This window comes from Enoplosus armatus, chromosome 14 (genome assembly GCF_043641665.1).
Source record: "Enoplosus armatus isolate fEnoArm2 chromosome 14, fEnoArm2.hap1, whole genome shotgun sequence".
NCBI lineage: Eukaryota > Metazoa > Chordata > Actinopteri > Centrarchiformes > Enoplosidae > Enoplosus > Enoplosus armatus.
Genome location: NC_092193.1, coordinates 14259943 through 14329424, shown reverse-complemented (window position 1 = coordinate 14329424; position 69482 = coordinate 14259943). Strand labels below are relative to the sequence as shown.

The window sequence follows — 69482 nt, the reverse complement described above, 5'->3', positions numbered from 1 at the left end:
TCTGTGTCCTTAAAGAGCCTCAAAAAGTCTGACAACATATTAAATATTTAATCCAGTTATTAGTGTTATTTTTCAACCACGTAAAGATGAATTGGACTCTGAGGTTATTAATAATGTCCCTTAGAATTTATTTCTGCCATCCTTTTTTCTTACTACGCGTTTCGTTTTACAACTTAGATTAACTACTAACTACCACTATGTTCATAAGAAACAATCTCTTTCTGAAGCCTGCAGATACCTTGACAACAAAATATCAAATTTAATGTTCTGTAATTTTGCAGCTAAAATTAACAATTTAGAATTTAATATTAAGTTAATTATTTAGGTAATCCCTCAATCAGTAGCACCAAACATTTGCCATTTTTACAATATCATTGTAAATTAATAACAAGCATCAAACAAAGAATTTGAATATATCATCTTGGGCTCTGGGAAATTGTGACCTCATATTTCACTATATTTTATATTGGCTACTAAGCAATTACTTGACAGATTAATTGGTACTGTGACTAACAATTATTGGTAAATAATTGTTAGTCACAGCACTAACCTGTCAAAAGGAGAACTATAATTATATATACATAATTATAATTTCAGACTGTGGTTTTGTTCCTGGATATTTGTCACCTTCTGATTGGACGTGACCATTATATGTGTAAGTACTATGTGTTTTGGTCACGTGCAGAATGAGTGTGTGCGTGTAATAACCAGCAGTATGCGTGTGCTGAGGAATTTCAGGAATATGTTCATGGGTAGCTTTCAGGCTGCAAGTGTTGGTGCACGTGTAGCCTGGCTCGTTATGAGTGTTAGGAACATGAAGCTCTCTGGAGGGGACAGGGGAAGGTCAACAGACTTGGACATTGCACGAAGAGACACTGCAACATTTCTAAATCATACAGAGAGAAAGGAAGAGGGAGGAGAGGAGAGACGCAAGAGAGACACAGGGACAGAGAAGCAGCTGAACCAAGAAGACAGATGAGAGAAAGTGGGCAATCTGTTGAGATGATCCTGAGCCAAGCTGTAGTGATAAAGGTGATAAAACCAGTGAGAGCAGCTGTCTGATCTGAGTCCAGCAGACAGATAAACTGTCCTGACTCTGCTCTCTAAGGTCAGAATGGAAAGAATGAAGCCCCTCCACTGTTTAAATCCTCAGCCCAATGTAAAATGTCCCCCGTGGACCCCAGCAGGTAAACAAACTGTGGAGTTTAGCCTCTGGCCCCAGGGGTGAGTATCTGAGCTGCCCTGAATTCCCCTGCTCTAAATATACCAACCATGACAGCACGGTCAGATGTCCTGTACCGATGATACATAACACCCACCGGCTCTGATTCACACAGCAGAGACAGAGAGATTAGTGTGTGATGAAGAGATGCAATGGCTGAGGAAACTGAGCAGGCAACATGTGAGGGAGAGAAGAATACCATCAGTGAACATACAAGCAATGAAAGACAGGGTGACAAACTTTTTAAAAAGAATCTGTCATCTTATTTGAAGTAGAGTCTTTAATTGAACCTCAGGTGTACAGAGCAGCACGATCCTCAAACCGAGTCAGTAGTCTGTCTCTGCAATACATGATAAGCTTTGCTGTTAAGCACATGTTTATATGTTTATTATATATATATTTATTTAGTGTGTAAAGTTAAATATCCCAAATGAAAATGGTTTTATTTTTGTGTTTTTATCCCATCCCAGCACTTTTTTAATGTTATCAAATATACCTGTACTTTTCCTGCCATGACAAGCCTGCTGTGGAAAAGGACTATCGGCAAATATGTTCATTATAGGCCACACCCACACAGGTGCTTTCAGGTGTTTTGTCTGATCACACCTCACACAGGTTGAAGGAGAGGAGGTCTAATCAGCCAATTAAGTGAAAACACCTGTGTGGGTGAATCATAGGCACGTAGAAGCTTTAATATTTATTGATTTTATGTTAATTAGACACTTAACAATACTGTACATACCATCCTTGTCAATTTCACAGTTTCAGCCTTGTTTATATAGATGAAAACTAAATGGCACAAGAAATTAAAAAGTCTATATAAATTAGGAAGTTCCAAGCCATATATGGTAGCTATATTGACAACCCACATTTGGCATTTCAAGTTTTTGTTTTGAGAAAATAGATACTGACTTCTTTATGACATTGTACAAAAATATTTTAGTTTTTCTCTTATCCCGGTTTGGATAATTGTATGAATCTGCAAAATTTCCAGTATTGCAATATTTAAGAGGGTTTCTCGATCACTTTAACAAGTACATTTGGCCACCGTCCATTATCACTGATACTGCAGTATAGTTACAAATGCTCATTTTATTGTTGCAGGATTTTTTTGCTGATGGTGGAGGAGATGATGGGTGATGATGATGATGTGTAGTGACCGATTAACAGATGGCTGATTGACCTTTCTGCTTTCTGTGTGTTGCAGAACATCGAGCTGAAGGTGGAAGTAGAGAGCTTGAAGCAGGAGCTCCAGGAGAAACAGCAGCTTCTGGACAAAGCCCTGTAAGTCCACAAATATTAATCATAATTATACATTACTGAACTAAGCTTTCCCAGTTTGTAAGTGTGAATGTTGGTGTCAAAAAAGTTTCTGTCCCTAATTATATAGATACATTACACCAATTTTACTTGACTGAAAAGTCAAAATCAATGACTATCTTTGTGAGTGTCGGCTGGTGAGGCGTAAATGTGTCCCTACTAGTTGTGATTCTCTACATGGTCCTGTCTTAACTGTGGTAACACCTCATATCTCTAACAGCTCATATGTCATGCAGCAGCTGGTAGAGATAACACACACAAACACACACACACACATACACATACACACATACACACGCAATGGACATAAGCAAACCTTCATTAATAGCTAAATGCAACCCACAACTTAAACCCCTGATATGTCACTAAACTCTTGTGTAGGATTATTGTAGACATGCTGTTAAGATGCTGGCGTTGTAAATGCGACATGATGATGATGATGACGACGAGGGAGACTGTCCTTTAACCAGGCGATTCAGCTTGAGACATCCGTGATGATAGCAAGTATCCTCCCTGCTGAAGTGCCCCTGGGCAAAACAATGTGCTCTTGACATTTTTGCAGATGAGAACAAATGAATAGTCATGTGAGAGAAACACCGGTAGTCTATTCCCCTTGTGTGTTCTGTTTCTGTTTAAAATAAATTGGTGTTTGAAGAGTCGTCTCAGGTGATTTGATAGATTATGTATCGTTTAAGACAGGCAGAAGATGATCGTTGATCCCTTTTTAATACTGTCGATTCAGATGTCTGCGAGGCTTCTCTTGCTCCAGGATGGAGCTTGAAATGGCTGCAGGACTTTAGTAGGCTGCATGTGCAATGTAGGCAAGTGTGGAGCTCTCACTGGGTTGTTGGCATGGTGGCATCTCAGTTCCCGCTCTATACGGCTTACACTTCATAACAGTTGGCCCTGCGTTGCTGCTGAAATGGACAGAGATGCTGCTTAAAGGTCAGGGTTGCTGACCTTTATTAGTTCATCACTGGCCAGCTGTTGGTGCTCTTGGAGAGGATAAATTGGCTCTTATTACTGGTCTCTATTTCTGTTGCTGTTCTCTGGCAGCAGAGATGATTCTGACAGTAAAGTGGTTATTGTTGCACAACTTTGATTCTGCTTTCCTGCTGGCCAACAGTTAGGCTGCTTTGTTATTTCTACAGCACGTATTCTTCTAGTTGTCGCCACAGAATTGTTCGCGGCGAGTGTTAATGGTAAATGGTAATCTAACTATCAGTGTTCTGGTTGGGAAATGAGGGGGTTCTTTGTTGTACTTGCTGCATATTTTGTGGTTTTGATATCAACAGCTCATAATATCAAAATCCCTGTAACAACGTAAATGCAAAATACTAACAAACAACCTCTGGCTTTTTGTAGAAAGGCTGGCGCTCAGGATGAAGGTCTTGTCCACTACACATAAAGGACATTTGTGCATGAGACAGACATTTGCATTACTCAGACTGGTTCAAAATATCCCAGTTATTTGAGCTGTTGCATGTGGTGGACAGAGTTAAAAACGTATGTAGAGAGGGTCCAGAACAGGACTCATGGCGACAGAGTGGCGTGTGCCATTCTGGGAGCAGAAATTCTGGGGTAGCTTTGTTGACTGACTAAGTGATAAAGAAGACAGATGCGTGCACAGTTGGAGTCTGAAGGAGTGGAGGGAAACACTTGCGGCATGAACCACACAATGTGGTTGTAGGAAAGAAACAGGATGTGTGCGAGGAATTTCAGATTAAAGTTTAAACTGTTCATGTTTTCTGCATATACAGCTTTCACAGCATGTATCAACTGAGTGTGATGCCACAAACACATCTACCAGTAAACCCTCACATCTATAACACAAACCTCTGGTTGAGCTCCAGGTTACTTGCAATAGGAAAAAAAAACACCCAAATTGCATTGACTGCTGTATTGATGTCAAGCCTTTCAGCACTTTCAGACTGTGTGAACATTAACATCGAGCACTAACCATGACAATAAAAGCCCACACCACAGGCGGGGCAGTTTACTTAATCTCTGCTATAAGTGGAGGGGTGTTGGGTATCCCATGAGCACCGTACAGACAGTTAAGTGATGACATCATATTTTTGGCTCTCACTAATGTCTCCATCATGTTGTAATGCTGACCCCTCTGACTACATTAGTGTGTGCACATAAACTCAGTTGATTTAGGCTGTATTCAGTGTGATACCTGATTGATGTGGCGATCAACTCGGACTTGCCTTTTTCCCAGCACAACAGCGGAGAGCCTGACCAATCACAATGAGGCCGAGCTGCAGAGACGCTGTCAGGAGAGACAGCAGGAAATCGATCACATGCAGCAAGTGCTCGAGACCAAGATTCAGCTCCTGCAGGAGGTTCGTCTACTCGCACCTTCAGCTAGTTGAAACACTCAGGGGCCTCCGATTCACAAATCATGACTGTTTCTGCGTGTGTGTGTTTCCAGGAGGCCCAGCTAGCACGCAGCGAGGCTGAGCGCATGGCCTCGCTAGCTGGATCGCACTCCCACGCCTCCCTCCTCTCCCTAGACACCCCCATGGAGGACATCCCAGAGGATGAGAGGCCTCCGAGCATCCTGTCCTCTTCCAACACCAACAAAGACAGGTGCGCAACACTAAGAAATCTCCACCAGCACCGATATCAAACAAACCAAATCCACCTCCATGTCTCTCTGACAATATCTCCATCTGTGTTCAGGTTGATAGAGGAGCTGGCTAAAGAGCTTCGCACCAAGGAGGCCCTCATCACAGAGCTGAGCGGAGAGAAGACAACTCTCACAATCAGGGTGGGAGAGCTGGAGGGACAGGTTCAGGAGCTGTCTTCATCTCTGCTGCAGAAGGACAAGGATGTGGAGGTATATACACATTTTATTCCTGTTTTAAATGACACTTAACTTTGCCATATTCTTTCTCTTACCCGTAAATGTGTTTGTATCAGCTAGTCATCCCTTATATATGTATGTAGAGTCAAACCCTGCACAAGTTTTACGAGCCTTCTAACATTACTGCATTCCTCTGGACCACCATGTCTTCTCTGGTCAGACGTCTATTCCAGAAAGAGGCTACCAAAGCAGCATGTGTGACATTCCTAAACCTCTTTTTAACAGCTATTCGTGTAGGTCACAAAGAACAAACTACTGCTGAAACAAACGCTCACACTGCAGGTGCACATGTATGCATGATGTCACCTAAAGAAAACAATCATTTGATATTTCTGTGAAGGTTTGTTAAATTTCCTGTTTCCCCTGTGTTTCTTGCGACCCTGCAAAGGATAAGCGATTACAGAAAAAGGATGGATGTCTGTTTCTTTAATCTTAAAATTGTGTGTGATATTAATTGTATTAATATCACATACAGTTAGTACATACAGTAGGTTTATAGTCTGTCTCCTCTATTACAGTTTTATCAGGAGGAACTTGGTCAAGAGAGGCTGCGCATCGAACAGGAGATGCAGGTATGGGGTTCTACATTTTTTTATGTAAAAAAAAATATTAAGGCATAGCTACAATTTGGGCAATTAATTTTAGTATTTAAAACAACTTTGGTTTGTTAGCCCTCACATGTTATTATAAAGTTCTCCACCAAGTGTCAGAATAGCATCACAGTTCTCATTATATAATGTCAGACAGACTCTGCCTCCTTATGGAGAAGTCACACATAACATTTTCACACAAGAGCTGACAACTGTAGTTAAAACATGACACATATTGAACACACAAAACAGTGTGAACAGTGTGTTTCCATTCATAAATGTACGAGGTTGTGGTATAGAACCAACAAACTGTATCAAAGTTTTTACCATTTTCTTGTCATTTCGCTGCTGAAGAAAGTGCAGTATTCAAAATGTTTGTCTCTGCATAATGTTTATGTGCAGAAATCAACACAACAGAATTGATACAACTACTCTCTGTAGCAGAAGAACAGAAGCATCATTATAGCATAGCTGAAAGAACTAACTGTTAACAATGTCAGGGCAAAAAGTAAGCAAACATCCAGCGGAAATTTTGTGCAATCTGACCCCAAATGTTTCATGAGTCATCGACGGTGGCTTATTCCTGTCTGATTGGCCAACGACGCAGATATGTGTTGATGAACTTTCCTCTAAAGTGAACAAACAGAGGTGAGGAACACAACAAAAAGAAAGTGCTTTTTACTATAATACTGCAGTGGATGGAGCTTCATGTGAGGCTTCCAGTGAAAGTACAGACCATCTTACAGAGGGTTTATCTCATCACACAAAGTGCCAGAATCTCATTACATTTACAGGCTTTAGCTGCACTGACATCCCCAAGGACACATTTCTCTCCTGATATATAATTAAACTACAAGTGGGGAGGGACCATTACCTTGATGTCAGCTCTCTTCTACCCAGGAGATTCTTAACCATTTGTAATTCAATTTGTAGTCCTATAAATGAATAACCATAACCACAGTTAGCTTTATTATTCATCTACTTGGTGCTGTGCAATGTTGCTTTTTGTTATTTGGCTACAGCCTGAACACGTCACACTATTTGTTGCAAACATATTTGTTGTTGGGTGAGCTTCTCACAAGCAGTGCTTTGTTTTCAACGAGCAGGTGTTTTAACTTGTAAATTAGTAGTGGATGAAGGCAAATGCAAATGTACTCGGCTGGCTGCCTCTCTGCTCAGATTTCACACACCTTTCGTAACTAAGGGAACAGTGGGCTAGTGTCTTGTGTATAAGTTACATATGATATGCAACATGTTGAGTCTGTGTTTATAGAGATAAGAAAAGACACAGCTTTAAGTGAGTACAACGAGGAGAGGCTGAATTTGAAGTACCAGTGTGTTGAAATGCAGGTTCTTGGGTCAGTGCAGAGGACATGTAGCTTTGCAGAATTAAAGGAAAGTGACAGTTGTTGGTGCATACGTGTGCACAGGAATGTTTATGAGTCAGCATGTAGAATTTAAAATATATACATGTATATGACAATGATCCCGTATTACAAAATATAACATGGAACATCTTTTTGCATTTTAAGAATTTAAGGCAACATCATTGCAGGTAAAGTATTGCTAAAACAAAACTGGTTTACCATATTTTGTAGCTTTAAATGCCACTTTGGTGGTCTTTTACTGCAATTAAATGATTCTAAATGTGGGCTTCAGTTCCACTTTTTGCCAATTTAAGTTCTTCAGCAGTGACAGAAACTGTTCAGCTGTACAGCTGCATTTGCATCTACTCACAGAGATCATGTGAGGACCTGTGTGTGTGTGTGTGTGTGTGTGTGTGTGTGTGCGCACATTCCCATGAGGTGCTCTCTTTCACATGTGCGTGTGTGCATGCAGGCATCTTGCTGGTTAGCAGTTTAGCGGGTCTGGTTTCAGCCGGGTTGTCAATAGGTCAGGTTGACCTTTGAGTGCTCAGCGACCTCAACACTGATATCAAGTTGTGTTGTTTCAGACAGACAACCGCCATAAGAGCTCTTAATTAGTTCCCCAGACACCACGGCCATTTAGATCAAATCTATGTCTGGAGAAAGAGGACACAGGAAAGGGTTTCCTTTTTGAGAATAATTTGTAATAATTTGTACACTGTAAGAAATGTAATTATTTGTATGTTTTGACTTTTGCTTGTGGTTATAAACATTACATTTCACAAACTATCTGATCAAAAAGAAGAAATATCTTATGTCCACACTTATTATTCAGCTGCATCCTTCCCACATGTGTTATTGGCTGTCCGCAGCCTCCTTAAGGCAAATTCTAACAGACATCTGATTTGGAGGCCCAGTAATTAACCCTCAAATAATCAGCAATTGAGGACCTTGAAGTAGACACAAGGTGCCACAACTCCGACTCACACATTAATGAGGATGATCTGCAGTCTGTCCTCAATAGAGATGCTTTGAGGATGAAAGTGTATCGACGGTCGACAGGGGATTTTATGCTGCATATCTGTTTGGAAGTCACAGCGTGACAGCATGACCATCTGTTTGTGTGCCCTTGGGAAAACAGAAATTGGTCACTGCAGAGATGGACTTGCACAGTCATGAAATGCATGAAAGGCCTTGTTGTTTGAACACACATTGAAATCATTGTTGAAATATCAGCACCATGGCAACAGGAAATACAAAGAATACTAATCTTGAGGCAATAGCATGTTTCGAAGTTACACTGGTCTGATGAGGGAGCTCTTAAAGGACCAAAGCCACCTCACCAGTATAATTAAACTTTTACAACAGTATTTAATAAGTTCAGTAACGTGCTAGCAAGTCAACTCACTGAGCTTTAGTAAACATGTAACTTTTACATTACACATTTTATTTATCATTCATTCTTTGTAATGCCTTATATATAAGCAGTTATGTCTTAAAAATGCTTGATTCCACTTCTATTAATTACTTAATAGACAGCAATTATAACCAGCAATTATGCCGCTGTAATCAAAACTGTCATATTATACATATATATAACTGACTCAAACTATTTATTGATTATTAAAATGATAATCTCTCAAGCACTGACTGTTATGTTGCCAGTATGATAATGACATATGATGGAGGATACATATGATGATATTCAAAGTTTATCTTCATATGTAACCTCAGGCATTTTATACCTCACCACACGGCAGCCATCTTTAACTGCCGTACATATGCTTTGTCTTGGTAACTGGTTTTACTGCTCACTGATCATTATGTGTGTTAAAGAGAAAAAAACCTTTTATCTTTACTCTGCAGAGCCTCCGGCCTGATAAAATTAAAGGTCAGGCCGGTGACCCTAAATAGAAAGAGCATTAAAATGATCAATTTCTTAAGTCTGTTCTGTAGTTTACAACTATATGTAGTGGTCTAATGGATTCAAGTAACATGCACTATCCCCAGTTTAATCACAGCGGTTATGTAATTATTGCAGAAATAAAAAATAGGCAATGCTTTATACTAATTGTAATTTATACAACAAAAGTTTTGTTTTGTATATATATTTTCATATACAGGACAGTTTGAAGTAAAGTACTGGAATGTGGAAACTGGTTCTCGTCAACCCTTAGGCAGTGCATGTGTGTGTGTGGCTCTTTAGCATAATTATTACTGATGGTCTGACATTGTGCTGTATGTTTGGGCTGGATATTTGGCTGGTAGTCACAATAGGACATTAGAAAATAATACAATATGATCGCACACATTAGTTTTGTACAGTGCATGGTGTAGTAATGTGTAAACCTTGTACAGAATGGTTTGATTGTAATGTATATTATCATAGGAATGATTATACATTGACTTGCATTGTAAACCTTGTACAACGTGCTGTGGCATACTATATGGTCATGCCAATACATTTTAAAATAGAATAGAATAGAATCTGTCTCGCTCTCAGTTTTATGTCATTTTACAGAGTGTCACTAATGTTACCATCCTACCGAGCATTTCACCTGTTCAGTCAGGCGAACACAGCTTAGTAAACCGGGCAGGAGGAAGTAACAGACTCCCAGGGGAACATCACTCTGTGCCTTTACCAATAAACCCAAAATAAAGCGGATATTCGTTGGCTTTACATTTAATTGTGTGTTGTTAAGTAAGTGTGGCCGTTTTGAGTCGGAATCACAGTGGATGTTAAACCATGAGCCTCTCTGTATGACTGCACCGTGCTTCTCCACCCCCTCTATCCTCTTAATGGTGCGCTCCGCCGCTGCAGGTCTGCTACAGTCAGCCACAGCGCTATCAGCACGGAGGATCTCCGACCGCACGGAGGACCGAGCCGGTGAGCGCGTGTCTGCCTGTCTATCTGTCGGCCAAGGCTCTGAAATGAATGAAGAGTCCCTTCTTCGGGCACAGACACCGTGGAGAGACTCGGAGGACAGTCCCAGGACGCCTGTCACCGCTCTGTGTCCGTGTAAAGGGCAGCGGATTATTACCGAACCCCGGACATGATATACCTGACGGCGCGCGGTGCGGCTCGTGTCTCCGTGATAGCCGACTGATGGCGCAGAGGCGCGTGCGGTTGTGTTGGGAATTGCGAAGCAGCAGTTTGGTGACAGCACGAGCACGTTATACAGACAAATACAGCATCTGATTGATGAGACATTAACATGACTTCGCTGTGGGAGTGTGCGCCATATTCCCGATGCACCTGCAGCAAATGAAAGGAGATCCTGGGCTGATGGATGGATCTGTTAATGATGGTCACAATATCTATTCATCTATTTTTACCTCGTTGTTTTCAGTCCTGCCAAGAACCACATGTGCAACCATTCTCTGCAAGCATGGGCTTCTTCTTGTCTACCTCATCTCTTTTATTTTTAAGCCATGTGATTTAATGCCATTGCAAGGACTGATGACATGAGGAGCTTTACATTATTTCAGATGAGAAACGCTTTACTGTGCTCTAAAGGCATGTGTTTACTCTGATGCAGCTTGAACATTGTGCTCTTTTGTGTTTACATGGGATCAAATTCACCATCAAGGATTCAGGTGTCCTCCTGCTAGAGTAAATAGGATATTCTGCCACTCCTAGATAATTATAAGCCTGTGGAATGCTTGATCTCAAGATGAAGGAGACGTGTCGCATCTGTGGACGGGAGCTCTGCGGTAACCAGCGCCGATGGATCTTCCACCCCACCGCCAAGCTCAACCTGCAGGTGCTGCTGTCTCACGCTCTCGGGCAAGAGCTGGCACGAGATGGCAGAGGAGAGTTTGCCTGCTCCAAGTGCACCTTCATGTTGGACCGCATGTACCGCTTTGACACAGTGATCGCCCGTGTGGAGGCCCTGTCCATCGAGAGGTTGCAGCGACTCCTGCAGGAGAAACATCGGCTGAGGCAGTGCATCGGTGGGCTCTATCGGAAAACTAATTCGGAGGAGGTTGCTGTAACATTAACTGGAGGTAGTGAAAGACCAGGAGATGGGATGGTGGACATTTCAGGCCTCACGCATGCAAAGTACTGTGCCCTGCTCCAGGAAGACCTGGTCTACTCTTTGTATGAGTCCTGGGCCGACGACAGCGTGGACTGTCACCACCAACACCCTCAGTGTGCTGCTGGTCCAGGGTCAGAGGTTACAGTTGCAGGCTCACATCATTGTGTTCCCAGCACTCCCAGGAGGTGTCGGGGATGTTCCTACTTGCGGGTGGCGGACTCTGACTATGAAGCTGTCTGTAAGGTGCCCAGGAAGCTGGCACGGAGTATTTCCTGTGGGCCATCAACCAGATATTCAGCCAGTGTTATTGGAGGGAGTGTGGCTGGAGGAGCAGGAGAAAGAATACATGTGGAGGACTCAGAGGAAGCCCCCTCCTCTCTAACTCTGGTCCCTGGTTCTCAGGACCCCTCGAAGACATCAGACAGCGATCCCACCCTGGCTGGACGAGCCAGCTCCAGCCCCTCTATAGCCTCCTTAGAGACAACTGAGGAATATATTCAGCCTGGAGCCATAACAGATGGGCCTCTGAGCTCCCCTAGGGAACCAATAGATGACCGGATATCTGATTCCCTCTATGAGGAGCACTTGGGAGTCCCACATGGCCAAGCTTCCCCTGGACCCAGCCTCTCGCTGGCCCTCTGTTTACTGCAGAACTATACTGTCTATCGGCCAGTCCGGAGCTCTAAAGGGAGCAAACTGCCCGTGTTGCTCCGACGGAGCTCCAGTAATGGAGGCACGAGGCTGGGCTTCCCTGATCCTGTTCTGGGAATGTCTTGTGGAACTCCAGATGGAGAAAGAGACAACCACATGCCAACACCTGAGCTGGAGACCCCTCTGATCCAGCTGGATGATCACAATCTGAACCTGGCTGAGATGGAAGATTTATTAGAAGATTTGTACAAAGAGTATCCTCGCCCACCTCCCCACCAGGTATAAAACCTTGATGGTGATGGCGATGAATACAAGGATCTTACTACTGCAGGATGATGTCGCTCAGTGGAGTAGTGAATTTTGCCTGTGCTCTGCAAGTTAGCGGTATCTGCAGCACTTAAACTAACCCAACAGGCTTTGATGTTTGACCGGCAAACAGTGCAGCCTGCCCACCAACCGATTATTCTCACCACTTTTTAGTGTAATTAGCCTCATAATCCAGCTGTCAGTCACTTAAATCCTCCCCACAGCTTCTCTAGCAAGCTTTTACCCAAGAGGATGTGAGCTACAGTGCTGTGTGTGTGTGTGTGTGTGTGTGTGTGTGTGTGTGTGTGTGTGTGTGTGTGTGTGTGTGTGTGTGTGTGTGTGTGTGTGTGTGTGTGTGCTTAGTTGTCTATGTTACATGAGCAGTCAGGTGTGGGTAAGCCATGACACACAACATGGCCTAATTACCTAGTGTGTGTGTGAGTGTGTGCACACACAAAGAGGACATTAGTCATGTCAGTAAAGCAGAGAGCGAAAGCACAGTGAAAGCACAGGCATTCATGACAATTTAGTGAGTGTAAATATCTAAAAATGTATGTAATTGCTTGTTAAATTATATAATGAAATGGTTTTAAATTGAGATTTGAAGAAGCTGTGGATCCACAGTGACTTCCATCACAGCTGCAGCATGAACACAGACTGCAGAGAGACAAGAGTCTCCCAGTTTTTCCAGTTATAAACCAGAATGCTGTGGCACAGGTTTTCTGCTCAAGTATGCGAGGACAAGCGTGCAATATTAAAAATCTCTCTTCCTCAAGATAATAATCCTCTAGGACAGTTTTTAGAGGGTGTGTATTTGTCTCTGAATTAGATGTTCTTCCTTAATAAGAGTATGTGATCCTCGAGCCGGGGCCGCAGACTGAAGTAGGTTAGATGTGGGGAGACGATAAGACAGAGTGACTCCACTTCTGGCCTATTTTCACTCAGAGCCCTTGAGGCAAAAATGATCCACGCAATGTCGGACCACCCTGTCATCTCGACAGTGGTTGGCCAGTACAATAAGACTATTTTAATGATATGTTAACTTCACAATTTCTATTAGGAAAAAATAAAACAAATTACACAAAAAATCAAAATGTATTTAATTTAATCTGAGCTACATAAAACCACAAATTGATCTTGGTGCATGAATGTAGAAGTCAGTGTATCTTAATGACATCCTTCCTGTAGTGAGTGAAAGCTGGAAGCATTTATACGCTGGTTATGTAAAGATAATAGTGGCTCAGAGCACTTGGAGCACACTCACTCGTGCAAACTCATGCATGCAGACCCTCTCACACCGCTTCAGAGGCTCTCTGCTCGTCATAGCTTTTTACAAAGTGCACACATGAATGAGCAGAGTTTCCAAAGGTTGTACACATATTACATAATCCACTGTGGAGGTTATACAGCCTCTGTATTTTTCATGAATTTGAAATAAACAAAACATCTTCCTCACAAATAATTCAGGTGCTGGATTTGGTCAGAAGATGAAGCAGGTTAACATACTGTATGTAGTGAGTTGTTTTTATATCTTGACGTCTTATCTTTATTCTCTTCATTACAGAGCCTCGTTGAGGAGCAGCAGAGTCAATTGAACCAGTATGAGTGTGCGGCCGGTCAGTGTGTCAGCGAGCTGCAGAAGGCCCAGCTCCAGGTCCAATCCCTGCAGGCCAAGATCCACGAGAGCGAGGCCAACAATATGGTATGGCACATAAGAACGCCTCATTACAGTTGATATATTTGATAAATCCACCTCTGAGAGCTTATGAGTGTTACCCGTCTCCATCTGTAGAAGCTGCAGGAGAAGCTGAATGAGATGGGGTGTGAGCTGCGTTCAATCCGGCAGGCTGCTCAGAGTCAGGAAAGGACCATTCAGGGTCTCACAGAGTCCATCGGCACCAAAGACAGTGAGGTGAGTGCTTGTCTTTGTTGTACATTAAGTAGTAGATGAACAGATGTCAGCCAGTGTGAGATGATGCCTGTATTTGAGAAGGTGCTTATACCCATGTTTTATTCTGCTTGAAGACTCAGGAGCTGTACCAGCTGATTGAAGGACAAAACACCACGCTGTGTAAGCTGAGAGAAATGGCACATCGCAACCAGCTTGCCCAATGCAAGGTGAGACGTGGTGCACATATAGTGGTGCACATATAGTGGTGCAATCCCTGATCCAGGATCATTCCTTATTGATGGTGAGAAATCGTGTCTCCAGGCTGATGACATTCTGACCTTGTTCTGTGGTCGTTCTTTCTCCAGACTCCAGAGGGGGTCAGCGAGTCCTTGACGCTCGCCCAGCTGCAGGGCGAGCTGGTGGGGGTGCAGAGCTCCCTGTTCTCCCTTGGTCTGGAGTTGGAGGCCAGCCAGAGGAGTCTGAGACAGAGCCAGAAGCAAGGAGATGACCTGGTGAGGTTCAAGGACAGACTTCACTCTGATCTACAGGAGGCACTGCAGCACAGGGAGGTCACTGAAAAACACAACCAGGTTAGTGTGTCAGTGAACGTTTGCATAAACCAATCATTTGAAAGAAGCCTTGACGTTTGAATGATGCAGCTTGTGTAACCCCTCGTCTCTGCTGCAGGACCTGCGCTGCGCCCTTAAGAAAACCCGCTCTGAGGTTCAGGCTAAAGAAGCAGCTCTGAAGGAGAGCGAGGCAGAGAGACACAATGTGGTGCAGGAAAAAGACAGGAGCATCACACAGCTCCAACGCTCGCTGCAGGACAAGGAGCGACAGTTACAGGTAACATGCACAACCCCACACACTTTCATACAGTATGTAGATACACACATGCACACATTTCTGATCCTGTCTGAAAATCTTTGTAGGAGTACTCCGAGATGTTGGAGTCAACAGGAAGCTCCAAACCAAGAGATGCCCTGCTGGAGAAACTAAAAGAGCGTATTAAAGACAGAGACAGAGCTCTGGAGGTAAAACACACACATTCATATACATACCAGGGACAGAAATGAATGGCAGAAAGTCCAAAATTCCCTTGATACTGAAGACTACCCTCGCTGTACTGTATAGTGTGTGATTCATGCGACAGTCTTGCACACTCAGTGCAGGGGAAATAGAGAGGCTTTTCATCAGAAAAGAGCTAAGTGTGCATCTTGCAGAAAAAAGCCTGCTAAACCAGTAGGTCAGCATAAAATTTTACAACTAACATAGTAAAACATTTTGGGGGGGGGGGGTGTTAAGGACAGACAGGAGGGAAAACATCTAAGTCCTGTCCTGCAACAGTACAGCACTGGGAAAGTAGTGCTTAGTATGCAGTTCAGTGTGTTATTTTACGGAAGAAATTGCCATAAAAAGGATCAAAATTGTCCTAAAAATCAGTTGATGGTGGTGTTCCCTAACAAAAATGTGAGTTTCATACCCTGGTACCTAACTAACAGGAGCTTTGAGTACTGCACATCTGCTTATTTCTGCTGAACACTGAATAGAACATGATGAATATCACAGTTGAGGGCCCAGAATAGCAGCAGTGTGATTTTTTTTCTTTCTCCCCCTCTGCTGTCTGCAGCGCTCCATCGATGACAAGTTCCGCTGTGTGGAGGAGCGCGAGGACCAGGTGAGGAGGCTGCAGCTGGCTATCAGGGAGAAGGAACGAGACCTGGAGAGACTCCGCTGCATCCTGTCCAACAACGAGGAGACCATCACGGTACGCTCATACATCACACCTGCGCTTACAGCGGGCCGTGTTGGTGTATCTTGTGAACATTTGAGACGTATATTAGGTATTATATTTTTCTTTGTGTGTGGCTACACCTGTGATTGTGACCGTCAGAGTCTGGACTCCATGGTGCGTGGTAAAGAGCTGGAGCTAGAGCAGGCAGCAGAGGCCTACAGGAACCTCCAGTGGCTGAAGCAGCAGAGCGAGGAGAAGGAGAGAAACACTCTGAGAGAGAAAGACACCATCATCAGCCAGCTACAGGCCGCTCTACAGGCACGCAGCCAGGAGACACAGGTAACGCACACACACACACGCACACGCACGCACACACACACTCATTTCTGCTTTGTTGCCATGGCTTGTAATTGTTTGCTGTGTAATTTGGAAAATCTTTGGAAAACCAGTCCACGTAGACAAACCTGTGCTACTTGTTTTCACTTTCACAAATACAACAGGTGTGCTGACACAGCCTTTTCTGGGTGTATGTTGTTTTGTGTGGGTGTGTGTGTTTGTGTGTGTACAGGATCTGACAGCCTCCCTCGTTGCCAGAGTTCAGGCTGGTCCCACCGAGGTCGTAGAGGAGTTAAAGGCTCGGCTGGCACTGAAAGAGAAACTCTTCCAGGAGCTGCTGTCAGACCGCAGCCGCCAGTCTAATGAACACCAAGCACAGGTCCAGGACATGCTCAACACCCTCAGCTCCAAAGACCAGTATCTGCAGGTAGGCCATGTTGCTGGTACTGGTAATGGTTATGGAAATGAAACTAATAGACCGTGCACAACAAAAAGAAGCTCAAAAAGCCTTCAACCTCTCCACTCTTTCTCTCTCAGGACTACTCCTACAGACTCTCCCTTGTGATTGGCGAGCAGACCGGACAGCTGCAGGAGCTGCGCAGACAGCTGTCAATAAGAGAGCAGGAGCTGTGCGAGCTGAAACGGGACAAGGAGAGAGAGATGGGAGGAGAGACGGAGCACCTGCGTAGTCTCCTCAAAGAGAAAGAAGCCTTCATCAAGGTGCCTGCTCGTCCATGTCTCTTGGCTTTCTCCCTTACTCTGTGTCCTGTCCGCCTGATCTTCACATTATACTTTATTCACCAGGACCTGATGCAGGGCCAGGAGGAGGTCATGCAGCCGTCCTCTACAGAGAGTGAGGCAGAGATGAAGGCTCTCCAGGAGGAGTTGCAGCTGGTACTGAAGAAGGAGAGGGAGGCTCAGGTATCTGTGTGGACCCTGTGATGAAGCATAAAAACAATCCTTGTGTTTTTTTTTTTATCTAAGTCATATGTTTGTGTCATCTCCCTGCAGAAGGAGCTCTCTGCTCTCCATTTGTCTTTGGCTCCTCAGCAGGCCACGCGAGTGGACACTAAGGACAGCGCTGATCATCAAGTAGGATTTTGCTTCATTCTCAGCCAATTAGACAGCATTTGGCTAAAGGATGATCTATTCATTATGTCTCTCCTTCCTCCTCATCCCTGCTCTGATCCAGTGTGTGCTGGAGCAGCTTGTGTTTGAGTACAACAAGCTGAACGATGCCCTGAGAGCAGAGAAGAGATTATACCAAAATCTCAAACACATTCACACCAAGAGTGACAGGTAGGGAAGATGCACCCAGGTCTTGTGAAAGACCGGTTTCCTGTGAGTACAGTAAGTTGCAGGGTTTTTTGTTTTTTTTTGTTTGTTTTTGTTCTAAAAAACACTTTTTCCTTTCCCTCAGCTCCGAGAAGATCCAGGTTCTGCACACTGAGCTTGACTCGGTTCAGGCACTCCGCAGACAGCTGGAGGAGGTCCTGGCCAGGACCCGCAACATGGCCCTGGTGCTGGAGAGGGCAGCTAAAAGGCAGCCTGACTTTGGAGGTGGGGATGGGCAGGGTCCAGCCTCCAGGGCTGCGGGGGGCACTGTCACTAACACCCTGTGATGTTCTGTCTGACCACAGCACTGTATGTGAGATGGAGCTGCCTGTAGCCACTGAGGGTCAGTGTCATGGTTTCAAATGTGGTCCTAAAGTGAATATGATCAGGACAACTCTACATTAAGTGTGAATAAAAAACAAGATCTGACTGCCAGGCTTCAGGCAGCTTCGTCCAGATAGCACAAGCACTGTTCAGATTAACCTCAATGGTATGAAGTGCAACCCAGAGTCTTATTTATTATTATATTTTGTGAGTGTGGTGTGAATATGTTTTTTATATTGTTTTTGGAAAACTGCCTGCGTATTGCTTTGCAGTGAGGTTTGTTTCTGTATTGCCATTTCAGTGTACTGTCTCTCACCGGTGTCACTCTTCCAGCCTTACTGTCACAGTGAAGTTACGTCTTGTGGAGAAACTCGAGCTCATGCCTTACAGTGAAACGTCTCACCATCCATCATTTGTTTTACATCATCTGTTTGTGAACAGGATGTGCACCCTCAACAAGGCCCAAGATACAAATCCTAAAAAAAGATGGCCAAGTAGTTTCCTTCAGTTCAGCTTAAGGTCGGATCGCTTTCCCAACGTTGACCTGCTGTAGTTACATTTTAGTCTGACAGATATGCATGAAACATCAGGTCAGCCACATTAGATAGAAGGTGGTAGGTGCGCACCGATTACTTTAAAGTATCGTTATGGTAATTTAATATGATATGTATTGTTTTAACTGCTTGTCGAACTTCAGTTCAGCTTTATACCAAGAAAGCAGGAAAATATAATATTGAGTAATTTAACTGTCTGCACTATGCTCTCTATAAATCACATGAGATGTGAATGCCAGAAATAATACTTGGCCATTAAATATTTATATTAGGTAGAGTACATTTTCTTGGGATTTGTGCCCTGATCTCTCATCTAGCCTCAGAGATGGAATCCTTGTCAACACTTCTTTTTGTATTTTAAATGCAACAAAAATAAAAAAATGTGCTCGCTTTTTGTCAAAAGCACTTCTGTTTGTTGTGTATAATTGGGAATTTTGTTTTAAGAATATCCCAAACTCCCAAACCCTCACTTGGTCCCTGATATATACCTTCCTGCTTTCCCCAGAGTTCAACAGCGTGTTTCTATCTGAAGCATTCCTCAGAGTAGAAATACTATGTCATCCTCAACCTCCCCCTGTTCGCCTCCTAGTTTGTTTGATATGCAAGAACACATGTTATAAATGCAATAGGTTCACAAATTTAAATATGATAAAAAAGAATATCAGAATTTATCAACAAATTTCTGTATATAATTCAGTTTTAATGTATAAATGGAAACATCCACATGGAATTTCCAATCCAAATGAGTGTTTTTCCTTCATGTCCTTGGTCCCTCATGCATGAGATTGTGGCATGGTTTTCATGTTTGCATGGCTGTTCTGCTGTAACGCCCAGTTAGATATTCACAACACTAAAATGCTAAATTCAAATAATATAAGGGAATAAATAAGGGAAGCTCATGTGAGCTCTTTTACTCAACATCACTGATATTGAAAAACAAAACAAAACATGAAATTATGTTAGTTTAAATGACAAATACACCCAACAACACACACAGTTTCTACATGTTCCCAGTGTGGTGACAATATGTAGTTCCACAGTATGCAAACAGGGCCCCCACATTCAGTCAGTTCAGCTTACAGAGCACATTGTTCAATCAATAATAACCCAGCAGTTTCGTTCCATGGATTTCCTGCCCCATCACTAGCAGCACAAAGACTTTTAATGTACTTAACTTTCGTACTTGTTTTGGGGTGGAGTCATCTGTAGTAATGAGCTGCCTTTGAACTTTCCCTGATTATGAAATAATCCCATAATAAGTCCCAATAATGCAGTGAGCAACTGCAGATACACACCCATACACGCATGATTCACATCTAGCACTACACACTGTATGTGAAATATGATATGTGTGCGTGTGTCTGTTGTGTGTCATTAAGGCCTGAAACAATTTTCCTTTCAAATTCCTGCCAGTCACTTTCCACTGAGCCTCTGCTTCCTGGCAGCAAAACAACATCCATTTACGTATTCCTCTCTCGCTGTGTGTGTGTGTGTGTGTGTACTTTAATAACACAGAACAAACAATATACTGCGTACATATTAAATTTTGGCCCACATCCACCACCAACCTTTCATTTATGAATATAAATGAGCCAAAATCAGTTTACAGTGTTTAAGGTTTCCCGTCACACACTCTCATACTGGGTTGCAGTGCACCACTGCCTTGAGTATGTATTTGGCTGGCTGCTGCCCTGACGTATGACATAGCATTTCCCCTTTAGTCCCATGACTTCCAAAGTGGTGATTCAGTGTCCAGACAGAGTTCTGGAAAGAATGGGATAGAGAGTGGACGCTAGAGGAGGGAGAGGTGTAAAAATTGCAAGAATAAGAAGAATAACTGAGGATTAAAAACAGAAACAAAAGGGGGGAAAGCAAGTGGATATTGTCCTTACATGGTCGTTGTGTTTCCAGAGCTCAGCACAGAGGAAGAGGAGGAGGAGGGAGACGATGAAGACGGCAGCAGTGACGAGTTCACGGACAGCATAGAGGAGGATGATGATAAAGTGACGGCCAGAAGTTTGGCCTCCATTCAGGTAAAATACATTTACATTTCACGTTTGTAACCATAGATTTATGGATCTCTTACTGATTTAAACCTTGGAGAAAGCTTTTTATTTCACCCCATGTATGAAATAGTCTGCACGATAACAAACGTCATCTTGTCTTTGACTTTATAGACTTCTGCGAAGGCTCGTGGACCTGAGGGTGGGACCGGAGCCCTGTTGAGGGGGGTAGTGTCCCAGAGAGCTGATGTGAAGCAGCTTGAGGAAGCAAAGAGGACACTTGAAGGCCAGCTTGAAGAAATAAGGTTACAGCTGGACAGGGATGGATTCACCTCCGTGGCTCAGATGAGGTGCATATTTGTCTCCTCTGGGAACTTTATGTTTTGATTGTCTAAGAGGACATCATTACATGTGTAGAGTGAGAATTTTGACTGTTGATGTTGCCTTCTGAGCTGTTGCAGATGCTTTAATCCGACAGCTTCATCATGTGTATGTCTGTTTGACTTTGTGATTCTTTCTTCTGCTAGGACTGCACTGCAGAGGTTGCTGCAGGAGAACCAGGCCCTGAAAGAAAGCCAAGGTCGAGCTGGAGTTGAGGGACTGAGGACAAACACAGAAGAGAATCGCAGGAGTCTGAACCAGGAGGAGGAAGAAGAGGAGGATGAGGAGGAGGAAGAAGAAGAGGAGGAGGAGGATATTGAGGAAGAAGACGAAGAAGAGGAAATATTCCCAGTGCCTGTAGGGAAGCGAGGTCTCCCGCGTGTTAGTGACGATCGAGGGAAGAGGCAGTGCACGAGGCCAGGCTCTCTGACATCCCATCATCACACACGCCAGCCTGAGACGGTAACACTTCATTTAAATAGGAATTCAATTAATTAATACTCATCGTATAGTGCTTTTAAATAAAGGTAGAGGGAGTAGAAGACCACTCACAATATAATATGATTCAACAACAACCTGCATCTTATAAAACATCCATGAACAACTCTGTTATACTCTGTATAAACCTTAAATAGGTTTATGGTTGGGTTAGTGTGTAGGCTTGTAGGTGAGATTGTTATCGTATTTATGTTATTTTGCCACCTTTTGTACAATATGATAATTTTACTGTGAAAAGCCAACACAGAAGAAGTTTTGTTTCTCCTTCAACACATCTGACAATGTCTTAAAATGGCAAACAATTGAATACATGGTGGTGGGAAAAGTGCTAAAGTAAAAGTGCCAAATACCGGTTGGATGGGCAAAAAATGCTCCAATAAAGGCCCTAATTCTTTTCCTAATTAAAGTAATTAAGTATCAGTAAAAGTTCAGTTTGCGCTGAACAAATTTCTATTGTCAATAGTCCAGGTTTTTCATGTGAAACTAGCAGCTGGCAGAAGTGCTTTTTCACGTCTCACCTTTGTGAATAAAACAATGTATTTCAATGTCTCAGGAAGCTGTGCTGGAGCAGCTTTGCCTCCTTTTCTCCCTGACTTCTCATCACTGGAGCCTCCATTTACAGTCTGTCTATGTATGGGTGTTTTGTTCTTTTAGTCCCGTGGTTGTTTATATGAGTAACGGAGTCCTCACTTTGCTGCTGCAGGAGGTGGAGCCTGCTGCTGACAGCAGTGAGGTGGGAGCGCTCTGGCAGGATATAGAGGAGGGTGTCCGGGAGCAGGCGGCCCGTCTGCGCTCTGATCTGGCTCTGAGCCGCCAAGAGAACAGAGAGCTGCAGGAGAGGCTGATGGTTTCTGAGGCCACAGTCCACGCTCAGGCTGAACAACTGAAGGACTACAGAGACCTGCTCAGTGAGTCACTCTCAGGATCATGCAGACGTGTTATTAGATAAGAACTAAAAACTGCTATAAACCTTAATCAAACACTTATTAGTATACAAGATTCAAGTAATTACCTCCTCATGTCTCTGCAGCGGAGACATCGGTCCAGCAGGCCAGTAAGCAGGTGCAGGTGGATCTCCAGGATCTGGGTTATGAGACTTGTGGTCGCAGTGAGAACGAAGCTGAGAGAGAAGACGCCAGTAGCCCAGGTGACAAACAGACCACATTTATTTCTTTATTTATTTGTCTTCTCCTGTAAAAAACACTCACTAATCCTCATTAATCACGCATCAATATGTCTCTTCACCTCTCCCTCCCTCAGAGTTTGACGACCTGGAGATGTGCACGTCACTGTCCCATCAGCAGGAGTATGAAGGTGTGGGCGGCAGCTGGTACGCTGGTAACTGTAGCAGTAACAGAGGTGCTTATGAAATGGGGGATGAGTCATCGTCTCTCCAGCATCTGGTCCAGGATCTCCGCTCACAGCTTACCCGCTGCCACAAGGTGATCCGAGGGCTGCAGCTGCGTGTCCGCTCCCTGTCCACCACCAGCGACTACGCCTCCAGCCTGGAGCGGACCCCACGGAAGGTACTGTGACATCAACCAGCTCCTCTACGTTACTGACTTCATTTTAGTTTCATGTTGCCCTTCATAATGTTTTTCTTTTGCCATTTTATGGGCTTCACCCTCTAGGTAAACTGGGCCTTCGAGACATCACCATCCCCCAGCGGTGTGGAAGAGGATGAAGGCTGGATGTCTGACACCCAAGGGATTCGCTCAGGGTCCAAGCCCAGCAGGGAACTGCAAGAACTGATGGCACGAGTTGAGTCACTGGAGGCGCAACTGAAGAGCTCCACACTGGAGGGCAAAGGCCAAGCAGAAGAGGGCAAATGCGCCACGTGGCCTGGGTGAGTGGACAGAGACAGTAGTGGAAGCTTGAGGGGGAAGGGGGGTAGCTGTTAGTCCTGGTGCCTCTTTTGCCCCCGTGTACCCTAAGGCACCTTTATGTTATCTAGAATCAGTTAACAAATGCACATGAGAATGGTTCGTCATATGACTTATAGCCCTTAGTGCTCTGAAAACATACCAACATCTGTTAATACTGTGTCCCTCTGACCATTTCTCCTCCTCCCTTTTACAGGAAGTACAACTCTCTGATCCAGACACAAGCTCGTGAGCTGTCCCACCTGAGGCAGAGGATGAGAGAGGGGCAAGGAGTCTGCCATATCCTCACCCAGCACCTGGGTGATACCACCAAGGTATCACAAACCCTTCTGCACTAATTCAATTATTCATTAAACCATTTATTAAATGGTTTAATGAATAATTGAATTAATGGTATTATTTCTACACATCACATCGTCAATATTCTTACACCTGCTCAAATTCTCAACCATTTACAGGCCTTCGAGGAGCTGCTGCGGGCCAACGATATTGATTACTACATGGGTCAGAGCTTCAGAGAGCAGTTGGCACAGAACACGGCCCTGGCACAAAGAGTGGTCACCAAGATCAGCGGACGTAAGGAATTTCTTCCCATCTCTTCCGTCACCCAGAAAGACAGTTCATGTTTTATAGTTTCACACTCCTGTGGTCCTTTTTACATCCAAATTGACTTTTTTTGTTAACAGTATTTCCCCTCTCCTATGCTCTGTCTTTCCTGTTTTATCTCTTTCCATAGGCGACCGTGCAGAGAGCCATGATGACAAGACAGGCCATGAGCTGCTCGCCCTGCGGTGAGTTCGCTTGATTATATTCACATGGGTATGAGTGTGTGCATACTGTACGTTGTACTGTATGTTGTATAACATTTTTACCACGTTAAAGGGGGTGCAAGGTAAGACAGGTGGTGATCTCTGCTTTAATTTTTTCCATCCAGTCGGAGAGATTAACTTAACATGGACGTCACTGTGTCCAGACATGCACCTTTAATCATTTGAAACATTAGATGTCTGCTTGGCAATAAAGAGTCATGTGGGAATAGTCATATTTAATATTTGCAAAACTGACAAATCCTAACCTCCAAACCTTAGCAACAACAGAACAATGGTCTATAGTATCACCTGCTGCTTTGGGATCTGTGGACCTCCCTTGAAGTTATTAGCTTGTAGAGCTCTTATTCCATCCTGGTGATTAGTTTACTGTGTCATGTGACGCGCCGCGGCACGAGAGGAGCCGTCCACAAGGCTCCTTATGGTGGAGAGGAGACAGAAGGTTGCTGTTAATCCTCACACAGGCCTCTGCGTCGATCCTTTACTCTTAAGTTGCTTTAGTTGAATAGACTTCCAGGTGTCCCACCAGCTGGGCGTAAGAGGCTCGGTGTGAGCCTTCATTCAGTCGTACCCTGCTTAGTGGAAGTGGTTTCTGTTGGATCTATACGAAGCCTATATATGGATTTAATTTATGTGCAACAACAGCATCTACTTTCTGAGTACTAATATTATTTAAAAAGTAGTCTAAGTAATCCTAACTAGTAACTAGAATCAGAAGACACTAAAGAGGCTTGTCAGTATCTTTTGGCTTACCCAGCTCAGGCTGTAGTGCATCAAGGACTTCGTCTTTGTTTTCTGGACTGGACGGATGGTGTGATGGCTCCTCTGTGGAAATCCATGGTTTCTAAGAACAGCCCCTTGTACAGGGACTCTCTCTGGTCTTTTTCTACGGGCCGAGGTCAAGCAAGAGAGACAGCTTTTTTTAGAATACTGTTGGAGAGAGACAGGGAGTCCATGCTTCGACAACTGAAACAGTAAGGGAAATGACTTCATAGCTAAGACTAAGATTTATATATTGCAACATGGATGAAATGAAATATATTTGTTTGAATAACAAAAATGGCGGCTGGTTTTCCTCTCCCATCTTTGCTAAACTTCTTTCCACTCTTTTAGGGCTGCAACAACGATTATTTTCATTATCAATTAATCTTCTTATTTTCTCGAAAAATAGTTAAAATCCCTGTATAGTTTTCCACAGCCCGAGGTGACGTCTTCAAATGTCTCATTTTGTTCAACCAACAGTCCAAAAATCTAAAACGAATCAGTTAACTATCATGTAGGACAAAGAAATGCATGAAATTCTCTCTTCTTTAAGAAGCTGGAACCAGTAAATGTTATGGCTTTTTTTACTTGAAAGTGACTAAATCGATTATTTGATTATCAAAGTAGCTGCTGATTAAATTTCTGTTGATTGACTAATTGATTAATCAACTAATCGTAGCAGCTCTACACTCTTTTCTATTTGTTGTATGTTTTGCTATTCATGCATAATCATATGCAAACAAAGACTTTTCATTAATCAGTTCAGAGTGTAATGGTTGATTCTCTTGTGTGCACATGTAGGCTGAGTAAGGAGCTTCAGCAGAAAGATAAAATCATCGAGTCCCTCCACACCAAGCTGCAGCAGCGTCCAGAGACCCCATCCAGCTGCCATGCTCTGTCTGAGACCACCGACCAATCAGACAGAACCTCCCTGGTGTCCGATGAGTACAGAACCAATGAAGAGTTGGAGCTGTGCTCCAATTTAGACACCAGAGAATATCAGGAGGAGCACCAGCTGCTGCAGCCAGGACACGGATCAGAACAAGACGGTATTAAAGTTTATCCATATGTTCACCTCTCCTGTCTGTGAAATGCCTCTTCTATCCTTTCACTTTCCATTCCCCTCCTTTAGTCCGTCCATCTATCCCTCCTCCTCATGGCCTCCTCAAGTCCTCCAGCAGCTGTCCCAACATGCTTTGCTCAGCCCCTGTGGGTTTGACCAGTCAGTCCTTCAGAGGTATGGGACTCACAGCTGGCTATGACTTGCAAAGTGCCCAAAAATCACAGTTTCTTTTCCTCCTCCTCCTCCTCCTCCTCCTTCATGTTCTGTACGTGTCCCTTCCTGTCATTCTCCTCTAGCCCTTCTCAGTGAGCCTGTCTCCTACTCCCTCTCTGTCCCCCCTGGCCCTGACGTCTGGGGTAATGAAGTCACTTCTGACCCCCGGCCCAGGGCCCTGTCTGTGATCGCTGTTCGCCCAGAGCTGGACACACTGTACAAACAGATGAATGAGCAGAACAGGGGTGAGGGGCCACGGGGGGGCGTGTGCCATGTGTGAAACTAATTTATCAAGTGTAAATAAAACACATAAATAACCTCTGTTGTCCTATGAGTGTACATCATGTTCTTCACTCTTTTGTGTGTGTGTGTGTGTGTGTGTGTGTGTGTGTGTGTGTGTGTGTGTGTGTGTGTGTGTGTGTGGTCACAGGATTTGCGGTTCGCCATGACAAGACTCTGTTCACTCTCTCACCTGGTGCCCACAACCAGCACAACCTCTCCAGCTACAGCCAGCTATCCCATCATGCCTTTCAACAGTATCAGCTGGGTGGCATTCCTGAAGGCCACTCGCTGAAGTCTGACTCAGGTCTAGTGACGGGAGGGCCTTTGTGGGACATGGAGAACATGGGTCAGCCGGTCGGAAGCTATTCTGGACCGTCGGGACACCAGCAAGGAAGCAGCCATGCAGGTGTGACTCTATACTGTTGTCTATGTTCACACCCCCATGTTAGCAAGATCACTACAATATTATTGTGGTGCTGTTTCTCTGTGTCTCTAGGGGTACATTTGATAGAGGAGCACCTGCAGGAGGTGAGGTGTCTCCGTCAGCGTCTGGAGGAGTCCATTAGGACCAATGAGAGGCTCCGACAGCAGCTGGAAGAGAGACTGGCCAAGACTGGGCGTGATGGAGGTACAGTAAACTTCACCAACACTGTAACCGCTGTCATTTTTCTCTAAGAAATTACATAAAATAACTCTGTTCTCTTTTTTCCAGGGGCACCAACAAACATCTACATACAGGGCCTGGACACAGTCACTCAACTGTCCAATGAGATCAGAGTCCTGAAGGAAGAGAACTTGGCTCTACAGTCACGCCTGCAGGCCAGCACAGGTACTTCTTCTGAAAGCTAAATAAAGTTTTAATAGTGTTGATTCTTCTGGAATACGCATGTTATCCCATTTCTCTAACCCAATCCTCTCCCCTCAGACACATGTGAGGAGGTGGTGCAGCTGCGGGAGGCGCTGTTTGCAGGACGCGCCCGCCTGAAACAAGCAGAGCTGGAGGCAGAGCAGTGGAAGGAGGAACTGAGACGACTGCAGGCTCACAGTCAGGAGCAGGGACAGCAGATACACATATTAAGGCAGGAGCGACAGGCCAGTCAGGAGAAAACCAACAGGTTGGTGTGTTTGCTTGAAGTGTGTGTATACAGAGTGGATCAAACAGTGACTGATCCATGGATAGAAACTGGGCTTGTCTGTGTGTTTACATACACTGTAATGTACTGTAATGTATCTGTGTATCCTCAGGCTCCAGCATGAGGTCTCTCTACTGCAGCAGCAGCTCTGTGAGAGCAGAGAGCTCAGCCACTCCCTGCAGAGTGAACTACACGTGTATGATCGAGTGTGTTCCAGCACAAAGGCCAACAAAGGTCAGTCTATTCATGGTTTACCTAGCTTTGCTTAATATACCTCTCTTTTTTAAATATAAAACCAAACAAATTCCATTTAAAGCTACTGTGTGAAGGATTGTCTACAAAATTCCCTACTTTAGCGCCATCTGTTGACAGTATTAAGAATAGCATTGTAGGGACACATAAGCTAAAAGCAGACTTGCTCAAGTTTTCCGTATGATTATTTCTTTATTCTACAAACAAAAAATTACACAATGAGATCCGTTTGAAGATGCTATAATTACAAAATTGTCTAGCCAAGTATTGACAAACATGTAACCAAAGTTTTATTTTATTGTTGTGCTGGAATGAAACCCTCTGAACCCCAAAGAGCACTGAAGCAGATCCACATCCCGTCAGACTCTCCAGTGATGGTGTATTTTGTCTTCAGGCTACCTGTGTGAGCTGCCTGGTCTACCGGTGGAGCTGGGGGAGCTGCTCGGGGAGGTGAGGAGTCTGCGAGCCCAGCTACAAAACAGCGTCCAGGAGAACAGTGCCCTCAAGCAACTGGAGCTCCACAAGCAGCTGGAGCAGAAGCTGGGCGTGGGCTCTCCTCGGACTCCCTCCCTCTCCGCCCTGACTGCCAGCCCTCAGAGAGAAAACTTCTACAGACGACAGCTGCTGCACGGTGAGACAGAGGCTTCGTGATGTGACTCCAACGTATTACTACACAATATGTCTGTGAGGCTTAGTGTGCTGTGGTGTGGTTTGCTGTGTGTCCAAGCCTGGTTTGTGTATCTGTGTGCTCCACAGACCCAGCTCCGTCTCCACCAGTCAGGGACATTGGTCTGTTTAACTGTGGATCTCCCGGTCCTCCCTACTCAGACCTGGACGACAGCCATAGTACTGCCAATGGTGTGACTTAAACTGCACTGCATGACTGTCTTTCATTTGTGAACTGATTGTAAAGAGATTATATTCTAACTATAATAACTATATTGTTTAAATCACTTCTAAACTCCTCAAAATTCCCTCTTGCTATATAAAGGATACAATAATGTCATTCAGCGTCCCTCCAAAATACATTCTAGCTCTTTTGTCTCCAGCAGACCCTCTTGACCCTCACTCTGAGCTGGAGGGCGAGGCTCCTGATGGATCGTTTGCAAACCGCAATGGCCGCCACGCCATCGGCCATGTGGATGACTTCAGTGCTCTTCAGCAGCAAGTCCTAGAGGGCCGGAGCCTCATCCAGCGCATGGAGACCACCCTGCAGGCCTGCCTCGGACCACCACTGCTGGGGGATAACCAGAAACAGAGCAGTGAGCTGGTGAGAGCCAAAAGGCCAAAGAAATAATTGTTTAACAAAACAATAACAACAAATCATTAACATAATGCCAGCAGTATCTAACTGAGCTCTGTATGCAGGTCCTGGACTACTCGTGTGTGAAGAGCCTGCTGTCCAACACCAAGACTCTGAGGCAGATCCTGGAGGAGGCGATGTCTCTGCTGAAGATGTTCTGGAGAGCAGCTCTGCCCAGCACTGATCCCTCCGTCCAAAACCTTAAGAAGGTTTGGGACACATTGAGATATTCTATGACCGGTCTGAACTTTTGAAGTCTGGTGATATATTATATTTGTGTTATTGTCAACAATTCCCATGAAAAGACCAAAACCAACAATGTATTTGTCTCTCAGTGTGTTCCAACATCTTCATTTGTTCCTACTGAGGAAGTAAATCTTTTAGACAAGTCAAAAATATATGATTGTATTTTAAAAGCAGGTTTTAACATATTTGTTGACAATACGAAAAATATAGAATATCATCACTTTAAAGAGCTATGAATCATGTTTAGTAAGAAAGAAGAGAGGTGAGCTTCGATAACAAATGTCACTTTGTATGTGTGTGTGTAGGAGCAATGTATGCAGGAGGAGATCTTGTCCCTGAAACTGCGTGTATCAGAGCAGGAAGAGGTTCTTAAGGGGACGATTCAAAGACTGAGGAGCACCAGCCGCACCAAGGAGAGCATGGAGCACTTCATAGTCAACCAGTGTAAGTGTTTCTGTGCATTTGTGTGTGTCAAAGAGAGAGAGAGAGAGAGAGATCATGAGAGAGACTCGGGGGCCCTATTTAATCACAGAGCGGTAGGTCTTGGGTGCACAGACTGTGTGGGCGTCTCCAAGTGTACCTGCTGGTTTGGTTCTTTTATATGCAGCAGCACAAAGTGGAAAAGGGCCTTGAGTCATTTGCATGTCTTGATATGGATGTATCATCTGTGTGCTCTTGTAGTTTTGTAATAACAACATAAATGTAAATAACTTTTTTTCTTGTTTTGCAGTGTCAAGGACTCGTGATGTGCTGAAGAAAGCAAGAACAAATTTAGAGGTAAGCAAAAATCACTGCTTTATATGCAGCTTAATGTTTCCAGTATATCATACATAATGAAGATTATCTGTGTGCATAGTGTGCATACTCCATAGGTCACAGTATTATGTGTATCAGTACTGTATGTTGTGATGTCCCTGTGTCCTTATCTGAGTCTTATTTATATGATTACATAGTAAATTCATCACTTTTGGCTTTTCTGTCTCACTTGTTCCTTCGTCCTGCATTTGTCTCTCCTCCTTTAAACCCCCCAGAAGAATGAGCTGAGACTATCCTCTCTAAGCTCCTCCTCTTCCTCTCCTTACACTGGTAATTCATCATCTTGTGATGCAAATAGGTAGATGTTGTCCCAGACACTGTTTTTTCAGTGACCTGACTGTAGTAGTTCATGCCTTCAGTTAATCTGCGGGTGTAAAAGATGGTGACTCCGTGGTCTGGGGCAGCTTTTACCTTCGTGTGGATTTGCTTTTTCTAACCATACTGACATCACTGCTTTACCATCCCGTCTGACAGCAAACTCCATCCTGGTTTAACCAACTTTTATTTTCAGCGTTTTATGACATTTCTGCTTTATTAGAGAGAAATAAAACATGGGAGATAATGGGGGCTTGTGTGGTCACCTTGTTTTCTACATGGGACACCAGCATGTGTTTGGTGTGTATTCATTTTACATGGTGATCTTAAAATCCCATCACAACTACTATAATCCAGGCTATTGTGTATAACTATATTTTTAAGTGAAGCGGCTTGAATTGGGGTTTTAAAAGGCCATGAGTTGTTCCTGAACCTACCACACTTGACACCAAATTACATACACACCCATCTACTAAGCCGCCACTCCACTAAAGTGTTGTTTACATGTCCCCTGTATTAAGGTTGGGTCTATTCATAGCTTTGGACCCCCCTCGGTTAGCGCCAAAATAACTGCACACTGCATAGTTTCCATTCTGTGTCACATTATCGCTAAAGGATGTACGCACAAAATCACAGCTTAAAAAAAAAAAGGTTTTACTGCTGCCCTTCAATCTTAGGACATAGTGGTGTCATAAACACCTAGATTTATTCACTCCAGAAGGCACAGCGAGAGTGTGTGTGTGTGTGTGTGTGTGTGATGGACAGAGGATTTGAGTAACAGCATTGCTTATTCTCTTATCACTCACTCAGCTTTTCATCTGCAAGTACTTGTATTTTGGGAATTTTATTACAACTAACATTACGCACAGCAAACTACTTCTTGCTGTGCCGTTTTTAAAGAATGAGTTTGCCATTTTGGGAAATACAATTATTTTAATTTTTAATTATTATTTATTTTTAGTTTCTTGCTGAGAGTTAGATGAGAAGATTGATACCACTCTCATGTTTGTACGCTAAATATTAAGCAACTGCCAGGAGACAGTTAGCCTTGCCTAGTACACTTATTCTATTAGCATAAAGGCTGGAAACAGGTGGAAACAGCTAGCTTGGCTCTGTCTGAGGGTAACAAAATGTACCTACCTGCACCTCTAAAGCTCACTAATTAACATTAACAGCCAGGCTAGCTGTTTCCTCCAGTCTTTATGCTAAGCCAAGCTGGCTTCATATTAGCGTACAGACATGAGAGTGGTATTGATCTTCTCATTTAACTCAATGCAAGAAAGAAAATTTGTTGAAAACAAAAAATGTTTTACTGTTCCTTTAACATTTCACCTCGCCAGCAGTTTGCCAATTTTATCAGCCTGTATAAGGGTTGTTGAACAATAACTTACATTTTATTTTCCTTTTCTCCTTTTGCCCCTAAATCCAGCTGAGGACCCAGGAGGTGCTGCCAGAGAGCGGCCTGCTGATCGCAGTTTCCTGAAGACCAGTGGTGCCTCCGGAGCTGCAGCCAATCAACGTCCAGCAGCGAGGAAGCGCAGCAGCCAATGCCTGCTTTAGACTTTTAAAGAACCAGCCTCAACGCCACCACCTCTGACCTCTGACCTCTATGCTGAAACAGCCAAGACCCACCTCCCCCACCCTCCTTCCAGCCTTCCACACCAGCCTTTCCCTGTCCCACCCAACCTCCGCCACTTTACCTCCGTCCAGCCACGAGAGTGCTTCCATCCTTCCCTCCTCCAGGCAATACGTGCACAGTATAATCTGCACCTTGAGCCTTACCAAACTCCCTTCACCCCCTCGCCAAATTTCCTGCCACTCTCTCCCCCCTCCCGCCACGTTATTGTCTTTGAGCGATACAGTCAGCAGTTTGCCTTGTCGTGTGTGTGACAGAAGAAGGTGTTTGAAATGTGCCTCTGGTGGTTTCAGTGATGTGCGTCCTACTGATGGAGCTGGTTGAAGATGCTCCTAGACACTGATCTCAGCCTAGAAAACAAATCTGGTTTTCAGTATGTTTTCATAAAGGCAGGGTTTCAGGGGTTGTGTTACAGAAACTTTCAGATAAGTGTTCCTGATTTAGAAATTTAGAAAAATGTTAATTTGAAAAATCAACCGTAAACTAAAGAAAAATAGAAAGTTTCTATAATACAAAAACCCCAGATGTGTATCTAAGAGCATCCTCTCCTGAGAGCCAGACAGCCTGTGGACGGTATAGATGTTCATGCATGTTTAATCATGGCTTGTGAGAGGAATTCTGCACACACGTACACACACACGCGTACATATCTACGTGTGGTCGAAAACGGCTCGCTCAAAGACAAGACATCCTCAACTTTGACTGCCACAGAAATGCAAGTTTACTTCTCGTGGCACTTTTATTAATGAGGACTTTTTTTTGCAAATGCAATGCAAAGAACAGTGACACCCACAATGTATCACTACACACAGTGGAGGAATGTAGATGAGGTTACGTAGTCGTGTACTAGCTGTATCTGTGTCTGTGGAGGAAGCTTATGAATGGTATGTCAGCCATCACCTAAGGGTTATGAATAGCAGAAGAAAAGCCAGAGAACGGTTCCATTTTAGTCACAAGCCTCCTCTTTTAGGTCCTAATTGTGCTTTTTTGACATCTACCTTCTGAATTTGAAGTACGGAATAAGTCAAATGCAGGGGAGTAGGGTCAATTAAATGCTCAAGGCTTCGATCAGTCGGGTTGTGATTTATAAACAGGATTTAACTAGAATATGTAAAAATTAAAAATTAAAAAAAGGAGGATAAAGTACTCAAATGGAACCAGGCTAAACACGCGTATTCAAGCTCCTCTGTAGGAGTTCTCATACGAGCATGTGCAATAATGATGTTGTTTCTTGAATGATCATGCTGCACCGGGTTACTAGTATTATTATTATTATTTCTTAGCTTGACACTGGATTATTAGTCACACTCATGATAAAGTTAGGACACAATCAGTGTTAACGATTGTACTCATTTCTGGAGTGTTGATGCATGACAGAGATTGTAAATGGTAAAATCAAAGCTATGGAACAGGTTATTGCCAATACTTGCCAAAGTTTGAACTCTTTACTGTCACTTTGACTTGCCTTATCCATGCGAATGACAAACCGAGGTGTCTTTTTTTCAGAGGGCCTCCAGAACCACAGAGATGGTAACCGTTAGACAGCTTGTTCACTTTATTTCGAATTGTGCGACGGAAATGAGCTCCTTTTTTTGGACCAAAACTCAACAGAGTGGATTTTTCCCACGAGGCCACATGCTATTGTCTTGATGTTTATTTCTCTTGGTTCAGGCCATCTTAGCATTCCCATGGCAATGGCAACATAGGTTATCAAGTTCTTATAGATGCAAACTTTGGCAGGCTACTGGTGGGATCATTGTTCTTTAATTCACTCACTTCAACAATTTAGTTTGATTTGTTTTCTTACTGTACATTTGCCAAGTTATGCTGTAAATAACCTGCTTTTTCTGTATGAACTTTATTTTTGTTTGAGTGTGTGTGTGTGTGTGTGTGTGTGTGTGTGCGCGTGCGCATGTGTGTGTCAGTGTGTGTGTGTTAAAAAACATCCAACATTTGCTTTTTGCAAAGTTGATTTTCTGGGTAGCTGTGCAATAGCTTTATATCTTTTATTTTGATGTTAAACATCATTGTGTTACGAGTATGTTTGCTGCATTCACTTCCTGCAATGTATGATTTATATGCAGTGTATGTTAGAGGATTGTGTCACAATCAATTAGTCACATAGGCTGTGTCTGATAAGAAATCACAAACTATGCCTTCATGATATCTAAGTCACTGATCACAATATCGTCCACCTATAACAAAGCTCTGATTACTGTTCGCTTCGCTTGCCTTTAAATTTAGCTTGAGAGCTTCTTCAGTCTGCTCTCAGTGGTAGAAATGGCCTTGAACTAGCGCTTGTCTAACTGACATCTGCCAAATTAGGTTTTGTTTGCGCTCGTATCTTCAGAAAATGAAAAAAGTTGCCAAGTATTTCAATAGAGGTAAAAAGTTTGATATTTCCTTGTGAAACTTAAGAAGTTAAACGGAAACATTTTGAAGAATTGTCTACTGTAAAAAATCAGCCAATGACCTGGAAAGATTGTGAAACGATGGATCCACAAAGCACCTTGTTAGAGCGTAAACAAAGCCTTTTTGCTATTTGTTATTAAGAAGGGAATCAAACGGCAGTTTGAAACAATGTATTGTTGGTTGAGTTGCGTATGTATATAGTGCTTTTTGATTGGCTTTTATGTGATTGGAAAGCAGCCTTTTTTCTGAGTTTGTGCATAATGAACTAGAAAGCCGATACAGGACTCATATGGATCCTGTTTCTGATGACAGTTAACAGTGTGCTGTGTTGGAAAAAGTATTATCAATGAAAGATTTAGGGAAAGAATGAATAAAACACTTAAAAAGCTTGTGTGGTTGACTTTTGTTTTACATTTTATATTTGGATCCCTGTTAGCTTCTAGTAGATTTCAGTTTGTACCTTGGTTCATTAAAGAGCACCAGATTGTGGCATCGCTCGCCACAGTGATGATGTCACTGACGCACCCCGGGGTACACTTCTACATCACGGCAGCAAGGCCGACTTGCTCTTTGAAAACCCAATTTTTGAGTGACAGAAATAAAAATTATGCAAGACTGTAAGTGTGTCTTTAGCCCAGAATAGAGTTATCAGCTACTTACATAAGAAAGTTATATATAGTAGCTATTAAAGCGCCCAGCTATTAGTACCAGGATATAGCTCTGACAAAATATTCAAGCCTCAAGACAAAAACATCTAAAGTGTATGGGTTTAATAGACCGAACTAAACAAAACAAATAAACTTGAATCTTGTTAAAGAACGAACAAAAGGGTCTTTAACTCAGAATACAGAATAGTGGCTACTTACACCAGTAAGAAAAAAAAAGACAAGAGACAGGAATTAGGACCAGCATGTCCTCTCTTTATTTGCAAACAAGTAAAACCTTGTACAGTGAATCATCACACTGGTTCTCCAAAGCATTTTAAAACATTCATGAAACGGTTGTAAAATTCAAGTTTTGGTTAAAGCCTCAAAACACGTCCACGGTGCTTGTCCATACTCCCTTATCAAATCTGTAAGTCTTAAAAACTCTTTGGACAAAACTTCATGGCTAGGCTCGACATTCACGAAATATTTTCAGAGCATCTAGTTGAACACCAACAGGATTTATGAAAGCCCCTTTTTAAAAGCCTGTAGAGTGCATCGACCGAGGGTTTATACACTGTACACTGTAAGTGCACACATTTAAACAGCACGACTTACAACTGACAAAAAATAACTTTCAAAGCCACCTTACCTCAAAATACAGGTTAGCTCAAATGGTTATACTGTGAAAAACACACGTGAGCAAATGTACAACTTTTAAATCCATGGCAACTATCTAATAGCCCTGTAAAATGTGCCTCTGATCACATCTCGAGGTGTGTGCGGCCGCAGTGCTTCTCAATGTGTACCACACTAAACAGCAGACATTTAATACATGCAAAACAGCAAGTTGAAACTGTTTAGGTGTACACGCCTCTGTGTATGACTATACATGTAACAGATACATACAGTACATTTCTATTTGATAGATCTCAATACAGATGCACACACATATAAAGCACTGCAAATTCATCATATCTCAAAACAAAACAAAAGCACTAATTGGGTATTATAGTCCGGAGAAGCTACAGTACAAGAGTTGTCTGCTGCATAGTTAAAAGCTTATATCAACACTCCTGCTCACAGGATGGTAAAGTGCTTGCAAAATTATGTCAAGATAAAGGCAACAACAGAACTAAACATTGACCTTTTGCCACCATTCTTCATCTGGAAAGTGGGCTTTTTCCTGTTGAAGCAGACAAGTACTCCATCTATAGTGACCATTACATGAACACAACTGGTATCTTGTTGGTAGTTAAGTACATGTTGTGATGATGGCTAAACTGTGAGAAAGTCTACATAATATGTACTGACAAAATAAGATGTTCACTGCTGCCTAATCTTTGTCCATCTTGAGTTAAAATTCAGTTGTCTTTTCAGCAGGTTATTGCACTTCATGTTCAAGCAAAGCCAAGTCGGCTGCTCTCTTCAGCACCTAGACCTTGACTTTGGGTCAGATTCACTTATTCTGCGTGCACTTGGCTTTGCTGTTGTAATGTTAGTTCAAAACTTAATTCAACCAGTTCAAGGAGTATATGACAACACAACAAACCGTTGATCCACATCAATAACACTCAAGAAACTCCTTAAAAACATCCCTAAAATCACCATGAAAGAAACGGATGCTTCACAGATCACTGCCCTCCTTCATTCCTTTTACACAGACATGCACATATTCACAAGGTGCAGCAAACACTCAGATACACACAGTGATTTAGTCAGTCTCTCATCTGTCTGCACATGTCACAAGTAAAAGCCACAGTATGGTTCTCATCCCTCTCTGACAACCTCTACACGCACACACACTTCACTCACTTTTGTTCAGAGCCCTGTGTAGTCAGAAGTGAAGCCTTTTAAAAACCAAGCCACATTCACAGCCATCGGCCTTTAGCTCGCCTGTAAACTTGTTTCAGTGCAAGATTTGGCTAAACGTGATGACACAAACAAAACAGCAGAATGCAAACATGCTGCTCTCTAAAAGCACTGTGGGGGTTTAGATGGGCTTGTAAAGCAGAGACGTGACGTATTTCTTCTTGTATCTGTGAGTCGCACTCAGCACCATCACTCCATCCTACGCAGACAGAAACACAATACACAGGCAAGCTGCCATTAGCTGGATCCAAAACCACAGAGCAAATAAACAGAGTTGCTTGATGAGAATATGATTTTAAATAGTCATGGAAAAATGTGTTTCCCTAGATTGTTTCTCACAGAAACACACTTTCACCTTTAAGACACTTTTGTTAGTGCAAAGTATCATTTCTTATAGCAAACACATTTAATTCATGTTGAGAAAGGAAATCTAAGATAAAAGGAGTCTAGATAATAGAGTTTGGGAGTTAACAGTTAGTTGTGTTAGCCTGGCCATCTGATTAACTGCCTCAAAGTTAACAGAGTTGAGGAGGGAACCACCTATATTGTACAATCCTCTATGAGTAAGATATTTCATGTGGTGCCAGCAACATGTGGAATAGTGTGCAAAGTCGAAGATTTCAGCTGTTTCCAGTGAACCTACCTTTATCGAGAGAGCGTAAAGGTGGTTTAGCATGACGTGGTTGGGTTCAGGCAGAAGCGCAGGGTCACACTGCCAACAGAGAGTAAGAGGAACATTTACAAACCACAGCGAAAATGGTGAACAACAACAAAGACAAATCAAATCTGAGGAAAATATAGCATTAAATCGGAAGTGAAGACAGGGAAGGTGTAGACACTGACAGATATATTGGTGTCCTTGTTGAGAATGACTTGAAGGAGGTGAGGAGGGAGAATAGGTGGGGCTTTGAAATGCTCCTCAGGTCTGAAGACGTACTGCTCCTGCCCATATGGACCTGGAGGGGAGCTGGACAGATCTGCAAACACACAACAATCACAATTACACTACTGACAGGGTTTCAAGGTTTGCTAAAATGCTCCATGTTGTTTAGTTTGTATCGATGTTTACAGTATATGACTTGATAACTACTGGTCAATCTCTAACTAAAATCATCCATAAAAAATGACAAACAAACACAAGAATGATCAAGTAAAAATGTGTATCTGATTTCTGCTCAGTCTCTAAGACTTTTCAGATTAATTTTCCATACAAATCCACACTTTCCATATAAGACCTGTATTGAATCGTAACAAACTGCTGTGTCTGTCACTGCTCTGTCATGCAAATCACAGTACGGCTAGCTAACTAAAGAAAAAGAAAAGGCACTTCTCAAATAACTATTGTTGTTAACTGTTTATTTGGTTGGCTAAATAAAAAACAGTATAAACAGACCTGATGTGTCTGAGCACTCCAGAGAGTCAACCTGCAGGGCGTCAAACACCTCAAAGTCTGACTTCTTCACCTGGATCAGGTTGTTGATGGTGCCGAGCTGGCTGGTTACAACCGGCTGCAAAAGAGAAACGCACCAAGAGTTAATGATCACACATTTTTATAATAATAATTATTATTTACAACACTCTGCACATATTTCACTGGGTTTTAGAAAAGGCTTTGATGACAGTGCAGCAAGTGCGGTTGCATTTACACAATTATCGGGAAGGGCTGAAGACTTACAATAGCAACACTGACAATAGTCAGTCAGCACCTTAGGGTTTAGAATGGATGAGATTTTAATGTCAATTTCTTAATGTTTTTAATTAAGGAACCTATAATTTCCTTAGAGGTTCCTTTCCTTTCATGTTTATAGCATCATAAGGAAAAACTTTTAGAATCGATGTGCAAAAGATCAAATGAAATACAAAGGGATTTTTTCTACATTTCAATCTAAGTGGTAAAAAAAAAAAACTTAATGGGCAAGTATATTTGTAACATGAACATGACGCTAAAACAAAAATGACCCTGATGTACCTCTGAGGGATCGTGGACCCACTGTCCATCCACAAAAAACTTGTACTGGTGCTCTCCCTCTGGCAGGTCCAGGATCGCTACAAAGTCATTATGGCTTTGGATAAAGGAAAAGAAAGAGCATTAGTACAATACAGGACTTTCTAAAACTCTGTTGTCACACACTGTTGATTAATATGAGCTAATATGTACAAACTGAGATCATTTGTACAGGCTGCCTATGAGACATTTCTAGCATGCTGACAACAAAATAAAACCCGTTTACCTCTTATTTAGTGGTATCTTCGTGTTCCAGTTATTAAAGGAACCGGCTATGTAGACTTCCTTTCCCCCTCCGGCCCAGCGGATGACTGTGGGTCGAGCCTGAGGACCAGTTTTCACCAGATCACCAAGATCTGTGGTGAATTCTTTCTCTCCTAACGCCTAAAACCAATTAATTGATAACACAACAATAAGCTGTTTGTTTTTTTTTTATCATATCTAATCAATGGCATAGAAAGCTGAAAGGTATTCCAGTAGATCAAACAAGAATCTGTATTTTCCAACAGTACCTTGGACTCTGGCCCATGGGTGTTGAAGATGTTGGGGTCATCTGTGCTGTCCACCATCTTACAGCTGGGCTCTTGGTCTTTGTGACTGCCGCTGCTGTCTGAGCGGTGGGCCTTGGCTCCATGGCGATCTCCAGCCACCCTGTCACTTGTGTTGCCCATAATGCCTCCTATTTATAGCGCTAGTGGAAAGAAATTACAACTTTCTTACATACTTGGGCACAAACCATAAGCTAAAGGAATTTTAATGTAATCTAGCCATTCAGAAACTAGAAACAGATTAAAAATGAAACAGACTGTGAGCCAAAATCAGCACTGAACAACATAATAGCTGGTGTTCATTTCATGTCCCCTTATAATGTCTGTACAGGTGATAAATACATAACCACAATGTTATGTATTTGCTTGCTTTCATGTAAGACCAGTGACATTAGTGCAAAACCTCGACATACTATTGGCAACAGAAGTAAGATTATTATCAATATGTGTAAGACATCATTTATCATGAATAATAGCCACAGCCAAGCCCCAGTTTGTCTCTCATATATATCATTATGACAATGCAATGATAAAACATGTCAGGCTAGCCACAGCCTATTGTGACAGCAAACAATAAGTGTGACATCTGCTCAATTCAATAGAAAAAACATTTTAACACTTGCAATGGGTAACATTATCAAGATACATTAAATGCGCATATAATGAGCCGCAGTCTGGTTCTCCCATACGGCTAAACGGCTTCCCAGGAAGGCTAAAAGGCTTATCGGCAGGTTAGACAGCCTCACATACAAGCAAGTAGCTGTGGCAGTACTGTGATCAGACTACTACAGCCGCTTAGCGTTAATACAATCAGCCTGTCAGACATAACAGCACTGTCCGTTAACGCCCACTAGCCACTTACCGAAGTGAGTTGTAACTAACTCCAATCTAGCTAAATAATATAAATTATTATGCCATTAATTAAAAGCATTAAGTACAAATAGGTCGCCAGCTGTAACCTACCAAAGTCTCTCCGCGGGCAGTTCAGCTGTGCCCAGCTCAGTTCACTTCGGCAGGAGAATATTTTTAGCTGCTGCTTACAGTTAGCTAGCTGCTAGCTGTCACTTTCTAACAACCAGCAAGCTGTTTGTCTTATTTAACTTACGACGTCGGTGTCGAGTATGACAACGAAAACTTGACCATGTAGTAACATGACGACAGCGCGAACAAACCCACCGACACCAGCTGATGTTATTGTGTAGTTTGGTTTCAGCGGAGGGCTCACCTTCTCCAACAACTGCAGACGCGGTGGTGCCCCAAATACGGTGTGCGGCGAGGACAAACTTAGCGGGACAATTTCAAGCAGTAAAGCACTCTTGTGTTCTTGATGTTATCTTGTGGTGCCCTGTGTGCAGCGATATGTTTATGGTCTCTTGGTCCATTAGACTTTTTAATATGAATATTCATAATATTGGTGTCCATAATCAAAAATTCAAACTGTTAATTATTAATTAATTATTAGTCTATGCTGGATTAATTTTTGCAGGTAATGTTTTAAGGCCCTGAGGACTGATTGTTAGACATCCATAGGCTGGCCTTACCATCCTCATTGCGCTCTCTAATCGAGGCACACTGTTTACCAGCCTTATCAGCTGCCCCAGGTAACTCCCTTTGCGATAGGGAGGGTTCTGATATAAATTTTTATATTGTGCTTACAGATTAACTGAGAAAGAGCAATTTCCAGAATTATTTGACCAGCTATATTTATTCATTTGATTGACAAAGATTTAAAAAAAAAAAAACCAAAAAAACATGTTTGTCTTCCTGTTGGGGAGAGACCGTATTATACTATCTTGAGAGACTTTTCACAAATTTCGTTTTCGAAAGCAAATTCAAATAATTGTGAGAATTTGAGACTGACACGATGAAGCTTGTGGAATACATTTCTCAGTGTTAGTTCTTCTACTGAGGCTGCATTTTGTCTGCCTTGTCACACCAGTATCTCTATCATCTGTTGCTGCCCTTTTTAACTCCATCTAGCTCCGTTTTAGTGGGCCGGCTAGGATCCATTTTGTTGACCTAGATTGTGGAATTAAATTAGTAAATCTAATAACCCCAAACTGACATGATTTTGTCTAAAATACAATGATCTGATTTTCTTGTATTTTATTGACACACACCAACACATCAAGTTCCAGTTTCGCATGGAAATATGTTCCATGTTCAGTCTTTATTAACCGCTAGGTGGAGCTGTTAAGACATCTCAGTGATCTTCAAACCAGTGATACCCTCTCCGAAGAGCTGAACTTGACACCACCACCAAACCATTGTTCTCCAGTAAGCCTCCCAGCAAAGAACATGTTAAACTTCCATATCAGGTTCCCACATGCTCAGGTTAACCACTATTAAATCAAGACTAGCTTTAGTCTCTTAAAATCCACATTAATGTAATATAATAAAGACAAAAGGCAGATTGTCATCTTGTCATGGTAGATACCCCACTACTGTGGAAGAACAAGCAACAAAATGCTAAATGTAAAAGGATCCTGTTTTGGTTGTGGGTGTTTGGGGGTGGAGGTCTTTTAGTGTGTTGAAATGAGACGTGACTCAAGACAAAAAAAAACATGCTACTTGCAAGCAATTCACTCCATTGACCAGTTATTGCTGTTTTCTTACAAATGTTACCATGTAGTAACCGTCATTAAAACCCATAAATAACCATAACTGAAAACAAATATATACAGTACTTAAATATATATATAAATATAATATATATATAAATATATATATTATATATATATATATAAATATTAATATATATATATAGTAAAAAAAAAAAAATACATCTGCTGATGTCTGAAAGTTCACATTGAGTGGCTGTAAGGCACATGTAAATGATTATCAAATAACACACAGAATGGGGAATTAGTGACTTTCACATTGCAATGTGTCTTCATGCACACAGTACTCCAGTGTTAACAAGTTATTGATTTTTCAGGGCCAGTTATTTTTAGTTGACAGCTGCTGTCTGGAGCTGCTGTCACTCTAAGGCGTGTTTACAACTTAGAAAAGTGTTAAGTGGCCTCTAAAGGTTGTGGACTTCAACATTTAAACTAGCATAGTGTCATTTTTCCTCATTCTGGGTTGAAATAAGACCATTCACTCTGCTGTGTGTCCCCTTTGGATACGCTCCATCTTTCTGTAGAGAAAATATTTCTTTTGTCATGAAAAGCACAACTGTATGTCCTATTGAGCTACCATTTTGGTTTGATCACAGTTAGTAGGATAAATTAAACAACCTATTCTGCATTCAAATTTTTATATATGCATTTATGTACAGTACTATTGTTGTGTCAAATGTAGTTTTTGACAGAGTGTGTAACAGTAGGATCAAAGTTAAAGCATGCTCACCACAAATGATAAATGCTTTAGCTACTGACGGACGACCCTTAGCGGGATACACACAGTTTTCCATCCACTGAACTCCTGTGCCAGCTGGTGGAAGTCATGCTCTGTATGTTTGACGACCGTCTGTTTACTTGGACTTATTTCAGGCATTTTTCAAGTCTGACAAATACACTAAATGTTCTGCTTTCATTCGTTTGTAGCTTCATTTGGAGATTCCTAACCCAGCCTTCATGTACTCGTAAACCACGTAGCTGATGCTGACAGCAGGAATGACTTTCATGAAGTTTGGCAGGATGCCCCGGTAGAGTCCGAAAAAGCCATCTTTGGCTACGATCTTCTTCATCAGACTGCTCATGGAGGGCTGGTCTGATGCATCCAGAGACGCTGGAGGGAGAAAGCAAGTGAGGGAGTAGCAGTGTTGCATCTGAAAGCATGCTTTTTATTCTTTTTATTTATTTATTTTTGCGGGAGGGCATGCAGCAAAAGGGACATCCCAGCTTTTTATTCTTGTACTGTATGTAACATGTGCAGATCCTGGGTTTACCTTGTGCCTGCATCCGTGTGCGTATAAGTGCGAGTGGGTAGCTGGCCAACTGGCCGCAGGTACTGGAGATGGTCCCGCAGCCCACCAACACCAGGACTCCAGGGTTAGCCGAGTCTTTGGCGTGGTACGACAACCAGACGTTCTTCAGACTCTGAGACACCGGAAAAAGGTGACAGGAGATTGGAAAAATTGTACATCAGCATTTCACCAGAATTAATTTCTCTGACTAAACTTTACATAGGTGCAATCAATCGCGAACTGGTTTACCGTGCATGCAAATGAGTTAATTTAACAAAGTGCACTCGGTTGTGAAATATCACCGAAGAGGCAGAATACATCACAAAGCCTGCATACCTCATAAACAGCGAGATCTATCCCAGCGTAGGGAATGATGCCCACTAAGTTTGGAATATAGCCCTTGTAGAAAGCCTTGACACCCTCCTTCCTCAGGATCTTTTTGGCACAATCGAACATTCCTGAATACTGGCCAGTTTTCCTTAGGGTCAGTCTAGTTTTCAAAACCTTAAAAAGAGAACGTAAGAAGATTAATAGAGGAAATGGTTCTTTTGATTTGTGTGGTATTTTGAAGTTTAGGGGGAAAACTTTGAATAAGCAACAGGTGTCTTACCTCCATTGGGTAAATGGCTGTCTGTGCTGTGGCCCCAGCCAGAGAGCCGGCCATAAACCTCTTGTGTGTCTCAATGGTCTTGCCCTCTGATGACAACAACCTCTTATACTACAGAAGACATACAAAAATACATATACAAAAAATAAAGAATCTGTATTCCAAATATTTTTAATGTTATAAAACTGTGATGAAAAACATCAAATGTATAAAATGTGCATTTTAGAGCTTATAGTCCCTTACTTGTTCATATGACATGAATTTGATGGCCGTCTCCGGTGCAATCTTTAAAACATTGATCCCATTTCCCCTCCACAGTGAAGTTGGACCTCCCTCTACAATCATCTGCTTGAAGCCGCCTACCAGGCTTATCCGGTTTGTTTTGGAAGAATGAACCTGCAGCACAAATACACAAGGTTTGCAGAACAGTTAACTTCTCCCCCAAGGGAAAGAACACGTTTGTACATTTTCTGTCATATATTTCACCTGCATAAAGACTTTCATCCTGTCCAGAGGGGCGGTGCCAGTGCGAGAGACGGCCCCCGCCACTGCGCCTGCACTAAGCTGCTTCCACCAGCCACCTGAGCTCTTCTCCTCCTCTGTGAATTCATCTGGGATGGCAAGACTGTCACCTATGTCCAGCACCTATAGTGAAATGACATTAACACTCAAATTTACTCAAATCCCTTTTAGTTATGGACACTGGTCAAACTGAAGACATGTCTGTCGGCATAATTGCTCTTACCAGAGCTATAAACACATATACTCAGTGGTGTGTCAGTTTATGGCCATAATAAATACTGTAACATGCCTTCAGCTATATCTCTCTCTCTCAGGAAGGTACATGTCACATAGTGCCTACTTGTCTACTTCACAAGCCTACAAGCACTTCTCCTTTTGAGGTCTATCTTCACAGTGATACAGCAATTATTTTTCAATCTTGCCAAATGACCAACTGTACAGGAGAGAGGGCAACATTTACAAAAGCTTTAAAGTAAAGTTTTTCAGCCAGAAAGTGAACACATTAGAAGCACACCATGCTGCTTTTCACTGTTTATTTGGTGAAACTTGTGCACAAGGAAAGGCCACGCTATGAGGAAAAGGAGTTAATTTTAACAAACAATGAAGTGAGCTCTTTATCCTGCTTGTGAAATCATAATCACCGAGCCAACTGAACCCTCGTCTTGCATGCTTTAGCTGTTTCAGATAAACATGTCCAATGTTTTTCCAAAAGCATAAAGGTGTCTGTGACAAACACAGTGCGGTGGCAATTTAATGCAACTCTGCAGGGAAACACAAGGGCTTCTGCAGTTCGTTTTGTGTCCTGCTGTCACTGCTATGACACATTTATAGTATGAGAATGCAGCTCTGTCTAAGACACCATAAATGTGCCGTGATGTGTAGATTTAGAGACATTTAGATACAAAAGAGAGGCAGTGTTTTGCTCATGATGGAGCAAATATCTTACCGAACCAGTCAACGACATCTTTATCTGCACCAAGACGAGGTGGAGGAGCAAGCTGAGGGAAACAGAGTGTAGTGCTGTGACCCAATTTTGTTGGGACTTTCAAAGCTGCTGCCAAAATGCGGACTGCAGAGGAAATCCATAACATTTAACACAAGAGGACTAGATGACACGTGATTCATGCCATGTCTGTAGTTGTCTGCAGAATGTATTTGGGAGCGTGTGTGTGTGTGTGTGAGTATGTCCCATACTGAGGAGTGTTTCCAGTAGCGGATTATCTCTTTCAGGCTCTGGGCTGGGTGTAACAGGAAGTGTTCTCTCCACTCGTTCCAGTCCACCATCATGGTCCCATCAATGTCCATGCTAAGGAAACACAGAGAAACCTCTTTACCTATGAACTACTGACGTTTTATGTTGCATTACATTGCAATAAGCATATCAAGATTTCAAATGACACACAAGCTATATGTCTGGCCACGTTGTAAATAGAAACATGTTACACAAACCTCTGTAGTATTTTCAGGGCATTCTCTCTGCTGACATCCATGCCCAGCTCTGCAAGGGACTGCTGGATCTCTGAGGCGTCAATGCGGCCTGACACAACACAAGAAACTCTACTCAAACATGCTGCAGTGTAAACAGAGGATATGAGGTTTTGTAAACATTCACTGGCATGTGTCAGTGAGTCAACACTCGTGCCAAGCAGTGAGGCAGCTCCTGAAACCCGCTTCCCTCATCTCCTACCATCGTTGTTTCTGTCCAGACTCTTGAATGTCAGCCGCAACTTCTTCTCGTGCTCTTTCAGATATTTGGAGAACTCGTTGAAGTCGAGACTCCCGTCTTTGTTTTGGTCACCAGAGGACACGATTTTCTGCAGAGAGGAGACAAGAATCTAGTGGTTCATTTGCCTCTCCCTGTAGGCCAGGGTGAGTCACACACACACACAGCCAGCCACGAAGTCACACTACTAAAGACATTTTATGCAAACGAGCAGGCCAAGCCCTGAAACTCTTGTCGGCACAAGACCCCCGTGGATCCTGAGGTTTTACCTGTGCAGCTCCCTGGCGGAATATGCCCATTGCCTTGAGGCCCGCTCGTAGTTCAGCGACGTCCACCTTCCCATCTTTATTGGTATCAAGCCTCTCGAACAGGTCCTGGTATGACCTCTCACTGTCGGCATCCCAGCACCGGGCATCTGATAGTAAAAACGTCCTTAACGTCTGATACATTGTGTCTCTAATGTGGAAGCGGTGTCCGGCTGTGGCGTCCTGCAGTCAGGATCTGATTAGGAGTCCATATTAAAGATAATTCATAAATCCTGCTAAAAATCCAGATACGACCTCGGCGTTGGCGAAGAAAAAAGGGTTTCCAGTGACTTTATGTTGCAGACTGTCCCGTGCAAAGGTGTATTCCGTAGCGTTTCGTGGAACTGCAGTAATCGAGGGCGGAGCTACGTAGCTACTCGACGTTTCCTACGGAAAAGCAGGAAATATGGTAAAATAGAAGAGTGGTGAAATAAATAACCCCTGGATTAACCATGTGCATAATCCGGTTTATGCTTCTAATAGTAGACTTCCCCATCTGTTTTTTTAACTCCTGTTCCGTGTGATATGTGGTGGTGCATTATGGAGAAAACGTTATCTCTTCATCTAGCAGGACGTGTCAGTAGAGCGAGAGAGAGAAACACATAGCATAGTATTTCCAACAGCGCAGCGCCGTTGGCTGCCACTAGAGGGCGGTGTTTCCTCACTCTGAGGGTGGCACACACAAGAGAAAGAGTCAGGGGCGCCTATGTGTGGCATCTGAGGGCCCCTCAACCAAATTATGAACTGATTCATTTTACAGACTGTCAGAGGTTCAGCTCAGCGGCCATTTTTGAGACCTTGAAGTCCTGTGCTTCAGTACAATTTATAAGGCACTTCTACTTTAGTACTTACCCATATTAATTGAGGGCTTTTTATTTTTAACCATTCACTGGAGAGCCTGGAATCTGACTTTTTTATGCCACACCCCATAGGCATTTTTTTCTTCTTTTTAACTACTTTCCGTTTTTTGGTACTTTCTTCTTCCACTCCACTACATTTCAGATGGATTTAAACTTCACTACATTCATTTAGCTGGAGGTACTTTTCATATTAAGAAATTACATACAACACATATGGACAGTTTGTAAAATAGTATATAATGCATTGTTATAGATTAAACTACCCAACAGACCCAATAAAATTTGCCCCACCTCAACCAGCTACAACATTAAAATGCTGCTTATATGTTAATGCATCTGTAATAATAATCCAATTACAAATTGTGCATATGGCACTATGAAAGGGACCATTCTGTTAGTATTTTAGGCACATTTGATTGATAATACAACTGTACAATTGAATGCAAGACAATTGAATGCAAGACATTCACTTATAATAGTGTATTCCTGACAGGAGGTATTGCTACTTTCACTTAAGTAAATGATCAGAATAATCCTTCCACCACTGTTTAGATTTAAAAAAATATGCAGCAATATAAACTGTATGCCAATTCTGAGTACATTCTTGCTGAATACCTGCAACAGCATTTATGATCTATTACCTTTGACTGTTGAAATTTCTTCCACCTACAGATTACAGGTTTCAAGTTTAATTTAAATGTCATTAGAACCATACAAAAATGAAACATCTTTTAAAACTGAGGATGTATTATATAGCTATATACGTGTGTATAAACTGTAGGGTGTGTGAGGGGCTGTAGGGTGTGTAACAAGTGTTTTCAGTTTTGTCATATGATTATTTTGCATATCTTCATTTTGTCACGTCAGCTGAATGATGATATTCTCTCATCTATTTTTCCCACTACTCTTTTGTCATATGTGGTCACGGGAACAATGTCACTTCAGTGCATTAACTTTTCGCTGTCGAGAGTGTTGGTGACGCAGACAACAGTATTTCTCTCTCTTTACTGTGGGCGTTTTAAATGAGATTCAGCCAGTAAAACGTGAAGCGTACGACCACTAAAACCATGAACTCAGTTTTTCTCTTTTTTTCATGCAGCTGGAGTGTCCAATCAAACGATGGAATTTCCCTCACGTCATGAAATATATTTTTTCAGTGGGTGGGAAGGAGGAGATTTGAACTTTGAATCGTGTCTGCAGCAACAACCACAGCAGCTGAGAGAGCAGCAGTGACAGCACGGAGCAGGGAAAGTCTTCAGCTGTCTGTCAGCTTCACCACTTCAGTCAGGGCTCGTTGTGCCCCAGTCTCTCACATTTAGGACACACCATGTCGTTCATTCTGATGAAGAAAAAGAAATTTAAATTTAAAGTAGACTTCGACTTGGAGGAATTGTCATCGGTCCCCTTCGTTAACGGAGTTTTATTCTGTAAAGTTAGACTCCTAGATGGAGGCTTTGGCGAAGAGTCGTCTCGGTAAGACTTTTGCTATTTATAGCAACAGTTCACTGGTTATTCGAACAAGCTAAAATTACATTTAAGCGAAACTTGTTTTTGACCATTTTAAGTCCCTGTTCACCTGTTGAGCATTATTGTTGTGTCAGTTTTGCTTCTTTATTGGCAACGGTATCCCGTGGCATTTAACGTTAATGTGTAACTTAACTAAGCTAGTTAACTGTTAGCTGCACCAAAGTAGCTATAGCTATCCTTTAACGCTACTTTTTCTACTAAGCTAGCTAAAGTTAAGTAGGGAACTGTAGCCTATAAACTTGCCTAGAGTCAGCCAAAAGTTGAAGACTGCTGTGTGTGTGACGAGACAGTAAAATATGAGGCAACGATTTAACGTGATTTTAAAAGCAAATTAGTTCAATTAAATATTGATTTAGCTAACGTTATGTTCAGATAGGTGGAAATTATGTTTTCGCTAACTAACCTATATGTTTACACGGTTGATCAAAGCAGTTGCTAAGCAACCGGGGCTGTAGGTTAACGTAGCTAGATTTCGGCTTGAGTATTTCAGTCAACAACAGTTGGGTGTAAATAGTAATAATAATGATAACAATAATGATCATTTTGAGATTGTTTAATAGAACAGAGACTAAGTGACGACCAAAAACAGAATTTTATTCCTCTGACAAGGAGTGTACAAGGATAACGTATCCCCTCGGGCCTGTGATTATAACTGCTTGTAACGTTTAAATGAGTCATTCTGGAAAAACAGACACAGACGTAGCACATGTCAACCGCTAACCCTCATTACTTTGCCATGGTAACTGTCTGTTCCGAAAAACTACAAACACTGTATTCTTAGTTTTATCCTGCTCCAACCACAACTTTTGTCTCTTTTTCAAATACAAGCATATTGACAATCTTGTTTATGATGTGAGCATTGTTATTTTTATATTCAATTTTTTTCACTATTTTTTTTTTAATTCCTAAAATATATTAATGTTAACTTAATGTTATTAAGCCATAATATCATTTTACTATAAAGCTACACCCCCTTATTGCTGCTGCAAGTGATCAGCATTGTCCACTCTATACCCTGTGAAGTCAAATTGACTAATATTCATATGTCAAGTACAGTGAGCATCACATCATAGAAGTTAGGTCAACACTCATACACAATAAGCAATGTTTGCAAAGGATGAGTGAACACATCATCTAGAACTTTCTTGGAAACAGCTCAAAGCCCAAAGGGAGATCATAAGCTCATTTCTCAGACTAATTTAATCATTTGCTGCATTCTTCTACATATTCTGATTGAAATTAGAAACAACTTCATCTTTCATCACTCTTGATGGTCTGCTCTGTGGGTAGTCCATGCATAGATCTGGCCGATTTGTGATCAATATCTGCTCTTTCAGTGTTCAGTATTCCTGTGTGTTTTAAGTGGTGTTTCTAAAATGTGCTTCTCTCACAGGGAGCCGGTTCAAGCCAACTGTGTTCACTGGAAGAAGAGATTCTCTTTCATGTGTAAGATGAGTGCCAATGCTGGGACAGGTGTACTAGACCCCTGTTTGTGCCGGGTGTCTGTGCGCAAGGTACAGGACATTTTTTTCTGCCATCAATCTCTGTTTTGTTGACACTACAGAAATGCGTAGTAGCAGTTTTCCATAGCAGAGTCCAGACAGTTAACTGAGACCTGAATGTGCTAAGAAAATGTTTATGTACACAAGATCAGAAGCTGTTAATTTGTAACCATACCACCATACCATACCAAGTGCTTTGTGCAGATAATGGTCATACTGCAAGGTGTCAGTTTTAATGTTAACAGTATGTGAGATAATAATGAAACGAAACGTCAAACGTAACCTCACTAATTTGTGTGGTTTTGTCATTTTAGGAATTGAAGGGTGGAAAAACTTTTGCAAAGGTAATACTTCTGTTCTTCTGGCATTTGTTGTAAACACAGCAGTCTTATCTTAAAATGCATGTGATAACAGTCGGCCTCTAAGTGCCCTTAAAGGACTTCTCGGTGAGGTGAGTCTATTTACTAAGAATGTTTTTATTTCTAGCTTCCGGCCTTGGTTACTGATTGAAAAATCTGTAAATCAAAACCTACACTATGTTAACCAATAACTCCAATGATGAGTTAAAGAATTAGGCTATCTGATTTCTCAAGGACTGAAGGTCCCATCTCAGACAGGTGTGGTATCCAGAAAACCTGAACCTGGTCAAGTGTAGATTACTGTATATTTATAACACTGCATTATCACAGGATGATGCTTTGTGTACAAACAGATTGTTAAATGCTGACATTTTATCAGAGAAAACTGCACCATCACTGTTCAATAAAATTTATATGCAGTAAATTACCATATTTAACTATTTAAACTGACTCAAACTGGTTGATCTCTTATGTCCCTGTGCAGCTGGGCTTTGCTGACTTGAACCTGTCTGAGTTTGCTGGATCTGGCAGCACCACAAGGCGGTGTCTCCTAGAGGGATATGACACCAAGAACACCAGACAGGACAACTCAATTCTGAAGGTATGGTAGTGTTTTAGCGCTAAGCTCCACAATCCTCCTTTAAATACTGTTGGAAATGCCCTTAGGAGTCTCTCCCACACTAGTAATGCTTTGGTATAGTATAGATAGATAAGCCTACAACCTATTCCTTATTTAAAAAAATGGATTTATGACATAGATGGAAAAGTTGAATGCCCTGACAGTCGATGCAGCACATGTCTGAGCCTGCACATAGAGTCACCATAGAGTGTTTCAGCCATGGGAATGAATTTCAAATATACTGTTTCTTCCTGAGGCACAGATTACATTTCACTAAATATTATTCTGAACCTGTAGTTAACAGCAACCCTATCAAACCACACTATACAGGGAAATTGCAGTTTCTTTCTGCCTCACATGTACAGTTGCTTGTCAGCCTAAAACTTATATCACTATTCTTCCTTTTCCTGTCACAGGTTGTCATCACCACACAGCTTATGTCTGGAGACCCTTGTTTTAAAACGTAAGAGCTAATTTTTACTTTATTCATATGTTAATTCTTTGCTCTTCCTTAAAGTCTGAATATCAACTCAATGTGAAACTTGTAACTAAGGAAATGCTGACTTGTCTGTTATGTTTAACTCTAGACATTATAGTTGTGGTTGCAAAGTAAGTGTGTACCCCACATAAGAAAGTCTACATTAACCACAGAGGAAAGGGTTTCACATCACATCCTGTCTGTCAGTAAACTGAAAACACACTCTCTTGTCAGACACCTGCAGAGTATAAAGTTATGAAGTATTATTTTGCAGCTGACATCTCACCACAGTCTTATCTGAGAGCTAATAGCACCTCACCCAGACATTAATCTGCCCAACCTCAGTGGTGAGCAACAGCTGATATGTGATCAGCCCAGAGGTTTCTCTTTTGTCGAGCGCTGTATGTAGAGCAGTTTGTCACGAAGGACGTGATGTAACATCACACTCCTGGCAGAGCTTGTACCATGTGCAAACAGTTAGCTTTCTTCAACCAACAGTCATGTCTTTTCCTGTATTCTTTCATGTTCCAACTCCCTCTTGATGTAATAATACACACACTGCTGCCTAGGAGATGTGTAGAGTGTAAACTCATAAGTAGCCTAGTCATTCATCCCACGCAGTGTTACTCATTGTGTGTGGAGGACTGTCTGTCACTCTTTGTCAGCCTCTCTGCCCTCAGTCCTGTGTTTAACACAGCATCTCAGTAGCAGAGAAGTGGGGTTTCCTAAGTAATAGTCATTCTGTTTTAATAGACTTACTACTTTTCCACTGATGTGTTTAAATATCTGCAGTTTAGCCATGACATTAACTATTTTTGCATGTAAAGGTATGTTTGATGACTGCATCAGCATAAAGTTAAATTGAATTAAAGTTAATACGTTTCTGAATGAACAGAGGTAAGAATCAGCTTGACCTTTATGACATGTATAGTCTGAAACAAACAAAAGAAATCCCAGTGTTACTGCTGGCTGATCACCTTTCTGACTGTGAAGCTGAGGAATATGCCAGTAATATTGCAGTAAGAAATATTTTGTGATTTGGTTGGCATAAGTTGTTGTTTGTAGAAAAATGAGTCAGTCCCAGGCTGGCATCATGCAGTACTGTGTGCTACTGTGTATTTTTGCATCCAACCACCAGGAGACGCCAAATCGAAATTGTCAATTCTATACATAGGATCTTTAATCATTTTATATTGTCTATGTTAACATCACTCTTCCTGTGCTCCCTTTAGTCCCCCATCTACAGGCATGACTCTGGGAATCCCACATGCTGAATCAGAGTGTCTCCTCGAGGACAGAAAAGGAGGGGACATGCAGATATCCCATTCACTAACTGGTATGTGTATACTGCTGTTCCCTACAACAGCAACATTTTAATTTTAATTTCTCAGCTCTTGACAAAAGTAAAGATTTTGTTGTAGACAGTAGTTCTGACAAGGTTCTACAGAGAACCATCACATTTTCAAAATCGTCATCCATTTATTCTTTTCACAAGTCTCTGAATAATGTCATCATAAAGAAACAGAAAGTGAATCCTTGAGGGTTTTACCATAAAGAATAAACTGTTTCTGAATATAGGTTTTAGATGTGTGTACATATTTACTAAATGTTTTACTAACACGTTTTTTTTTCATTTAGAGAGAAAGTCGGTATCAGTCCCGGAGGAGCTGGTAGCGTATGGTCACTCAAGAACACCTAGCTATGCAAGTCAGCAGTCAAAAATCTCAGGTACCAAAACACAGAGACTCATATTCATTCCCTTCAAACAAAAGTGACATTACCACCACAAACCAGTTACACAAATCATAAGCATAACCATAGAGTGTCTTTCTCTCCTGTCTTGTAGGTTACAGCTCGAATCACTCCAGTTTAACAGATCTGAGCCATCGGAGGAGCGCGTCAGGTGGTTCTGCCTCCACAGGCATCGGCAGCATCCTGGAACCCAGTGATCAGGGGGAGAGCAGGACCACTCCCCCAATCTCTGCAACCTGTCACCATGCACCTGAACACCCCTCCACCCCTGCTAAAGTTCCAAGGTAATGCACATAGTTGGAAATTGACACAGCAATTTTAGGTCTTTGCCTGTTTTCTGTCTTAAAAACATTTCACACACGTATACATGATTCATCTGTCATGGACAAGCTATTGGTGTCACAGCATAATTCTATAAGACGCACAACAGGAAATAATATAAATGGCTGTCGATCATCAGTTTGTATGGAATTTGCAACATATGATTGCCATCATGTACATTATACTACATAATTACACTTTGTTATTCTGTTTACTACTACTTTATGATTACCAGAAATGACAAAACATTGCAATAAAGTTATATCAAAATGTATCTTATTGTTTTTTATTTTCTTCCCTTTTTCTCACCTTTCCTTTTAACATATGTTCTATGTTGGTTTTGACCTTTGTGTATAATTTGTGTAAATTGACCCTGTTATAAACACACCAGGGGGTCAGACTGTAATGTTTTCCTGGTCCACACAATATATTGTCATATGTCTTTTTGTTTTTATGTCTTTTCCTATGAAGCACATTTGTGTAATAGTCCACCCTGTTTCTGTTTGTCCATTAGACATCCAGTCAAGCAGAACTCAATGGAGAATCAACTGAAGAGAGTTGATGCCACCAGGGTGGACGCTGATGACATAATAGAGAAAATCCTGCAGAGCCAGGATTTCAGCCACAGCTTCTTGGACTCCAGTGCAGAGGGTGTGTACACCTAATCCGTAACTTAGCGGACTCATGAAGGCTGGCTTGGAAAGTTGCCTACCATCCTGCTGATGGGATCAAATTACTTTGAGGTGTTGCAATGCAACTACGCAATGTCTTTAAGTACTTCCTTAAAATGCTGAATGATGAATAGACATTTATGGTGGCAAATCATAAATTTTACGTCAATTCAGACCATACTTACATACTTAGCAGCATAAATATTAAGGTTTATTTGATTAAGGAATACAGAGGTTAGGCTGTTTATTGTTTCTATGAATACCACAAGGGCAGTTTAACCTCACTGATAGCTGAGCACACATTGTGGCTGCCATGTTACAAACACCCATCCTTAATGTAGAGGACAGCCATTTATTGTGTTAAGAAATGGCGACTCTCCCTATTCATTGAGACTGATGTTGCAGATATTTTTTGTGTGGAAGTGCATCTTTTGATGGTGTTTCTCAACTATCAACTACCTCCCTGGATGCTCCATTGTCAGCTGTCTCACCAGCTTCCTCCTAACAATTGTCATTTATTTTTAGAATTTCTAGAATCTAATTGCGAGCCATTTTCAAACCCTGACTGTGCACTGATTGGCAGTATCCTTATTTCTAATGTGTGTGTGTGTGTGTGTATGTTATGTGTCTACAGAGGAGGGGCTCAGCTTGTTTGTTGGCCCTGGTGGGAGTACAGCCTTGGGAAGCCAGCACACTAGGTGGGTGTGATTATGTAACTGTGGATTGTGTGTGCCACGCAGCAGGCGTTTACTACAAATATACTTTATATTTGTGGCACATTGCAAATATGCTAAATGGGGATTCTAATAAGGAATCTTTCTATTCACCACATGACCGATCATTGTGTTGTTTGTTTATAACGTGTAAACATTTAATGTTAAGATACTTTCACTTTCAATTTCACAACACAGTGTTCGTTTTGCACATACAAGAATGCACTAGAGCCAGATCTGATAACCACTGTGGTTTCCTGTCATGTAACACATTGTGGCATTCTCTTTCAGGGTCGCAGCTGGAGCTTTTGAGCAGGTGGTGATCAAGCGCTAAGCTTTTGGGAAGCATGTGTCTGTCTCATTAAGGGTGCCGTATTACACTGATGCGGGGGGACACAAGACTGAGCCATGGAGGTGCCATCAGAACTTGCTCCAGCCTCACTCCAGGAGATTTAATTTCTCTTACGCAATCCCTCTGCATCTGACCTATAGTGTCAGATGGACCAGGAGCGCCTCCTAGTGTTCAAGAAGTGGAGGTGAAGGCCACTTTATTGGGACATTTTGGTGACTGAGGTAACTGGTGTACTGAATGAAAACTATAAGGCTAGGGGTTAGTACTGTAATTCCACTCATATAGTTCACCCATCTTGGTGATATTTGAGCTGTTATTAAAAAAAAAGTATGTTAAAATATCAAACATGTTTTTATTTGGTATGGTTGATTTAGTTAGGGGGGCTGTGTCCATTCTTTGAAGTCCCATATATTTAATATATTTAAAGTAATACAAAACTGACACTGTGGAATTTGCAGTGGTCACAGCACCATTGTGTGTCAGTAGGTCAAGGCCGTTCCACATAAACACCTCTGTTCACCTGGTTGTGAGGGAGGATGACTGCATTTAAGATATCATTCAGTTTTTATGTTTTATTCCTTCGGTATGATATCTGTTTTGTGTGTGTGTGTGTGTGTGTCTGTCTGTCTGTCTGTCTGAAAAGTAATGAATTTATTTTTACCACAGATTTTGTAAATGTGCCAAACTTAAAATGTATATTTGCTGCCACTTAAGAAGTCACACCAGTAGTATGTAAACTATGTTTGTATTGAAAGTCAACTGTGTAAAGCCCATGATGTTTTTAAGATATCTCTAAGTTGTTTTTAAGATGGAAGAATGCTGATGGTGTATTCAAGGCCAAATAAAAAGTACATCTAAAAACAAAACAAAAAAATGTGCATAGTGTTTAACTCCCAGCCATTTCTGTGCTGCATTTCACTACTCATTTTGCAAAAAGGATGTGGAGGAACATTTTAGCCAGATTTACCAGAATCCCTAAAGGGAAAGTAGAAAATTAAAAGAGAACAGGGCAAATAAACTATTTTATATTTTACTACTCTGGATAATCAGGCCGTAATTAATTGATAAAAGAAAATTAAAGAGGAAGTTGGTTATTGAAATGACATGGATATTGTGAAATGGCAATTGGAAATCGGAGAGTGAAATTTAAACTCCTGAAAGGAGCACATTGAAATCACGTTTACAAGTTTGACATTACCATTTCCGGTTTAGGAAAAACAAACAATTCAGAGTAAACGTCTACTGGGTACATTGATATGAAAAGCAGAAAAAAACTAACATCATTTTAAATGCACCATGATATAGATATGTAATAATTAAACATTCAGTAGTTTTACATATATGTGTTTGCGCAGTCATCAAATACAATTGCATAAACATTTTGTGTTTGAGTACATGCTTTTATTTTCACAATGAAACATCCACCGTGTAGACGTAACTACGGTTACAGCAGCAGTCTGTTCACACTGCACCACTAACGATACTGTTCCGGTTCCACCTCGCAACAGCACTTTAGCTACAACGACGGCGGGAAGTTGTTATTATCTATTTCACGATAAATCGGCAACATTTGAAAGGACGAAATTGATAACGATCGACATTTCACGATATAATATTGATGGATCTGTAATCGGAAATACACTAACTGTAAACTAAGCTTAGCAGCTATTCAGCTAACATGGCTAATGTCGGAAACCAGCTACCAACACAGGCCGTTAGCAAGCCTGCTCCAGGAAAACATGGAAATGTATTACCCCTATGGGGCAACGAAAAGACTATGAACCTCAACCCAATGATTCTTACAAATGTGCTTTCGTCGCCATATTTCAAAGTTCAGCTTTATGAACTAAAGACCTACCACGAAGTTGTGGACGAAATCTACTTCAAGGTAACGTTAACATTAGCAAATGCTAAACCGCATGCTAGTCAACGTTAGATAAGCACTGTTGAGTAAAGCTAGCGTTACTGTGAGTGTGCCGCAGTCGTCAAATAACAGGGGAAATTTGGATTGGACAGCGCTAGTTTTACTAACTTATCATTAGGACTCCGAAAGGTGTCCGTTATTTATTATAATTGTGTTCAAATATGTGGAACGCAGTGTTCTTGATAACTTGTAAGTAAGCTACCTAGCGTTAGCGAGTAAGCTAAATCAAGTACGGTGGCGCTAGTTGGCTGCAGTTATAAACAGAATCGTATAACGTTGACTTACGTCTAGTTTACTCGGAATGAGTTTGTTGGAGCACCATTCCTTTGGGATTTTAAAAGGCTAACATGAAGTCAAAACTTCAACAGTTAAGCATTGCCATGAATAGCTAAAATGTGTTGTTTATTCTTTTGAAGCATTTCTCACGAAGCTCCCAATGTAAGTCATCAGGGGGACGGGCAGGATCTTTCTGATGTGTGGTGTGTTTAATGGTAGCTCAAATAAAGTCTCGCAGACAGGTGTGCGTTAACTAACTTAATCTAATCTTGTTGTCTGTGCGGTTACAGGTGACTCACGCTGAACCCTGGGAAAAAGGAAGCAGAAAGACTGCAGGCCAGACTGGAATGTGCGGAGGGGTAAGTGAGAAGTACGTGCCTTTTATATTCCCCATCTCCCCCCTCCCTCTATTTCCCTCATCAACCTGGATGATATTGTAAAGCATACTGTTGAAATCACTGGAGATGATTCATTAGTATTTGAACTGTTGTACTTCACTGCTTGAGTGTTGTTGTCAAAGGGTCAATCGGTTAGGTTAGCTGTGAATAATGTGCAATGATGTGCTTTTACAAATATGTCTTCATCTTTGTTAGGTGCGTGGAGTTGGGACCGGTGGTATTGTGTCTACTGCTTTCTGTCTCCTTTACAAACTGTTTACACTCAAGCTGACTCGCAAACAGCTGATGGGTCTGATCACTCACACAGACTCTCCATACATCAGAGCACTTGGCTTCATGTACATAAGGTATTGTCTTCTAATGAATTCAGCTATATAAATGTTTTTTTAGACTTGCAGAGATTCTGTGTATTACTAGATGCTTTTCACATTTTGGTTAAGACCTGTGTAAATGACAGAAGTATTAATTAAGTGAGTTAATAGATGATAATAGATATTGTAATTACTAATATGCTAGGAAAATGTTTCCAATATGTATAAGAGTAATTGTAATGTTTTAGTTGCATCTCTGATGCTGCACTCAGATCAGGAAAAGCTTTACTTTAATCATTGCCCATATTAACCCAAATATAATTGGAACAGGTCCGTAAGAACATGTGAAATCTGTGCAACATTGCATAATTCTCTGACACAAACGCTCATATTGTGCTCTGTGTTTTGTTCTGCCTCAGATACACTCAACCCCCAGCAGATTTGATAGAATGGTACGATGGCTTCCTGGATGATGAGGAGGTATGTCACCTCGGGTAATAATTTGATGTTTCTTTCTCTCCATTAAATACACAGTGACACAACACACGTTAAAAGCTGTCCGTTTCCTCCCCTTGTGATGCTCATAGCTGATTTTTCACCTTTGCCTTCATTTGGCTTAATTGTTCCCAGTTTTTGTCCTCTAAACCTGAGTAGCTAGGTTACTTGCTCACTGCACTGCTGCTGATTTTTATCAGGGTAAGTACTGTATATGATGCTGAGTAAATCTTCTAGTCAATGTAATATTAAGGCATGCCCTTTGTTTTTGACGAGCGTTTATCAGGACTTGTTGCACAAAACTAAATTTGGGATAAATGGCAATTGGAGCATTAATATAGATACACACTCAAACAGACAAACACAAATGATGTAACACATGTTGCATAAATCTACTTTGTGTTTTCGATATTCAATTAAAATATAATTTGATCCCAGGCTGTGCAACCAGGCCTCCTTTGATGTTCTGTTGCATTATATTTGAATTGATCATATGAAATCCTACCCAACTGGTTAATTCCCCTGTTTTTTTCTTTAGATGCCCATTGTGCAGCAGGTGAATTGGATATTGTATCTCAGCACTGTTGGTTTGCGTGTGTGAGTGCAAAGCGGCTGTTCTCTACCATATAAATTTGATAACTATTCAACTGGTGTGCACTTAGCTACCTGCTGCGTTCTGTGCTTACACTGTGGGCAATTGTGACGCTCCTACGGCCACTGAAGAGTTCATTGTGCTTTTGGGAGACTGAAGAAGGAAGCCAAGGCTTCTCTTTCTTTGTCCCTTTGGCTCAATATGAATGTGTCTCACTGTTTTCAGATACTGCTCTCCCTTCCCTTCATTTCTGCTCTGTAAACAGTTGCTTTTTGAAGACGCTGTTTTAAACAGATGATGTGAAGGGAGGAGGGTTGGATCTTACCAATAAATAACATTTGCTTAATTGTTAAAGCTCACATTGTAAATACAGACTCCAGGAACTGCCAGACAGTTAGATGAGGCAAACGTATTGTGATATTTATAGTTTTGTGTCCTCTATCTAGAATTATGGAAGTAAAGCCAGGCACATTTGATTGATAGGAGAGATTAAGCTAGATGAACAGAGGTGAAGGTTCAGTACTTGGTCATCACAATCACAAATAACTTTTTGATTTGAGGCAAGATTGAAAAAACGATTCAGATTTACCTGCGTTCTGCCTCTGTGTGCTAATTTAGATTTTCTATGGCTCTTTCCTACCGTTTGATTCTAGGAGCTCGACGTGAAGGCAGGAGGTGGCTGTGTGATGACCATTGGAGAGATGCTGCGGTCCTTCTTGACCAAACTGGAGTGGTTCTCCACTCTGTTCCCCCGTATCCCAGTGCCTGTGCAGAAGATTATTGACCAGCAAATGAAGGCTAGGCCTCGTAAGGTTGCTCAGAAGGAGCCGCAGGAGGAGGAAGCTGCATTCGCAGAGTCAGGGAAGCAAGGGGAACGACGCCGCTCCAGGTAACGCAGTAAATGCTTCACACAGGCTGGTTTTGTGTTTGTTTGATTTTTTATTAACTGTTCCATCATTGGGCAACAGTTGTTGAATTGTAATTAGTCTAAATATATTCTGAAGCTAATGGTACCTTTCTTGCCAGGACACCCAGACGGACACCCAGCCCCAGAAGGTCACCCAAACGGTCAAGGAGCAGGAGTCACCACCGCGAGAGAGACCGCCACGGCCCCAGCTTTGACCGAGAGCTGGAAAGGGAGCGTGACCGCCAGAGGAAGGAGAGGGAGGGCAGGGATAGAGGGGACCGAGGGGACAGGGAGAGACGACGATCCCGCAGCGCAGAGAGGAACCAAGACCGGCGAGAACGTAGAAGAAGTCGCAGTGGCAGCCGGGACCGCAGGAGCGAACGTAGAGACAAAGAAAGAGATGGCGGGGATGACAAGAGGAGGAAGGACAGGGAACACCATAAAGATAGAGGCGCTGAGAGGGAGAAGTCCAGGGATAAAAAGAGCAGGGGAGAGAACGATGACAGGAGGCACAAAGACGACAGGGAGAGGCACAGAGAAGAGAGGAAGGCCAAAAGGTCGAGCCGGAGTCGAAGTCGGGAGAAGAGGCACAAAAGTGGGGGAGAGGAGAAGAGCAAGAAAAGAGAGCTCAGCCACAGCAGAGACAGAGACAGAGAACAGCGTCCTCACAAACGTAGTCGTAGCAAAGACAGGAGCCATCATCAGCGAGAGTCCAGTAACGACCATAGTAAACATAGTGAACGCAGAAGGAGTCAGAGCACTGAGTAAATGTCGCCTCGCAGCAATATTACTTCTTCTACTCCTGTGTTTTTCTTCCTTTTTTCTACCCAGTTGTCCGGTTTGTCACTTGTGCTAAAGAGAGGGAATGTCAGCACATCGGACATCTGGAGTTGTTGTCTATGGCCGATGTAATGTTGCTTTATGTTTGTTTTTCTGCCTTTTTCACTCCCCATTAGACCATTGTTAGTCTTCACTTAAAATTTGAAAAGTGGCAAACATGGCATTTTAATTTTCTATGATTCGTTCTTTTGCCCCAGGAAGATGTGGGTTTGTACATAATGTTTCAGAGGCTGTCTACACACGATAAGTGGTCTGAGTTGCGTTGCTCGCTGGGTTTAGATGCATCCAGTGCCGAATGCCCAGCTCAACACTATTGTCTTGTAATCTAATTTATAAAGAATAATTGTTATTTTCAGGCTGTGCAAAAGCCAGAACCCTTAAATTTGTCTAATATTATGGTGCGTAGAATGTCTTCATATTTAAGCTTCTTGGTCAGATGTATTCTGATCAAACATGCTTTGAAGGGTCACAAGTGAACGAGCGGTCGAGCGATGGATTAACAGTGGCTCAAACCGGCACAAAGCAATTCTGTCCATGGTCGTGTGTAGACAGCCTGAGAATGTTTTAATCCTCTGAAGGGCAGTCTGCAAACGGTAATTTTTGCCACACACACTGAGCCCTGCTTGTGCTGTGTTTGGATTACTGCTCTGTTGCATTTTGTTTTCTAATAAAACACTTTTACAAACAACACGTTCTGTCCTTGTTTTGAGAGAAAGGGGCATGCAAATGTCACACAAGCACAGATTACTTTAGAAATGGAAGGATATCACAGTCATAGACTTGAAAAACAAAGGCTGAATGCAGACAATAGTTTTGATAGTTTTATTAGAACGTAATCTGAAAATAATGACCATATTAAATATACATTCAGAAATGGTAAGAAGTAAATACTCTGGACATGTTCAACGCTTCCTGATATTACCTTTAAGATGATTAATATATAATTTACAAAAGTGAATAAAATATAAAAACAAAAGGAGGAACAAAGCCCCAGATACAAAATATATAACCTCAACCGACAGAAGATGAACTTTAATGAAGTTTTTTTACACATACAGAATAGAGGAACTCAAAAATCTTTGGAACATGGGCTGTTATTTGGGAGACCTCCCCCTTGTGTCACTCATCAAACAAATAATTGTGCAACTCATGGTAAACCAGCAGAAATGTAAATGTCAGAGCGACCCACGCTAATTCCCACCTTCCACCAGATCTGAGGTTATTGTGTATTAAGAGTAAGATTTGTCATTCTTAAACGTCAAAAGCGCTGCCACTTTGACAGTTAGACCATCACATTTTAAGCGGGAGATGTGTGCAGACCTACAGAAGTGTTTTCCTACTGGGGAAGCCCCCCCTGTTCTGTCTGCGCACACACAGGCTCTGACTCTGGTCCACTCTGGTCCGAGTTCCAGGCTGACACAGTGAAACAGTAGGTCGAGTCCGGGCTCAGATCAGTGAGAATGATGTTCTTGCCATACACTGTTAGCTCCTGAGTCTCGTTGGAGCTGCCCTGCTTCCTGATAACCAGGCTGTAATGGGAAGCAGCATCCACTTGAGACCACTCAGCCAAAATAACTCTTGGCATCACTCGGGTGACATCCAGCACGGGAGCTGAGAGGCCTCCTGTTGGGGGGAAAGAGCAAATCACACTTGTGATTTAGGTCCTGGCTGACTGAGACTTGTTTGTCCAATAAATGAGGAATGAATGACATCGCATGAAAGCCAATATATTATATAGGTAACTAGCCCTCTCATTTAGCTTTAAAATAGAAGCTAATCAAAGGCAGCATTAAAGACTGGGAATAATAAAATGGGTCTGACAAAAGCCCCCAGTCCTCTCACCCTTCAAAAGACTGACTTCCATGTATAAATATTTAATTGAGAATGGTTTAATACCACACTGTTGTATGTTTGTAACTCACCATTCTCTGACATTTGTTCACTGAGATCTCTCCTCCTGCGTCTTTCTGTTCCCACTAAAGAGAAAAGGCTTAGATCAATAACTTTGTTTTAAAAATACAGTAAATGTGTCTTTCAATTCTAAATGTACAATACAGTTTACTTTTTAAATGAATACACCAAGTGTATGCATCTATTAAATCTCTATAGATCATCCTCTCCATGCACACACACATCAGTTCCTACCATTCGTGACACTTGTTTCTTCGCTTTCTCCAGCTGTGTTGCTGGCTGTGATCACCAGGTTGGAGGACATGTTGGACAGAGAGCAGGACAGCCCCGCAGTGCTGCATAGCTGGGCTTTTGGCGTGACACTGTTGTCGTACACCGTGTATGTGGTGGCAAACACAGACGCGTTCCACGAAACTGTGGCCAAGGAGCCGTTACCACTGTACACCACTCCTGATGGTGGACAAGGAGCTGGGAGAAGAGAAAGTGGAGTTAGTTAAAACATCTTGAAAACTTTTTCCTATAATCTTGTCATTTTATAGTTCACGTCTGTGCTTTTCCTACAGTGACATGTGAAAATGTCTTCTGTCAGAAAAAAAAGCCTATTGAGCTGAAATCTGGTGCACAGAAAAGTGTGACATCACCTCTTTCCAACAGAGACACGCTGGCAAACCAGTGAAAAGAGCAGAAACAAAAAACACAAACACACAAATCTCTCATGCAAAATAAACAAAACTGCTTTACATTAGGCAGAAAACTCTGTGTTCATGTAGGACCCCATTGCTCATAGTGAGAAACTGACTGAGAAAATATGTTTTTGAGGTCTTTACAGTATGGACAGGAGCATAATTTCCCCTGACTGATATATGGTTTTATTCACCATATAGACATAGCAGATATTTTGGTTCGTCACAGTAGGAATAGCAGGTGTAACTAATGAAATGAAAATGCCTCTGGTCCATTGAGGTGAGCACGAGGAACACTGGGGCTTGGAACTGGAGCTGAATGTAACAAAGTACTCAAGTATTGTACTTAAGTACACATTTGAGGTACTTTGCGTGAGTATTTCCATTTTCTGCTACTTTATACTTCTACTCCACTATATTTCATTGGGAAGTATTGTACATTATACTCCACTACATTTATTTGACAGATATAGTTGCTACAAGGCCTGAATTGCAAAATGTAAAAAACGTGTTTGAACAGTAACTCGAGAGTTAAGTCTACCCGTCGTTCCATTGAGGGGCACAGACGGGTCGCTGGTGCCAGCAGCGTTCCTGCTCTCCACTGTAGCAACGTAGGATGAACCGCAGGGGAGAGGAATCTCGAAGTACGTCACGCTTGTCCAATAGGAAGAGATCTCGAACTGGGCCTGGCTGTCTCCCAGCAGACTTCCTGTTGACTTCAGCAAGTACTCTGTGTCATTGCAGGTGATCTCTGTCCAGCTGAAGCGCATCACTTGAATCTCCATCTGCATCGGCAAAAGCTGCACCTCAACAGCGTCTGGGGGACACGGAGCTACGGGAGAGAGAGAGGAGTATTTAATGTATCATTCCACTCAAAGCAAAGCTAGTGAGTCTTCAAGAGGTAACATGCAGCTCCTGTACCTGCTCCACTCTGCACTGTGTCACTGAAGGAGCTGTTGCATGCCCCGTCTGAGGCCTGGACAGAGAAATTGTAAACTGTTCCACAGTCAAGACCCTGGATAGTGCAGGCTGGATTCGTGCTGTGGCAGTACAGCATGTCTCCATTTCCAGCCTGGGCACAGCCATAGTAGTCTACAGCGCTATCTCTGGGCGTCCATGACAGCAGTGCAGATTGATTGTTACAGTGGAACGTGACCGAGAGACCGTCAGGCTGGCAGGGACCTGGACAGAAAGAAACACGTTCAGACTGCTGAAACTAATATTATTTCTTCATGTTGGGGTCAATGTATGTACATGCACTGGTGTTCTTCATGTCTTTTGTATATAGAGACACATACCTGTGTTGAGGGTGGCATTCTGACTGGCCTTGCTGGAGCAGTTCTCGTGGCTGGCAGTCACAAACACTGTGTACTGCTGGTCACAGTGGAGCTCTGATACGCTGCAGTTACTGGAGGTGGTGTTGCAAGTGTGTACATGTCTGTCTTCACCCATAGCGACAACATGGTAGGTCTGGGCAACAGGAGAGGGGCTCCAGGACACCAGCGCACTGTGGTCCTCACAGGAGGCGTTAACCACCAGGTTCCTGGGTGGACACGGCTCTGTGAAGAGAGCGGGATCGTCAAGAGATCAAACCAGCAGTGATTGACCTGAATAATGGTTTTATTAATGAGACCATTTCTCATTGTTAGACACGACTTCAATTTAAAGGCCCTGAAAACTTTAACTTTCTCAATCAGCTTCTTAATATTAGTGATAGGATCCTATTTAAACATATAATTAAACAGTTTTGGATATTTTACATGAGCATTTCTGTCTTTCTTACTGGTTTGAAGTGGGCAGGAAAAGGTGATGTCATGTATCTGATGATGGTTGGTGGGTTAATCAAATCTGATAAAAACCACACCCACACAGCTCTGATGATGCAGATAAGCTGAGTTTTTGATTGTTTTAATAAATAATACCTACAGATGTCTTTTTACACTGCGATGTTTGCTGAACATTTAATGTTGTGGAGAAATGATAAAGATGTTAAGCTACGTTGTCAGAGGCTTTATTTCCAGAAATGTTTGACTAGTTGGGAAATATATTTATTAGACTCCGGAAAGTCACTGCACCTACCCAAAAAATAGTCCCCCACAGAAAATCCCCTATACAATCATAAATTGACGTTTTTACACTTGTTAATTAGTGAGCTTTAGAAATGCTAGTAGGCGGATTTTGTGACCTTTGCACAGCCAGGCTAGCTGTTTCAAGTCTTTATGCTAAGCGTGCTGGCTGTAGCTTCATATTTACCAGACAGATATGAATGTGGTATTGACATAAATTTCTCATTTATGTCCTGGCAAGAAAGTGCAATTTCCCTTATTTTGCACAAGCCAAAAAGAAATGGGAACCAGTCATCTAAACTGTCCTTTTTAGCCTGTATATGAAAATGTTACATAATACATGACAGAAAACAAACAAACAAAATCTATATACCCATGCTTATTCTGTACGGTGGACTTCTCATGCTGCTGCACCGGTCTGATGAAGCAGCTACAATGATGGTGTAATGGAAGTCACATCGTGCTCCATGGAGGTAGCAGCTAGTGCCAGTACTGTTGCAGGATAGGTAGGTGTGGTCCCTGGCTTCTGCTGTGGCTGTGTACTCAGTGTTTCCCTCGCTGCCCTCCATCAGATCCCACATGACGAGGATGGAGGAGTTGTGGCACTGAGCGACCGCTGTGATACTAGAGAGGGAGCACGGGGCTGGGGGAGGAGACAGATTTCATTATCACTGTTTTACTCAGGGACACAGGACATTATTTTAAATTGACATTAAATGGAGTGTCGTTTCTTTAACAAAGTCAGAAATCTGTTACCTGTCTGCAGGTCGATGGTGGCACTTGGCTGACTCTCACACTTGCTGTTTTTAGCAATAACACTGAAGTTATACAGTACGCCACATGCCAGGTCTTCCACTTCACAGGTAGTGTTGGAGGAAGTGGTGCAGTTGGCTGTGTGGTCCTCTCCGCCTACAGCCGACACAGAGTAGCTGTCTGCCCCTGGAGCAGCGTCCCATGATATCCAGGCAGAATTGGTCACACAGTCGAGGTCGCCTCTGACTCCCTGCGGCTGGCAGGGGGCTAGAAAGTAAACATGAACGTTAAATTGGTGACAGGATGGATGGATTCATGTGTATGGATGGCTGTTGAAGTTTTCATACCTGACAGGACGCTGTGGGTCTGACTGTGTTGGCTGCGGCAGGCGCCTCTGACGGAGGTGACGTGAACCCTGAATGCATTTCCACAGGTCACATTGCTGAAGGAACATGCAGTGTTTGTGGTGTTACATGACTCGCTGGCCCCTCCGTTTTCCGCAGTCACTGAAACCAAAAAGTGGTCAGCTTCTCTGATGGCGTCCCACGAAATCATCATGTCGTTTGACAAACAGCTGAACTCTGCACTCACATTCTGGGGCGGGCAGGGGGCTGCAAGTAAGGAGACACTTTGATTACTCAGCTACAAATGTTTAAGTTAAAAATGTTTGGTATGCTCAGCAAAAAAAATACAAAACTGTAACTTTGTATTAGAGTGTCCTTGAGTGTTTCCTCTCTACCTGAGTTGAACATCAGAGCCTGGCTGGGAATACTCGAGCAGTTGTCATCCATAGCTAGAACCTGAACAGTGTAGCGGTTGCCACAGATGAGGTTGTCAAGGCTACAGCCGAGTCCAGAGGTCTGGCAGCTGACGTTGCTATGACTACTGTGGGCTGTCACTGAGTACTGTACAGCACCCCGACTGGCGGACCAGGACACAGCAGCAGTGTTGTTGGCACAGTCCATCACCGCTGAGACATTAGTGGGAACACATGGCACTGCAGGGGGGAGGCAGACAACATGAAAAGTTAGATAAAAAATACATGATATGAATAGGAATGAAAAACTGTCATTTAGGAAGTGTCAGCATGTTTTGTCACATATGATCAGATTGTATGTTTAAAACCTCACCAGACTGCAGGCTGCTGGTTTGACTGGAGGTGACGTTACACTGCTGGTTGGAGGCCGTGACTGACACAGAGAAGTTGTGCCCGCAGGTCAGGCCAGGGACACTGCATTCGTTAGAGTCGGACATGCACACATTAGAGATGCCAGAGTCGGTCTGCATGGTGGCTGTGTAGTAGTCAGACCCATTACTGGTCTGCCAGGTTACCATGATGATGCCAGAGAGACAGTCTTGCATGGTAGAGATTCCTGCAGGTGGACACGGCCCTGAGAGAAAAGACATACAAGTTTATTTCAGAGCTGTTTGAGCTCACGTCTACTATTACATTTGAATAATTCCTTAATCTGTTTGCCTTTAAAAGCGAACCAAACTAAATATCAGACTCTAGTGTGTGACCTACATGTCTGTATGGAGGCTGGTGCACTGGGGCTGCCAGGACAGTGCTGGTTGTGAGGTGTTACTGTGAGGCCGTAGTTTTGTCCGCAGGTGAAGTCAGAGAAGTGGGTTGTGGTGTCATTAGTGGTGAGCTCAGCTGATCTGTTTCCTGCCTCAGCTGACACCATGTACAACTTTGTCCCGTTACTGGCGTCCCAGCTCAGAAAAACGACTTTCACGTCGCAATCCACGGAGGCAACCAAATTCTGGGGCACACAGGGATCTGGAAAGAAACAAAGATGATGGGTATGCTATAACAGAGATCTTTAGCCATGTCAAGTTCTTAATACACCAGCTGATTTCAATGACTCTGTAAATTATGTGCTTATAAAACATTTATTTTCTGGGAAGTTTCCTGCAAAAAATTATCTAATTACATGGAAAATACTGTAGGAGAGTCCTTGAATGAAAAGCTAAATGTAAACCCAAGCAAATATTCATTAATTATTCAATTACTAGAAGCTTTAATCTGTATATATACAGTATATTGAATTATATGTTTGCTTGTGGACAAATATCACATTTTTGCATGTTCGGCTGACCTTCTGTGCACTGACTAAAAGCTTAGGTTATGGAAGTGTACATAATTGGTACCAAATTGCATATTTTCTTTCTGGGAAATTTCATAGAAATTACAAAATTACAGACCAGTAACCCTAACCCCAAAGTGTCACTGTTTATTTATCCAGCTCTTGTCTTTACAAACTTTAAATAACGTACCCATATGGATGACAGAGCTGTTGCTGGGCAGACTGGTGCAGTTGTCGTCCTTCGCTCTCACTACAACAGTGTACTCCTCTCCACAGTGCAGGTCGTTCCAAGTGCAGGAGGTGCTGTTGGTGAGACACTGGTGGGGGTGGCCATCAAGCCCGGTTGCTATGGCAACATATGCTTCAGCGCCATCACTT

The 69482-nt window shown here is 42.3% G+C and overlaps 6 protein-coding genes across 7 annotated transcripts in view; 4 read left to right on the top strand and 2 right to left on the bottom strand.

Moving 5' to 3' along the window:
* Positions 1-5714, top strand: part of LOC139296404 (myomegalin-like) — a 9093-nt gene extending 3379 nt beyond the window's left edge. The window contains exons 2-6 of the mRNA XM_070918805.1: positions 2430-2506; positions 4767-4890; positions 4980-5137; positions 5231-5387; positions 5652-5714. Of these exons, the coding sequence (XP_070774906.1) occupies positions 2430-2506; positions 4767-4890; positions 4980-5137; positions 5231-5387; positions 5652-5714 (579 nt within the window). The remainder of the gene's footprint in view (positions 1-2429; positions 2507-4766; positions 4891-4979; positions 5138-5230; positions 5388-5651) is intronic.
* Positions 5715-11030: 5316 nt separating this feature from the next.
* On the top strand, positions 11031-32080 carry LOC139296963 (myomegalin-like). Its single transcript, XM_070919538.1, has 41 exons — positions 11031-12341; positions 13933-14070; positions 14161-14280; positions 14394-14486; positions 14625-14849; positions 14947-15105; positions 15192-15293; positions 15890-16027; positions 16154-16333; positions 16563-16757; positions 16868-17050; positions 17135-17251; positions 17342-17422; positions 17523-17629; positions 17751-17890; positions 20455-20576; positions 20733-20896; positions 21074-21389; positions 22129-22333; positions 22456-22572; positions 22686-22951; positions 23057-23271; positions 23505-23622; positions 23767-23884; positions 24045-24099; positions 25699-25946; positions 26030-26134; positions 26257-26418; positions 26604-26861; positions 26952-27083; positions 27168-27284; positions 27381-27570; positions 27701-27822; positions 28235-28471; positions 28597-28698; positions 28875-29110; positions 29209-29352; positions 29695-29833; positions 30120-30166; positions 30421-30475; positions 31950-32080. Exons 1-41 carry the CDS (start codon positions 11031-11033, stop codon positions 32078-32080), a joined length of 7410 nt encoding a protein of 2469 aa, XP_070775639.1.
* Positions 32081-35467: 3387 nt separating this feature from the next.
* Positions 35468-40721, bottom strand: prkab2 (protein kinase, AMP-activated, beta 2 non-catalytic subunit). The gene is made up of 8 exons (XM_070918487.1): positions 40601-40721; positions 39602-39780; positions 39316-39473; positions 39054-39147; positions 38478-38592; positions 37928-38061; positions 37728-37796; positions 35468-37283 (listed from the first exon to the last, which is right to left on the bottom strand). Exons 2-8 carry the CDS (start codon positions 39758-39760, stop codon positions 37206-37208), a joined length of 807 nt encoding a protein of 268 aa, XP_070774588.1. The 5' UTR covers positions 39761-39780; positions 40601-40721; the 3' UTR covers positions 35468-37205.
* Positions 40722-42432: 1711 nt separating this feature from the next.
* LOC139296079 (mitochondrial adenyl nucleotide antiporter SLC25A24-like) lies at positions 42433-47020 on the bottom strand. Its single transcript, XM_070918366.1, has 10 exons — positions 46669-47020; positions 46364-46490; positions 46126-46213; positions 45871-45982; positions 44641-44799; positions 44398-44550; positions 44158-44265; positions 43884-44051; positions 43530-43680; positions 42433-43369 (listed from the first exon to the last, which is right to left on the bottom strand). The coding sequence occupies exons 1-10, from the start codon at positions 46846-46848 to the stop codon at positions 43188-43190; spliced, it is 1428 nt and encodes a 475-aa protein (XP_070774467.1). The 5' UTR covers positions 46849-47020; the 3' UTR covers positions 42433-43187.
* LOC139296080 (EEIG family member 2-like) lies at positions 46377-56700 on the top strand. 2 transcript variants are annotated; one of them, XM_070918368.1, is made up of 11 exons: positions 46377-46545; positions 50485-50605; positions 50908-50937; positions 51437-51553; positions 51988-52034; positions 53282-53385; positions 53688-53777; positions 53896-54085; positions 54637-54773; positions 55428-55491; positions 55798-56700. In XM_070918368.1, exons 2-11 carry the CDS (start codon positions 50534-50536, stop codon positions 55838-55840), a joined length of 894 nt encoding a protein of 297 aa, XP_070774469.1. In that variant the 5' UTR covers positions 46377-46545; positions 50485-50533; the 3' UTR covers positions 55841-56700. The 2 variants fall into 2 exon arrangements, with proteins under 2 accessions (XP_070774469.1, XP_070774468.1); XM_070918367.1 differs by lacking the exon at positions 46377-46545 and adding an exon at positions 48804-49037.
* Positions 56701-57375: 675 nt separating this feature from the next.
* Positions 57376-62289, top strand: prpf38b (pre-mRNA processing factor 38B). The gene is made up of 6 exons (XM_070918921.1): positions 57376-57746; positions 58349-58417; positions 58652-58803; positions 59187-59247; positions 60508-60743; positions 60881-62289. Exons 1-6 carry the CDS (start codon positions 57537-57539, stop codon positions 61527-61529), a joined length of 1377 nt encoding a protein of 458 aa, XP_070775022.1. The 5' UTR covers positions 57376-57536; the 3' UTR covers positions 61530-62289.
* Positions 62290-69482: the final 7193 nt, after the last annotated feature.

Bases quoted from the DNA above. Each gene is read 5' to 3' on its own strand.
- LOC139296080 (XM_070918367.1), top strand. From the start codon at position 48,892: ATGTCGTTCATTCTGATGAAGAAAAAGAAATTTAAATTTAAAGTAGAC. The intron at 49,038-50,484 runs GTAAGACTTTTG...CTTCTCTCACAG, and splicing joins TTTGGCGAAGAGTCGTCTCG to GGAGCCGGTTCAAGCCAACT. The intron at 50,606-50,907 runs GTACAGGACATT...TTGTCATTTTAG, and splicing joins GCCGGGTGTCTGTGCGCAAG to GAATTGAAGGGTGGAAAAAC.
- LOC139296963 (XM_070919538.1), top strand. From the start codon at position 11,031: ATGCTTGATCTCAAGATGAAGGAGACGTGTCGCATCTGTGGACGGGAG. The intron at 25,947-26,029 runs GTATTAAAGTTT...CCCCTCCTTTAG, and splicing joins ACACGGATCAGAACAAGACG to TCCGTCCATCTATCCCTCCT. The intron at 27,084-27,167 runs GTACAGTAAACT...TCTTTTTTCCAG, and splicing joins CAAGACTGGGCGTGATGGAG to GGGCACCAACAAACATCTAC.
- prpf38b (XM_070918921.1), top strand. From the start codon at position 57,537: ATGGCTAATGTCGGAAACCAGCTACCAACACAGGCCGTTAGCAAGCCT. The intron at 57,747-58,348 runs GTAACGTTAACA...GTGCGGTTACAG, and splicing joins TGGACGAAATCTACTTCAAG to GTGACTCACGCTGAACCCTG. The intron at 58,418-58,651 runs GTAAGTGAGAAG...CATCTTTGTTAG, and splicing joins AGACTGGAATGTGCGGAGGG to GTGCGTGGAGTTGGGACCGG.
- LOC139296079 (XM_070918366.1), bottom strand. From the start codon at position 46,848: ATGTATCAGACGTTAAGGACGTTTTTACTATCAGATGCCCGGTGCTGG. The intron at 44,266-44,397 runs GTAAGGGACTAT...TGTCTTCTGTAG, and splicing joins AATTCATGTCATATGAACAA to TATAAGAGGTTGTTGTCATC. The intron at 43,370-43,529 runs GTAAACCCAGGA...TTCTCCCTCCAG, and splicing joins CACACGGATGCAGGCACAAG to CGTCTCTGGATGCATCAGAC.
- prkab2 (XM_070918487.1), bottom strand. From the start codon at position 39,760: ATGGGCAACACAAGTGACAGGGTGGCTGGAGATCGCCATGGAGCCAAG. The intron at 39,148-39,315 runs GTAAACGGGTTT...CTTTATCCAAAG, and splicing joins AAGATACCACTAAATAAGAG to CCATAATGACTTTGTAGCGA. The intron at 37,284-37,727 runs GTAGGTTCACTG...CTGTCTGCGTAG, and splicing joins TTTACGCTCTCTCGATAAAG to GATGGAGTGATGGTGCTGAG.